Source organism: Euleptes europaea, chromosome 4 (genome assembly GCF_029931775.1).
Source record: "Euleptes europaea isolate rEulEur1 chromosome 4, rEulEur1.hap1, whole genome shotgun sequence".
Classification (NCBI taxonomy): Eukaryota; Metazoa; Chordata; class Lepidosauria; order Squamata; family Sphaerodactylidae; genus Euleptes; species Euleptes europaea.
The window spans coordinates 90,414,308-90,486,396 of NC_079315.1; the positions used below are offsets into that span (position 1 = coordinate 90,414,308).

Here is a 72,089-nt window from a genome sequence, read left to right on the forward strand (position 1 = left end):
AAGATTGATCAGTCAATACATAAAAATATTTGGCCCACAGCCAGAATAAATCAAATGCTGAACTAATATGTTCTGCTGATTACCAGCAGTTTCCTCATTTAAAAAAACACAACCTATTGTACATCATTTTTAAAATGATTCTTTCATTTTACTTGAAGACCAACTTTTCTGTGCATACAGTTCTTCTTGGTAGAAAATTGAAAGCTATTCAATACATCAATTGGCCAATGGACTTTGATGTCATAGAGAAACTTGTCTTGACATAAGAGTTTAGAAGAGCTGATTATTAGGGGAGGGGCTCTGGCTCAGTGGAAGAACGTCTGCTTGGCATGCATGAAGGTCCCAGGTTCAATCCCTGGCATCTCCAGTTAAAGGGACTAGGCAGGTAGGTGATGTGAAAGACCCCTGCCGGAGACCCTGAAGACCTACAGCCTGTCTGAGTAGACAATACTGAATTTGATGGGCCAAGGGTCTGATTCAGTATAAGGCAGCTTCATGTGTTACTATTGTAACACAGAGATACTGGATATAGCTGTCATTGCTGGCACGTTTGATTAACTAATATTAAATCATGAAGAAAAGCTATTCTTTCTTAAGAAGAAAAGAAGTTCCTATTCAACACAAAAGCCTGCCATTTTTTTCAGTCATCGTTCAATAAAAATAAAAATGTAATTTGAGTCATTATGAATCCTGCTCATATTCATAGCCCACTGTTACTTTGAAATAAGGCTAGCTTAACAAACTCAGCAAAAAAGTTTTTCATCCAGAAAAGCCTATTTGGGCAGCCCGTTCCTGAAGGGGGATAGTTAGGTGATGGCCAGGGAGGGCGCAGCCACACTGCCTCCTGAGAGGCTCAGAGAAATAAATTAAAAATGAATTTAAAAAAAAACCTGTGAAACTCCCCCATTGAGTTTCATGGGGCTTCGCCACCTTTTGTGCAGGTGTAACTCTACACCTTCAAAATGGCATGTTCCCAGACAAAAGGGCTTTCACCCCCAGGAACGCCCTCTGGATGCTGGTGCAAGCACTTGCACCACAAAAACGCTGCTGGGGAGGCAGAACCAGAGCTCGAGGCATGTGCTGCTGTGTCATTCCCCGGAGCCGGCGTAAGTCGCCCTGTGCTGGTGTCCATATTACTTTGCATGGCGTAAGTGCCATGGATGCCGGTGGTGGCGTCACGCCAGCTCCTAAGCAGCTCCACCCCTTCAGGATTGCATGGCTAATGTACTCTTATTTTCCAAATTGTTTTTAAAATATGCATGTTTTCTGCTTTATATACTTAATGTAAAGTTTATTCAGTTGATTCTCAAAATATGTAACATTCTTAAGTAACAAACCTGGTCTAGAAATTTTAAAAAGTCATTTGTTTTGAGGGAGATAAAAATCCTCTACATCATTCTTAGCCAACAATGTTCCCATCACAGCTAAAATTAATTGTTCCAATCTACTAAACTACAAAAGAAATACAGTCGACAAAGGGTGAAATATGAACATCAATGGTAAGTTTTGAATTTACCCTATTTATCTTGAGCGTAAGATCTCATGACCCACTAAAATTCAGTTCAGAGTGTTTTATGAAAAATAATGGCTGAAATTGAATGTCTTAATTTACATTTAATGCAATTAAGAATGGTTTAAATTATGACTGATGAACAGCACACACAGATGTCAGTCAGTTTCATCAGAATAAATTGAAGTCAGTGTCAATGAATGCTCCGCTGATAAATCCCACTTTACATAAAATTAATAAAAATAAGGAAATATAATCCTTAACTAATTGCAAAATGTGACGGAATTCCCCTGAATTTTGAAGGGAAAAAATGAGGAGAAAGTGCAGCTAGTAAGAGTTGGGAAATAGTTTATAAAAATGATTTTTTTATTCACAAGGTGCACACTGCATAAAATTATTAGAAATTGTGTTGAAAAGATCAGGTTATGGCAATTTTTAATCTTGATCTGCTGGAACACTGGTAAATAAAATAAAAATTGGCGAATGGCCTGATACCATCCTGAAATTTTAGGACACAGCCAAATAGATACCTCACATATATATCTGAGAGAATCAGTTCCAACTTCATTTGACCGCCCAGTCGTACCTGAGGTACAGAGAGGTACAAACAGTGGCTTGCCCAGCTGCATGAAAGAAGGATCCTGATCCAGTTGGGCTGTGTCCATCTCAAGGGTATTTCCCACCTAACACCTTAATACAGGGAAGTCTTAATAACAGTAGGAACTGCAGCAATCCATCCTTTCTATACTACCAATTGCTTCTGGGCAAGATCGGTTGGGGCTGTGTTTTCTAATCCTGCTCCATGCCCCAGTCCCACCACACATCTTATTCCTCTTTTTCTGGGCTACATAATGGTTTCATGTACTGTACGTGTTAAGTGCCGCCAAGTTGCTTCCGACTCATGGCTGCCCTATGAATCAATGTCCTCCAAAACATCCTATCTTTAACAGCCTTGCTCAGTTCTTGCAAACTGAGGCCCATAGCTTCCTTTATAGAGTCAATCCATCTTAGGTTGGGTCTTCTTCTTTTCCTGCTGCCTTCAGATTTTCCTAGCATTACTGTCTTTTCCAGTGATGCTTTTCTTCTCATAATATGACCAAAGTACGATAGCCTCAGTTTAGTAATTTTAGCTTCTCTGGGGACAGTTCAGGCTTGATTTGATCTAGAACCCACTTATTTGTTGTTGTTTTTTGGCATTGCATGTATCCATAACGCTCTTTTCCAACACCACATTTCAAAGGAATCTACTTTTTTCCTGTCAGCTTTCTTCATTGTCCAGCGTTCACACCCATACATAGTAATGAGTAATACTATGGCACGAATCAACTTGATCTTGGTTGCCAGTGACACATATTTGCACTTTTCCAGCTCCTTCATGGCTGCCCTTCAATCTCCTTAGGAATTCTTGGTTGCAGTCTCCCTTTTAGTTGATGATAGTGCCAAGGAATAGAAAGTCCTGAACAATTTCAGTTTCCTCATTGCCCACCTTAAAGTTGAGTAACTCTCTAGTAGTCATTACATTTGTCTTCTTGATGTTCAGCTGAAGTCCTGCTTTGGTACTTTCTCCTTTAACTTTCAGCAGTAGTCGTTTCATGTCTTCACTATTTTCTGCCAGGAAAGCAGTATCATCAGCATACCGTATATACCCGTGTATAAGCCGACCCGCGTATAAGCCGAGGTGCCTAATTTCTCCCCCAAAATGGGGAAAAATTAGGCACCCGCGTATAAGCCAAGGGTCAGCTTATAACCCTTCCCCCACCACAGGCTTACCTCAATCCAGGTGCGCAGGCCGGCGCCGGCCGGCAGGGTCCTCGCTGTGCCCGGCAGGGGCGGCGACGGGGCCTCCAGAGGCCTCTGGAGGCCCTTCCAAGTCGGCGCCGGCCGGCAGGGTCCTCGCTGCGCCCGGCAGGGGCCCTTCCAGGGCGCTCCTGGCCGGGGGAAGCCACGCGGGCACGGCAGCAATGGCGGCGGAGGCGGCGATGGCGGCGGCGGTAAGTTCCCCCCTCCCTCCTCCCTCCCTCCCCTACCGTATTGACCCGCGTGTAAGCCGAGGCCGGCTTTTTCAGCCCTTTTTTTGGGCTGAAAAACTCGGCTTATACGCGAGTATATACGGTATCTCAAATTGTGAATTTCCTCCCCACAATTTTCACTCCACCTTCATCTAAATCTAATCAAACTTTCCTTATGATATGTTCTGCATACAGATTGAAGAGACAGGGAGATATTAGTTCATCCATTGCTTCCTCCTGAGAATGGGCAGCAGGATGGGGAAAGACAATCGGTGAACCAACACCAATTACCAGTGCTGATGAAGGATCTGAGCTGTGGCAGAGTTGCTAGAGCTCGGGTATGCTTGCTCTGGCAGAGTTGCTAGAGCTTGGGTATGCTTGCTCCTGACCACCAGGGGTCCTTTAGAGCAAAGGCCCACCAGGAAATTTGCCTTTAAGTTAAACGGCCACACTAGCCCTAGAGTAGGCACTAGAACAGTGATGGCGAACCTTTTAGAGACTGAGTGCCCAAACTGCAACCAAAAACCCACTTATTTATCGCCGAGTGCCAATGCGGCAATTTAACCTGAATACCACCCCCAGAGGGGGCCCAGAGGGAGAGGCTAGGGTTGCCAAGTTCCTCTTCGCCATGAGTGGGAGGTTTTTGGGGTGGCGCCTGAGGAGGGCGGGGTTTGGGGAAGGACTTCAGTGCCATAGAGTCCAATTGCCAAAGTGGCAATTTTTTCCAGGGGAACTGATCTCTATTGGTTGGAGATCACCTGTAATAGCAGCTCTCCAGCTAGTACCTGGAGATTGGCAACTAGTTCCTTAGTGTTTTCTCTCTACATATCAAGACAAATGGAAAGGTGTTTGGAGGATAGCTTGTGGGCACTTCAAAGGTGGAATAGGACTGCACGCCCCTCCACCTGCACAGACCCAGAGGGCGCTGGAGAAGCCGCTGGAGGGAAAGAAGGAAGGAAGGAAGGAAAGAAGGGAAGGGAGAGGGAAAGGGAAGGAAGGGAGGGAGAGAAAGAAAGAAAAAGAGAGAGCAAGGGAGAAAGAAATGGAGCAAGGGAGAGAAAGAAAAGGACAGAGGGAGACAGAAAAAGAAAGAGGCCATTTATGCATGGGAGGTTTTGGATTTGCCACTCGGTGGGGCGCGGCGGCAGGCTTGTGAGAGGCGAGCAGGGTGGGGCAGAGGGCGCCTCCTTCGCACCCACCGACCAGCCATGCCCCTCCGCCCGCACAGGCCCAGAGGGCGCCGGAGAAGCAGCTGGCCATGCCGAGTGTGGGCGCTCGGCTTGTTCCCCGCTCTCCCACCCGCCTGGCTAGCCGAGCACGCTCCAGCGGCAGCAATGGCGGCAGCTTCTGTGGGAGAGTCCGGGGGCCACTGCCAATGATGTCGGAGGTTTCCCACCCCTGGGCTACAGCCTCCCCCATCCGGGGCGGGGCAGAGCCGGAAAGGCCAGCGGCTTGGAGGAACCGTGCGTGCCGGCAGAAAGGGCTATGCGTGCCGGAAGTGGCACATGTGCCATAGGTTCGCCAACACGGCACTAGAATTACCACATTAACCAAGCAAAAAATGTGTCCAGTCATAGCTTAAGGTAAACATGCTCACCTGTTAATGTTAGTGGATCAGACCCCACTGCTGAGGGCAAAGGAACACAAGCCAGTAAAAACGTTTGTAATCCTAGTAGACAGGTTATTCTTTTTAATGACCTCGTCTGTGAGCTGCTGCAGAAATAACTCTGAGATGTGCCTGGTATATATTTTGTGCCTAGCTAAGTAATTATACCATACCTCTTTCAAGAAGATGCATATTTTCCATTACCTTTCCATCTTGAAATATCAAATTAATCAGCATGCCTTAATTGTGTTTTCGTTCTGGGTGACGATATTCATTGCCTGTATGTTAAATAGCTAGTTGTCCTACCTGTCCTTATACAGTATGACCACCGGGCCAATCTCTTACTCCGATCAATTGAAAAACGGGTTATCCCAGAGTTTTGAATTATTTATTGAGATCCCCCAATCACACTGCCAAAGTTTTGTTTCTCATAGCATGACATTCTACTGTAGTACTTTCCTCTTTACCCTTGTACGGTGGATACATTATGGATGCTAGAACTGACAAAATTGTACAAAGGTGGCTGTTCTGAGAGCTTCACAGGTGCATTTGTGCAACACTTTTGAGGACATGAAGAACCTATATCTACATTTTAGTGCGCTTGTATGTCCAGTGTATGACACAGCCCTTTCCCCTCTTTTGGCGAATGAGATCTTTGGGCTATGTAGGTACAATAAGTCCAAGTTGTCTCACTTGAAAAAAATAGGTTGACTTTCCCAATAAGTTTACATCTGAATCCAGTTCTCCCAAGTCTCATATTTTAATTACCGAGCTTCACTGACCTGAAGATTGAACTGTCAAACATAGTTGGTACTTTCCTTCACATCAGTATGCACTGGCTACAACCAAATTAATTCAAAGTCCTTCCATTTAGGTCAGTGTGTTTTAAGGATTACAGTCCCAGTCAGAAAGCCTGGCAAAAGAGACCTTCAACATATTACTGAAAGCTGTTTGTGCAGCTAATAGAGTTTAGCACTTATTTCCTACAACAGAAAATACAGGCTCAGAACTGTCTTGAATTCATTCCCTCTAATCTAAACAAGCTGTTCTCTAATCCCAGATAAGAACCTAAGAAGAACCTTCCACATCAGGCCAATAACATCACGTTTCCCACAATTGCCAGCCAGATACAGTGGAAAGTCCACAAGGAGAAACACAAAGCCTCCTCTTTCTGTTGACTCTCAACAACTGACATTGAGTGATACGCTACCTCTGAACAGGATTCTAGTTAACCATCTTAAACACCTTCAATGTCATCTAAACTAGTGGCCATTAGTACATCATGTGGCAGTAAATTCTGTAAATTAATTATGTGTTGTATGATATATGCAGATTAGCTGTGATTACCCACTGGTTAAGGGAATGCACTCTGCATACTTAAACCTATCTCCTTTTTTACCATTTCATGTGTTTCAGACCAAGGTCCAGCACTGAAAACTGGTTCTAGGACTAACTAAAGCCAGGCTCAAATTAAGTCTGAGAATTTTCTGTATCCGTACCTTTTTCTGCCATATGGAGATTAGCTCTTATTTAGCTGTCCTGTGAGCTTGTCTGGACAGTTTACTTGACTAGAAATTATAGCCATAACAACTTCTCAGATAGCTGGAATGCAAATATTAAGCCACAGGAAGAAATCCAGTCTCAGCCCCACTATATATTTCCCTTCTTTTTTCCCAGCTGATCAAGATCAGTTCATCTGGAGAAAATGGCTGCTTTGGCAATTGGACTCTATGGCATTGAAGTCCCTCCCCTCCCCAAACCCCACCCTCCTTAGGCTCCGCCCCAAAAACCTCCCACCAATTGCGAAGAGGGACCTGGCAACCTGTCAGGGATATGGGTTGTAGCCTAGCCTTCTTCCTAACAAGGTTGCTTTCTGGGTGAGGGGTTTTTTGTTTGCTTGCTTAATTTGTACAGAGGAACATTCAACATAAGAGCAGAGCAGACACAACCGTTACTGAATTCTGAAATGGCACAACCCAGATACAGGTTTATCTCCTCGTTGAGAACCACGACTTAATCCTCTTTGTGACATTTTTCAGTTTCTGTTCCCAAGGCAACTCCAAGTAAATGAGGTATACTTTTCCTGCTAAAATCAGTCATGTTGCCTTATGAGCATTACTGATATACTAAACATCCTGCACTGTCCAACAACTCATGTGCACACATTAAACACAGCGACATTAGTAAAGAAGAAAGATTTTGCTTCTGTATATATTTCCTAAACCCTTGGAGTTGTGCTTAATTTTTCAATCATAGGCATTTTTCCACCATTTGACTATAAAAGATCATTACTCAGTGTTATATCTAGAACCAAAAGAAACCAGGGGCAAATGCTCTGACTTGATATTTAAAGACACTGAATTTTTTCTGCTGGTGTAAATAGTATGGACACAGTAAAAGTACTTGAGAGAGCCTAATGAACCATTTCTTACACCCCATTACCTTTAGTCTGATATGACTGAGAGGATGGGGGCTAATTATGCTCCCTTTCACAGACACCAGCATAGATCTACAGTCAGTCTTAAAATACAATATTCTGCACAACTCTTCACGGGTTCTCATATGACCCATTTCTGGCATTTTGCTTCTAATTGAAGTATAAATTAGTGGCATGCCAGTTTTCATTCACCTATTCGTAACTCCTTAACTTGGAACAGAGGATGCATATATTTTACAAACAGTTTGTCATGGTAATTTTGTCACACACACCCTTTGTCACTGATTCCTCCCCCACCCCTTTATCACTGATACATTGATGGAAAGATATAAAGAAGAGAGGGAAAGGGCTTTGCATTGAGAACTGTGAAGTACCACGGAACCAGCACAAAGGCAAATCCTGAACTAATCAGTGGTCTTTCCTTTGAACAGAGCTGTGGCCATGCTACTTAGTCGTAAACATGGATATCTTGACCTGGGAGATGTATTTAAGATGATTTCACAAGCTGCAAATGGGTTGTCCGTAAATTGTCATTTCATCATGGGAAATCATTGCTTTTCTGTATATCATCAGGCTATCAGCGTTATTGAAATATTGCAATATTTTGTCAGATGGATTTGTAAAGCTGCCTTATACTCTCAGACCATTGGTCCATCTAGCCCTTTAAGGGGCAAAGTATCTGTTATGTGGGAGATCTGTGATCACATCTCCTGGTGGTTTTTATAGAGCTTCGAAGCAGGCACAGGAGAAAGGGACTGCAACCAGACCCAGGCTGCAGTACAGGGACTGGGGGGGTTAACCCTTCACCCTGGTATTTCCCAGCTCAAAACTGAACATTCATGAACACACACGAAGCTGCCTTGTACTGAATCAGACCATTGGTCCGTCAAGGCCAATATAGGGGGTTACCGCACTTGTATTCCCAGCAATGTATTAAGAGTTTGAAAATGTTATAAAAAATACTGTTCACACTTTCTATGCATTCCCAGCGATGTATTAAGAGTTTGAAAACGTTATACAAAATACAGTTCGCACTTTGTTTGGCCCCTTTAGCTGTGAAAACATCTTCCAACCATTTATAAGCCGTGGTATCCAAAAACCCTTTTAAAGCCATGTTTTTTATAACATTTTCAAACTCTTAATACATCGCTGGAAATACCTAGTGCGGTAACAGCCATTGTCTACTCAGACTGGTGGTAGCTCTCTGGGGTTTCAGGTAGAGGTCTTTCACATTACCTACTGCCCGATCCTTTTAACTGGAAGTGCCATCCGTTGAACCTGGGACCTTCTCCATGAAAAACAAAGGCACTGAGCCACAGCCCCATGGGGCACACGCACACCAAGCACCTACTAGCTACAATGGGGTAAGGGGCAAGTACTCACACTGAACCTGTCTTTTTTCTTCTGTACTGTGGTTTCAGTCAGGAAAAAGGTCACCCCCATTCCCCCAGCAGAGTGGGCCACATGCAGTTCAAGGGATTTACAGCTGATTTGAAGCCTGAAGGTATCAGGAGAGTCATCATGTCTGGTCTGGCTCTGCAGCATAAGGGTGCTATTGTTGTTTTTTGATAGCCCTGCTGAGATCTTTTAACTGTATATCCCAGCCAATTGAACCTGGGGTCTTATGCATGCAAAGCATGTGCTGTGCCATGGTGAAACCTCAGTAAAAGTGATTGCAAATAAAATGTTAAAAGCCCAGGCATTAGTTGGGCAAGTAAGAGTCTACTTCAATTTTAGCACAGCCTAAAATGTATCCTATTGTAGGTGGACAAAGCAGAGCAATTCTAGTACGTATCTCATATAGAGTTTTTTAAATGGCAAGTCACAGAAATAGGGGTTTGCCAAAAGGAACCAAATGGACTCTTTGGTATGATCTCCTGTGCTTCTGCATTTTTTCAGCATAGCATCAGTCAATACTGTTGGAGTGAGAGCGACTCAGCATGCCTTGACATTGGGGGGGTGCTATTTTACTCTGGTTTGTAGTTGTTATTTCTCTAATGAGATGTTGCTGTTTGGCAGAACTTGGGGGCTGCCCTCTAACTCCTCCTTCTTTCTCAGTAGCCATGTTGTCTCTCTCTCTTTCCACTTGGTCAGCAAAGGAGGCAGACGTTTCTACAGGTCTCTCCTGCATAAACCATAAAATCATACTTGCACTCACATGACGCTGTATTAGCTAGCCACTTGTATAGGGACATGTATTCTTTAGATGAGGCTTTCTATATTTTATCAACTGCAACAAGAATGTTAACAGACTAAACTTGAATAAATGTAAGTTCTACCTTTTTGCAATTTACCTCTCGGGAAGACTGAATTTATTGCACTCAGTATCTCGCTTCCATGACTGGGCAAACTCTGCTATATTAACCAAATATAAAACCCAATAAATACCTGTTCACTTTGGGTCTTCATCTAGGGTTGCCAACTGCCAGGTAATAGCTGGAGATCTCCTGCTATTGCAACTGATCTCCAGCCGATAGAGATCAGTTCACCTGGAGAAAGTGGCCGCTTTGGCAAATGGACTCTATGGCACTGAAGTCCCTCCCCAACCCCACCCTCCTCAGGTTCTGCCTCCAAAATCTCCCACCGGTGGCGAAGAGGGACCTGGCAACCCTATCTTCATCCGAGGGGCCCTGCTTTGGTTGAAGATGGTGATGGCAGAGAAGGCCCTTTCCATCCCCAGTAGCCAAGTTAGCATAATTGTTTGTCTGTCCCTCAGGCATGAGGAGGGGAAAAAAATAAAACCCTAGCTTGTCCTTGCATTGGATCCAGACTAGAGATGTTTCTGTGGGTTCAAGGATTTCTACTCATGGAGCGTGATTTTCCTGCCTCTTATTCCCATGGCAGACCTAAATGCCTCCTGGAATTCTGCTCTTGGAAAAGAAGGGATCTCTGGGAACAAAATTTCAGGGGTGTTCTGGGCCAGAAGATGGGGAAATTGCATTCTGTGAGCAGAAATCCTTGCACTTGCTGAAATGTTAGTCTGGATCCATCTTCTTAAATGCTGCTGGTCTGGTTTTCATTGCTGATGCTGGTTTCTTTAATTTTTTTAAATTGTATTTAGTTTGCTATTGGATTTTCAAAGTTGTAACTTTAAGTTGTCTAAGCACATAGGTGGAAAGGTGGCACAGACATTTTTTAAATAAAATAAGTAAACAAATGAATAAATAATAACTTTAGGTTTTGAATGACATCAGTTATGACTTAGGAGTGCTTTCTTATTGGTCCTTCAATTGCCTTTCAGCATCTCCTGATCTATTTTCTGTGATCGTAGTGAATGCAGAGGAGAGATCAAAGAGAGGTTATTTGTAATGCAAATGAGCATTCTGGCCAATGAAAGTTTTACATTCTCATTGCAAACAATACAGGGTATTTGGGGGCATAATCAAGAAGATTTCATGGTGACATAAAAATAATAGACCAAATAAGCAAGTGACTTACCCAATCAGAGGAGTTATAAGGCAATAAGAAATATCTCAACAGACATTTATCCTCAGATTAAGAATAGAATTCTCAGCCCATACTTGAATTACAAATTGCCCATATCTAATTCAGAAAGTCACAAAATGTAAATCCCTACCAGTTATTGGTTCACAAAAAAAAATAAAGGATAAGCAGTATTATAAAATATGGAACTGTACGACACCCTGGGATAATTTACAGTGTCCATTCCCGCATGGTGTCAATCGAAGTCACACCAAAGTAATGGAGAGTAATATTTGAACCTGCGGTAAGCAGGAGATGGAGTTGGAGTTTTCTGTTGGCTAACGAGGAAACACTTGGAAACATATGACCTGCATATTAGGATGCAGATGGTTCTATAAGACAGTACATACATTTATAAAGGAGACGTGTAAGGTCACAGGGAACCATCTGTTTAAATATTTAAATGTCCTTACACTAAACGTATGATTAGTTTTGCCCTGGACTTGTAATCTTATCAGTCTACCAATTTTTTATAATAATGATGAAACAAAAGAAAAATGGAAGTGTGGAAGGAAAGCCATGGTAGGCAATTTACAGCATATGGGCCTTGCAAAGTCGGTTTACAAGCAACATTAAATGGCCCTGGTCTCTTGACATCTTTGAAATAGATCACACAAGGAGGGGGGAAACCCTACTGTATGTTGGTCTATGCATGTAAACATATTTACACAGGAATGTTTGTCACCCAGTTATTACAATCATCACATGACAGCTTGGATATGGAAAGGTTCTTCTACCTTTCAGCTCTCAGAAGGGTTGCCAGGTCCTTCTTCGCTACCGGCAAGAGGTTTTGGGGGCGGAGCCTGAGGAGGGTGGGGTTTGGGGAGGGAAGGGGATTCAATGCCATAGAGTTCAATTGCCAAAGCGGCCATTTTCTCCAGGGGAACTGATCTCTATCGGTTGGAAATCAATTGTAATAGCAGGAGATCTCCAACTAGTTCCTGGAAGTTGGCAACCCTAGCTCTCACGAATGTTGTCATTTCATCCCATGCAATACTCTTGTGGTGGAAGGCAGGCGAGATGGTGTGTTTATTGGTGCCCACTGGTGCCCACTGAGGCTCTGCATTAATTGATTGTGGTCCGCTGGTTCTAGAATTTTTGGAACACACTGTAACTCAACTTGTGCCAGCGGGAAAAGATAGAGATCTAAAGAGTAATAATAAATTATGAGTTCCTGCCCCGTGGCACAGAGTGGTAAGCTGCAGTACTGCACTCCAAGCTCTGCTCACGACCTGAGTTTGATCCCAATGGAAGTTGGTTTCAGGTAGCCGGCTCAAGATTGACTCAGCCTTCCATCCTTCCGAGGTGGGTAGAATGAGTACCCAGCTTGCTGGGGGTAAAGGGAAGATGACTGGGGAAGGCACTGGCAAACCACCCTGTAAAAAAAGTCTGTCTAGTAAACATCGGGATGTGACGTCACCCCATGGGTCAGGAATGACTCGGTGCTTGCACAGGGGACCTTTACCTTTTTACCTGCCAATACAGTGAGAAGCTCATGCATGATAACCTTATAAGAGCCAATCAGCACGTGAACCAGTTAAACGAACCCAGTCAGGATGTGAAATTGTTCACCTGCACGTTGACCTGAAAAGCAGGTGCAGAAGGCAGAGTATGGGGCCCAACACACCAACAATTTACAGCATATTATCATTGTGCTCAGTGTGAGTGTTTTGGATGTGTATTCTTCATTTCCGATCGCACCGTGCCTGTTAAGACTGCTCCCAAGACGGTTTATCGTCATATAGTCATATTGCACCTCCAAAGTAATAGTCCGAAAAGTTGAGAGGAGGAGCGTGGGGGAGCACTGCGTCATGTCTACGCCGCTGATGCTTCCCCGCCTCCCCTCCCCTTTCTTTGTTTCACTCATGCGCAATATCATTGATCCGAAGGAGCGCTGTATGCCATTAAGAATTGCCTCATTTGCATGGCAGGGAAACCCTAATCAACCTATGCAGGCATTTCCCCCCCCCCAAAAAAAACAAAATGAGCCGTTCCTTGCACAGTGCTAATCACAGAGCTGCCGTCTTTTCGGGCGTTGGTCCAACAATCTTGCATTTTTTCGTTGGGACGAGCACATTAAAAAAAATTTTGAGAGCAGGGAGGCACGCTCAACCCCAGCAGTGGGAGAAAGAGAGGAGCAGGCAGGGAGAAACTTTGTGCCGGCAGGAGAGCCCTGACTTGTGTGTGTGTGTGTGTGCGCGCGCGCACGAGCGGGCGGGCACTCTATCCCGCTGTCTCTCTCCCTTCCTCCTCCTGCTGCTTCCCCCTCCCCCATCTGCCGCTTGCAGCAATTTCGCTACTTTTCCAGCCCTCGCCCTCCTCTGCATTCCTTCCCCCTCAAGCCCACGAACCATTTACAAAATCCACTTCAAGGACATGCCATATGAGGGAAATGTTTGATTGGAACCCTGCACAAATAAAAATGGTTGGTCTAATGTTCCAACGTTCCCGTGTTCCTTTGTAAGACCACAAGCACTTATGGGGGGGGGGGGAAATAAAGTAACAATAATGATTGGTGGATGCAAACAGGAGGGGAGGGAGAAGGGATGGGAGGAGAAAGGCTTTTCATTGGGTGTTACAAAAAGAGGGGAGGAGAACTGAATAGCGTATGTAACTGAACGGACCCCTTGGATTGCTGGTTTTGAAACGACATAACGAAATACATTGTGGTATAGGCGTTTTGGGGAAAAAACAGATATCTGGTGCTTCCAAAGCATTTCCAAGCCGAAATGGGAGGTCTGAGGTGCGATCTAACCTGGATAACACATTTTTTAAAACATAGTATATACTGAGTGTGTTAGGCCCCTATGCTAGAAGTATAAATCAAGAGCAGTTTTAAGGTTATGCCATGCATTCAAAGTTGGGGAACGGTGTGTCTCAGCCACATGCTTCGCATGCGAGGTTACAAGTTCAACCCCCGCCATCTCCTGTTTAAGGATTTCAGGCACAGTTACTGATAGCTACAGCCAGTGAAAGTAGACAATGCTGTGCTAGATATACTCATAGATTCTCAAGACTGTCTGAAAAGAGGGGAAACAGTAAAATGATATTTCAATTGATGACAGAGTTCAGTGGTCACTTTTACAGGATATTTTCTTCCTCAACACATGAACACATGAAGCTGCCTTATACTGAATCAGGCCCTTGGTCCATCAAAGTCAGTATTGTCTACTCAGACCAGCAGCGGCTCTCCAGGGTCTCAGGCAGAGGTCTTACGTCACCTACTTGCCTAGTCCCTTTAACTGGAGAGTCCGGGGTCAGGGATTGAACCTGGAACATTCTGCATGCAAGAGAGTTAGCATGGTGTAGTGGTTAAGAGCGGTGGTTTGGAGCAATGGAGTCTGATCCAGAGAACCGGGTTTGATTCCCCTCTCCTTCACATGAGCGGTGGAGGCTAATCTGGTGAACTGGGTTTGTTTCCCCACTCCACCACACGAAGCCAGCTGGGTGACCGTGGGCAAGTTACAGCTCTGTTAGAGCTCTCTCAGCCCCACCTACCTCACAGGGTGTCTGTTGTGGGGAGGGGAAGGTGATTGTAAGCCGGTTTGATTCTGCCTTAAGTGGTAGAGAAAGTCGGCATATAAAAACCAACTCTTCTTCTAAGCAGATGCTCTACCACTGAGCCACGGCCCCTCCTCATAATTGAGAATGGCTTCAGAGTGTTTAAAGGGACCCCTTTGGCTTTCAAGCTTTAATCAACCACTCAATTAAAACATTAAGCACTGATTTGAATGCCCCTGATTAACTAGTAGGGTTATTATTAAGTATGAACAGAAGGATTCCCAAGGGATCCACAGCTGTGCAGGCCCAAAGAGGATTCGGTCCCCATTCCCATGTTCACTGCAGAGAAACCTAGCCATTGAAGTGCACAATCCACAATATTGCAGGTGGGGTTTTTCCCCATTTAAAAACGAAGCATTAATTGATCCCAAACCCACTAGATAGCTTTGGGAAAGACATACCTGTCTCTTGCCCAGGGCTATAGCAGCTGTGGAGAGCCAGCATGGTATAGCGATTAAAGTATTGGACTAGGATCTGAAAAACCCAGGTTCAAATTCCTGCTCTGCCATGGAAGCTAGCTGGATGACCTTGGGCCAGTCACACACTCTCAGCCTTGACCCTGGCCAGTGTTTGGATGGGAGACTTCCAAGGAATACCAGGGTCGTGACGCAGAGGCAGGCAATGGCAAACCACCTCCAAATTACTCTTGCCCGGAAAACCCTACAGGATCGCCATACGCCAGCTATGACTTGATGGCAAAAAAAAATTTAAAAAATGGCAGCTGTATCCAGAGTTAGACCTAGAAGCTCTGAAAGGTTCATAACTTGAGTTGGGGAAGCAGAGGCTGGAGCACACAGAAAGCACTGCAGACCTGGCAAGTACAGAAGGAAGCACATCCATGGTAGGCTGTGTCTGAACTTCAGAATCCAAGGTCTCCAGTTAAAATCCTGGAGTATTTGGCACAGCCTATCCTGCCTCACAGGGTTGTGGTGAAGCCAAATAATACCAGCCTAAGCCACAAGGTTGACTTAGCCTTCCATTCTTCCAAGGTCGGTAAAATGAGTACCCAGTTTGCTGGGGGTAAAGTGTAGATGGCCAGGGAAGGCAATGGCAAACCACCCTGTAAACATAGTCTGCCTAGTAAACGTTGGGATGTGATGTCACCCCATGGGTCAGTAATGATCCGGTGCTTGCGCAGGGGACTATTTTACCTTTAAGCCACAAAGTATGAAAAAATCCAACATGCAAATTGTAGAAAATAGTGAGCACCACAAGCAAAAGCATGAGAAATTGCTTCATTTATGATATACAAAGTCAGATGAGACAGATATCACAAACTTGTCAGGAAAAGAAAGGAAAATCCTAATGAAAATGCAAAATAAAAGATGGACTAAAATTAAGAAGATGCCAGGAACCAAAGAGTTAAATTAATTTTCTGTTCGCAAGAACGAATGTTAAAATCTCTGCAGTCAGGCAATTAAAAACTCTCTAACATCAATGCACAGAATTTGTAAAGAAAATGACATTCTCCAGCAGTCTTAAATGGTCTCTGTGACACGGGCAACCTCTCATCCTGGGGCTCCACAGGTCCTTCCACGAGTGAGTTCAGCCTGTCAGCCCTACAATGCAGCTGCTCGCTGGAAACCAAACAACTCAGCGCTCTTCCCCCCTCCCCCTTCTCCCCTTTCTATGGCAACAGCGCTGAGCCCTTCACAATCTGACCTGCTGAGGAAAACCTGTTTTTAATTAAATGTTAATTGCTTTAATGCAGCCTGCATTATGTGGAAACCTCAAATTATTTTAATCTGGATTTTAAAAGAAAACATCTGAGGCCTCAGGCAACGACTAGGAAGCTGTTTAGAAAGGCTAGGGTCCAAAAAGCTATGCTCCCTCCTCCAGGCATTGAGCACACCCACTGGGGTCGCTGGCTTTTGGGGTTTGGGGGTGGTTTTTTTTAAGTAGTGTAGATTCCTGTGGCATCCAATTCACTGATTTTTTAATGTCCCCACAATTTCCAAAGAGGTTTGCCAGGTGACACAGAGAGCTACCTTTCTCTCGTTTTTTTCTGGAGGAGCATATTTCCTGTGGGGAGGGTAACTGAAGAAGAAGAAGAAGAAGAAGAAGAAGAAGAAGAAGAAGAAGAAGAAGAAGAAGAAGAAGAAGAAGAAGAGTTGGTTTTTATATGCCGACTTTCTCTGCCACTTAAGGAAGAATCAAACTAGTTTACAATCACCTTCCCTTCCCCTCCCCACAACAAACACCCTGTGAGGTAGGTGGGACTGAGAGAGCTCTAAGAGAACTGTAACTAGCCCAAGGACACCTAGCTGGCTTCATGTATAGGAGTGGGGAAACAAATCCAGTTCACCAGATTAGCCTCCACCGCTCCTGTGGAGGAGTGGGGGATCAAACCGGGTTCTCCAGATCAGAGACCACCATTCTTAACCACTACACCACGCGGGCTGGACAGCCACAGCAGTGGTTGCAGGAACAGATGTTTCATAGTGCCATCCTAAGCAGACTCGCACCCTTCTAAGCTCCTTGACTTCAATGAGTTTAGAAGGGGGTAACTCTGTTTAGGATTGTGTGCTGTTAAAATCTTGTTTCCGCAAGCTCTGTCTTAACCCCTTGACTGCCAAGCAAGAAACCAGGAACAGCATTCACGTGGCGCCATGTACCTTGGATTGTTTTTAACCTATTGTAAACTGAATTGAAGATCACTTGATCAAAAGGTTGGGTAGAAATAATAATAAGAGCCTGATAGGGCTTTTTGAATCCTGCCAAGATCATAGATGGCTATGGTCTTTTTTCTGCCTTCTTCTCCATCCCAATAAAATAATCTTATAGGAAGAGTGGAGGGTTATGCTTTTTAAACGCATTTAGATAGATATCTTTGCTTCTAGCGGTTGATTGCCTATTCTCTATAATTAACAAGGAACATTTTAATGGCTGCTAATAGAACTAAATGAGAAATTTATATCTGTCTTGTTTTCTTTGTCCAAACGTTTTGAAGGCGTTTGAATGAAAGCAAATTAGAGCCTTAAAAGAACTTTAAGTAGGCAAATATCTGATCTTTGCCTTTATGGTTTTGGACATATTCATTTAGTAATGTAGTATAGAATTCTTTCTTCAGTTCCTGTGCTGGTATCTCTTGAAAAGGTGGAGGGACAGAACTTGATAAAAATTCATAACATCATCCAGTTATAGATACTAACAACGCCATCCTAAGACCACTTTCCTGAGTGTAAGTCAAACTGAATAGACATGAGTTGGGTTCAGAGTAGACCTGCTTAGCATTGCTCTGCAAGCATTGATTCTCTGTTGCAAGTATGTCCTTCAATAACATATTACCTGATTCCTCAATACTTGCTGGCTCACAGGTGAAATGTTTCCCTAGGTAGGAAAATGGGATATCAGAAAGCTCTGTCTGTGGCATTTCACACATGCAGGCCATTAATTGATGAAAACTTGCAGAAGCAACAAGGGAAGAAAATGTCAAAGGCCACCCAAGAAATCAATGGCAATCATTTGCTTAGCAGTTAGGACTGATTTTTATTCTTCTAGACTGATTTCACCAAACCACTGTCTAAAAGTAATCTCAAGCTACCTTCTAATTCTAATAGGAGGTGGCTCTGAAAAACTATGACAACACAAAAACAACAACCACTCAGATTTCAAGATAATTCATATGCATTTACATGCCCACCACAAGACACAAACAAAGCAATTATCTGCTTCTAGTACCACAGAATATGTAGGAGTAGCTCCTATAATTTGCTGGCTTTCTATGCAGAGCTGCTTGCTTGTGGGTAGAATGCCATGCAGCTAGCTGTTGAGTCTTGATCCTGACTGACTCACTAACACAGACTTTCCAAGAAGCCTCATTCTCCAGCATGAATGCTCTTCTTTGCCACATACTTTTACTTCACATCTGTACTATTCAAGGTGGGTTTCCAGTCATACTTGTGGGACTATTCATATGTTTCTAGACCCAGAAAAGCTTTGCCTCAGAATTTACAGTTCAAACTATCCGGAGGTTTTTTTTTTTTTAACTCTATGTAAAATTATGAAAAATTGCAAGGCGGTCCCACAGGGGAAAGTATTGCATTTATATACTCCTTCGAGAAATATGTCCTTTGAAAGTAGGATTCTGCGTTAGTTCCGGTAGATATTAGTCCGTATCATTGTATCTGTGTATAGAATGTCTGAAGACGATCCGGTGACCTTATAAATTTGGAGAGTGCCTCATTGTTTTTGTAATTTTATGTGCATTATTTTTCACATCCTAAAGCTGTCCAAGTATAGAAAAACACAGGACTTCAATAACAGTTACCAGCATGATTTGCTTTTATTACCTTTCTGTTCAAGACCCTTGTTTCCCCTTGTAGCATGTCAAATTGCCCCCAAAACCATATTATACAGCAGAGAAATGTCGTTCACACTTCACTGGCTATTGATTTACTTTATTTATTGGCACAAAATCAGCCCGAGATAAACATTTTGTCCCCCATTTCCACTATTGTAAGTGGTACAGTTCACTGCAAGATAGGTAAGCCCAAATGTGCCGGGATCACAATTCGACATGGCTTTCTAATCAATGTGTGAAAAATTACCTAATGAATAATGGGTTGCACATTTCCACAAACAAATTAACCAGGGTGAGACTGAAACTAATGATTATATTTATCTAATGTAATTTCACATCTGTTACTAGTGGTAGTAATTTTTTTTTCCCACTCCTAGTGTTCTCGGAATTAGGACTTGGATTTTTCTTTTTTTTTGTATGATGCGGCTTCAAGATGAGGTTTTAACTAGGCTATGTGCCATTGCAGTTTCATATTTATTTTTAATGTATTTTTAATATGCGGAAATGGAAGAATATTTTGTTAAACTCTTGTACATTGCATAGCCCGCATATGCATAGATACACTTGAACCATACATCTTCTTTCCATCATATGCTCACAATAGTGTCAGCTTAATCAGCAGAAGTACTTTTGAAGCAACACTTTTGCTTGATTTGGCTGGGGAAAGAAATACATTCACTTGAATGTCTGCACACACTCATTCACCAATAAAAGTAAAATAAACCTAGGATGCTGCCTCAGATTGAGTCGGGCCATTGGTCCAGCCAGCTCAGTACTGTGACTAGCACCTGCTCCCCAGGGTTGTAAGCAGAGGTCTTGTCACATCACCTGCATCTGCTGAGATCTTTTAGCTGGAGATGCTGGGGACTAAACCTATGACCACACATTTGCGAAGCAGATGCTATACCACTAAGGACCAAACTACACATTACACACAGTCATGTCTAGTTTGTCCCCGATGAGGGGTTATTTTTCTAAAACATGGAGACTGCAAACTAAAGCAGAAGACCAGTGTGTTAGGGGGCTGTTTCCCCCAGCATGACAAATATCACTGTGGGAGACAATTACACTGGGTAAAAAAAGTACATGAGGAAAATTGCTAGGTCTTCCTTCCCCAGTGCTGCAGACCCAATTTGATTTATTCCTATCCCCCCTAATATTTTTTTTAGTACAGAAATTGGAGATCCAATAATAGATTTCCAGCATATATCTGATGCAGTCCAAACTGAAGGCTGACTCATATATGACTGGGAGAGGTATAGGACCACTACCCTATGGCTTCTTCCCATTTTGGGTAACATTTGGAACCAGGAACTACTTGGATAGGCCATTGACAAGCTCGCTTACCATTCGAACATCATAGTTACATGATGATCAGATGCTAAGAAACCATTTATTGGTTCTGTCCATGTGGTTCTTGGATTCAAACACTACTGGAATGGCACAGGAAGAAGCTACGTGTAAGGGGTTCCCATGAGGCTAATAATATATGATATCAGCTAAATGTGCTTACAATTACTTCTTGAATCTCTGTTGAAAAGATTGACCTTAATTTACTCAGGACCATTTTTCTTCTCAACCCCAACAGAAGTTATACCTCAGCATGCTCATTGCCACAGGCCTAGCCTAAGAGAAGTTACAGGTAGGCGATGTCCTATTTGTGTGTGAAACCCCTCCTGGCCACACTCAGCTTTTTCCACATTTCCCCAGCACTGGAACCCACATGTCGCAGAACTGGGAGGGAAGGGTTCATTCACCTGATTCCTTCTTCTCCCAGTTAGCACCTCTCTGGGCAACCTAGGGAACTCTGAACTCCTTCCCTGGCCTCTTTTATGCCTCCTGCCAGCCCATGGTACCAGGTATCCCCCTAGCCAATGGGATCCTCCAAGGGTTTAAGCCAGCCCCTCTCCCTCCTGGGCTCAGCCTCCTTCTCCCTGTTCCTCCCTGACCCCTCAAGGGGTCAGAAGGCTCTCCTGCCACTCTATCCTGCCTCCTGGATTTAAAATAAAGTTTTTACAACACAGTAATTACATAGAACTTACCCATCTTGTCGAACCCCAGATGAATTTTGTGATTCTTGAATTCAGTAATAAGAAGATCCTGTTTGAAAACCTGAAGTTCATTAGCTTAAAGTTCATTAGTTTAAATGGCTTCAACAAGGACTTTTGACAAATTCACGGAGGACAAGTCCATCAATGGCCTCCATTTTGGAGAGACCCATTTCAGGGTACTACACTGGAAAGTCCCATAAGATATCAAAGACCCTGTAATATAGAAGTATTGCAACAGCTGGGCTGGCTCAAAAGGGAAATGCGGCCTTGGGAGTTTCATGCCCTAGGGAATCACAGCTGGGGTGTTTTAGGCAACAGATGAAACTAATGAGGGTCTTACATTGCCAATGTCTGCCCCATCAGGTGAAAAGGGGAGAGGCTTCACAAAGCAGGACCTTCCCTTTTCTATTGTTTGTTTCTGTCTACATGGACCTGCTGAAAGAGCGAACAGGATCAGCTCTTTTTGTTAGTAGATAGCATAGTTATTTAGTAGCTGTACATTTTTTTTCCTTTTATTGCCTGTTATTCTTTGAGAGTTTGTCTTCCTTTTACTGTCTCTCAAATAGGGTTGCCAGATCCCTCTTTGCCACCAGCAGGAGGTTTTTCGGGTGGACCCTGAGGAGGGCGGGGTTTGGGGAGAGGAGGGACTTCAATGCCATTTGCGAAAGTGGCCATGTTCTCCAGGTGGACTAATCTCTATCGGCTGGAGGTCAGTTGTAATAGCAGGAGATCTCCAGCTAGTACCTGGAGGTTAGTCAAGCACTACAAATCACCTGTACTGTACGGTATATTGTTTAGAAAAAAAAACAGTACTCAGCTCTATATGCAAAAATATCAAACAGTGTATTACAAAATAGTGGAGACAACATAGAGGTGCAAACAGAAACTTACTTACAATCCTAAACACAGATTATATACACATATATGGGGATATCTTCTATAGAGTCTAACAAGACTTCAACAAGGTCTTTAGTAACAATTGTTTTTAAAGACTAAACAATATCAAAATGCCGAAGTATCGAAAGCAAGGGAAACAGTCCCGTTTATCTTGGAAGAATGGTGTGATGAGTAAAGTTGGGAAACGTCTTCCGGAATTTTCAAAACTTTTTTCGCAGAATTATGCTTCTTCAGCCTGTAATAATGAAATTCATGGCGCCATGTATTGGGCTGCTTCTGTTTTCTTTCAAAGGTTACTCATACTATTTTGTAATACACTGTTTGATATTTTTGCATATAGAGCTGAGTACTGTTTTTTTCTAAACAGTACCTGGAGGTTGGCAACCCTATTCTCAAAGCAATATTGAATTATTCAAGCAGAATTATTCAAGCAGAAGTGTGAGGTGAATTTGTGTGTGGCTCTTCCCCTTTCAGAAACAAACCCCGAGACCTGGGTAGTGAAGCCTTAGCATCAAGAAACTACTGGCCTAAAATAGAGTAGGTCCAGGCCTCTCTGTCTTGGCCATCATTGGTATGACTGTGCTCAGCACCCATGCCAGGGGTCAAGGGGAGGCTTGAACCATACAGGCCCTCCTTCAGGGACTGTAATTCTAATTACTTTCAACAGGAGGTGCTCTTCAATACCACTAAAGATCTGGCCTTAGGTGCACCAGACCAGGCACTGAATATTATTACAAATTTTGAAGATGTCGGTCTAGTTTTTTTTTTATTCCTGGAACAAGAGGTGCATTGTTATTCAAATAGGAAAAAAATGAATATATTTTTTCTCAAATGAGTAACTATAAAAACGATTGTGATAAAATAAATGAGCCTGGAATATTTCTGATGACAGTCTGTTAGGGCCTTTGATAAGCAAGATGATATATTCATTCTTTGAGGACAAGTAACAGAAAATGCGGCATGGGTTTGCACAATAAGCAAACTCAAAAATGGCCGTGTGACAGTCTTTCAGACCAGGATTGCTTCAGAAATTATACCAACATGCGTATTTTCCAGTTGCCGTACATGCAACTGGAAATCCAGAATTTTGAGGGTATACATGCATATATACCATAGCTGTAAAATATGCACATTGCCCTGTTTACACAAAATGGCATCTGTAAATATCAGGCGGATCATGGGTAGTTTGGTCTCCCATTATATGAGGTTGGAGTGCCAAAATCATAATGAGTGAACAGGGCTATAGTAAACAGAAGAGAGCTGCAGAGGCAACTATCACCTGCAGCACACAGAATGCAGTAGTTAATTATAGTAGTCTGTGGCTCCCACTGAAGCAATGGGTTGGATCCAGCCAGTTTTTTCATTCATGTCACCCATTTTCCCTCTATACTAAAGACCTTGTCCCATGTGGCTTCAGTACATGCAGATCCCATGATCCCCAGCACAGCCTTATTTAGTCGTCAGAGGTATCCCCTCTTCCATTTTTTAGTAGCAGAAAAGCTGCCTGGATCCAACCCCATGTTTACAGTACAAGTCTGAATCAATATCAACCTGCTTAAGTGTCATAGTGTACATTACTGGCACATCCACCCAACTATACATCTGCGAGCTTCTTCAGCAAAATCCATGATAATTCCAATTGATTTCTAAAAAGGTAAAGGTAGTCCCCTGAGCAAGCACCGGGTCATTCCTGACCAATGGGGTGACGTCACATCCCGACATTTACTAGGCAGACTATGATTATGGGGTGGTTTGCCAGTGCCTTCCCCAGTCATCTCCCCTTTACCCCCAGCAAGCTGGGTACTCATTTTACCGACCTCAGAAGGATGGAAGGCTGAGTCAACCTTGAGCCAGCTACCTGAAACCAACTTCCGTCAGGATCGAACTCAGGTCGTGAGCAGAGCTTTTGACTGCAGTACTGCAGTTTACCACTCTGCGCCACAGGGCTCTTTGATTTCTACCCGGTTTAAATTTATTTATTTATTTGGAATAATTCTATGCTGTCTCTTGAGGGTCCTTGTACAAATGTGACCTAATTTTGCATTTAATGGCTACTTCTAGACAGAATAATTGCTGTGTGCCTCACAATGCAACCCTCCGTCATAGTTTCACCACTAATAGGTTAACAGCCATGAGAGAAGCCATGAGGAGAAATCTTGGATAACCAAAGAGTCAAAGTGAAGCATTGCCATTGGTTGGAATGATCTAGGAAAGTGGAAATTAAATCAGTTTTTAAAAAAATAAATTGCCAGAGAATGGAATGAGGGAGAATAAAGAAAAGGAAATGTGTATGTGTTTTTAGTATTGTTTGCTAACCTAAAACCTTGCGCTAGATATTTTAAAAGAAACAGAAAAGAAATATAATTTTGTATAAGTATATGCAGGACTGGAACTTAACATTATTCATTCTATGCTTTGCTGGCTGGATACCTGAACGATTGCTGCTAAATGTGGTACTAAGAAAGACTATTGACTGTGAATAAGTACAGTTGGTTGTACTGTAATTATTCCACTTGCAATACGTTCTATATTTTCTACCGAATGTTGGCCAAAACAAAATCGTCTATGTGGGCGTAGTGATCCACAAGGGAGTTCTCCTGTGGAAGCTCCGTTGAAATTAATTAAAACACCTGTCTAGCCTCTTTCAAAGGGTTTGAGCAGAAGAACGTCCCTTGTGTCCTTTGTCCTTTTTTTAAGTTCTAAAACCCTAAACAGACCTAATTTCCTGAACTGATTTATCAACATATAATCGATATATAATCAACATATAATCATAGGAGCCCCGTGGCGCAGAATGGTAAACTGCAGTACTGCAGTCAAAAGCTCTGCTTATGACCTGAGTTCGATCCCAACGGAGGTAAAATGAGTACCCAGCTCACTGAGGGTAAAGGGAAGATGACTGGGGAAGGCACTGGCAAACCACACCGTAAACAAAGTCTGCCTAGTAAACGTTGGGATGTGACATCACTCCATGGGTCAGGAATGACCCGGTGCTTGCACAGGGAACCTTTACCTTTTAATCTATGTAAATCCCATGTACAAAATGTCATGACCGTTCCTGTATTTTATAGTACAAGTTGAGGAGCCACAAGGAATCATGGCAAGGAGAATCTCATTTGCCCCTTCACTTCTTCCTCTTACCTCCTTCTGATACACAAAATACATGCTCAGTTCCTGATGCACATTCAGTTCTTTCAGATACAGCTGCATCCTGTGCTAAGCATAAGAGCCAGCAACTGCTACATTGGTTTTCCCAGATAAGATATTTGTGCTGAATTATTAGGTATTATATATTACCAAACTACTAATAAACATCGCTCTGTCTCAGTTTAGCCTGAACTCGGTGAACCTAGCCCCAATAGTGACAAATGGAGGAAAAGACTGCTCTGAAATATCCAACGAATGAATCTAACTAATCAAAGAACTCTGTAGGAAGTAGATGCCAGGATTAATGATCCAGGGGTCTCCCCATGCCATGGTTCTATTTCTTCGCATAAATGTCCTCAGATGAGATTATCTTTGTCATGAAAAGGAGAAAAGGAAGGTTATGCACTTTCATCTGACAGGTTAACTGCCATCACTCCATTACTGCAAGAGACATTTTCATGTTCTGAGGCTTTTATTCTGAACATGAAAATTTAAAGTGCACAACACAAATTAATACACATTTTTTGTTGCCAGTGGCAAGGATGATTGCTGGCGATACTAAAATAGCACAATCTATTCTGTAGCATTCCTTTTCCAGAGCTTCCGCAATTGTTAATTATGGCTCAGCAGAGGCAATTATACAATCAAGCAGGAAGAGGCATGAAAAGTCTTCAGTTGTAGTCATCTTTGCTTTACCAGGTTAGTTCCAATCCTTTGGATTATAATTCGCCAGGCAGAAAACAACACAATCCATTGGTGGTATTCACTACCCCTCCTGGCTCCACAGTACAGGAAGAGAAAGGGGAATAAATGAGTCTATAAGCATGCTGAAATTGAAAGAAATCTCTTTTTTTGGGCTGTCAAGTCACAGCTGATTTATGGCAACCCCGTAGGATTTTCAAGGCAAGAAGCATTAAGAGGTGGTTTGCTATCACCTGCCTCTGCATAGCAAAACCTTAGACTTCCTTGGTGGTCTCCCATCCAAATACTAATCAGGGCTGAACTCTGCTTAGCTTCTGAGATCTGATGAGATCAGGCTAGCATGGGCTATCCAGGTCAGCACAGAAGAAATCAATATCAACTTACAAATAATTGAACCAAGTTGAAGTTTGATAAATATTATAACTGGTAGGCAAATATGTCTAGATTTTTCAAGCTCAGTCAAACAGTGAAGCAAAAAACGTAAAGCTGAAGGCAGTCTAGGCAGAAATATTCTTTATGTTTACCCAACTGTTATTTTATAATAAGCAGAGATTTCTATAGCATTTTTAACCTAAGGTAAAGGTCATTTAGCACCAGGTCATTACTGACCTATGGAGTGACGTCACATCACTACGTTTACTAGGCAGACTATGTTAAGGGGTGGTTTGCCATTGCCTTCCCTAGTCATCTACACTTTAACCCCAGCAAGCTAGGTACTCACTTTACTGACCTCAGAAGGATGGATGGCTGAGTCAGCCTTGAACTGGCTACCTGAAACCGACCTCTGTCAGGATTGTACTCTGGTCGTGAGCAGAGCTTTGACTGCAGCCCTGCAGTTTACCACTCTGCGCCACTAGGCTCTTAGGCTGGATATGGACATATATAGAAAAAGAAGTGGATTAAGATTTTGTGGGGGTTATAAATAGCCCACCTTTCTCACTGAGGCTGGAGGTGGATAGGCAGGTCATAGCCCCACCCCAGCCTCACAGGTTTACTGGGTTGCACTGGGCAATTGCACATACTGGCAACAATTGAAACATTACCTTTCATTATGCCTCAGTGGCTGTTTGCTTTGTTTTGAGGGTGGTAAAAGGTAAAGGTAAAGGTCCCCTGTGCAAGCACTGGGTCATTCCTGACCCATGGGGTGATGTCACATCCCGACGATTACTAGGCAGACTTTGTTTACGGTGTGGTTTGCCAGTGCCTTCCCCAGTCATCTTCCTTTTACCCCCAGCAAGCTGTGTACTCATTTTACCGACCTCAGAAGGATGGAAGGCTGAGTCAACCTTGAGCCGGCTACCTGAAACCGACGTCCATTGGGATTGAACTTAAAGTTCCCCCCTCTCTCTCTTTTTTCTTTTTACACATTGAAAGCTGCCATCCTAAACACACATTCTAGGGAGTTAGTCCCATTGGCGGGATTGATTTCTGAATATGTATGCTTAGACTTGCACTGCTAATCTGCACAGAGATAGGACCAGGATATGTGGGGGTGGGATTGGCCTCATGACTGATACACACACATGTCAGAAATGCAGTGGCTGTACTTCCATTGGGACTCATTGCAGACATTGTGTATGTGCTTTAGTCTGTTTCCACCCCAATCCAACAAGGAAAGCCCATAGGCAAAACCAACTTTTCACCCATGAAGTTGGTGTAGATGCAGATTTGCACGTGAATGCATCAGGGGAGGACCGGCCATTTAATTTACAGGGAAATTTCTCAGTGAGGTTCTGCCATAGAGGGCCTCTGGTGGCCAGGAACAAGCCAAGACCTAGTGACTCTGCTAGCACCTCCAAGGTCACGTAGCACAGACCCTTCTTTGGCAACAGTAATAGGTATCAGCTCACCAATTGTCACCTCTGGCACTATTGTTATTTTGCTGGATGAGGCAATGAGTCAACCAATGTCCACTGTCGTGGGACAGCTGGCTGACACCTTCTCAGACAAGGAGGAGATGGAGAGAGTCAGTCTCAGCCCCAGGCTGATAACAGAAACAGCTGCAGGTAGAAGCCGTTGCACTTTGCCCTCAGCCCTCTAGCTCAGGAACTCAAGCCCTGCCTGAAACCCAGCACCCAGCAGCCTTGCCTTTAGGGTCATTAGAAACTTTAGAACAATGAAGGAGGCATTTACAAAGAGAATTGCAGGAAAGTTGACGAATTGCACGATTGCTGGCTTAGCGCAGATCAGTGCTAAGGCATTGCAGGGCTGATGAACGACACCTGGCTTGGAATGCCGGAACAGCCTAATTAACTACAGCTGGCTTATCCGTCCTAGCAAGTCAGTTTCCTATTTAAGCAACTTGAAAAAACAACCACCACCTAGTGTGGTAACAATGCGTCAACACCCTTGCTAAGCTGGCCTTGGTTTCCATGTTACATTTCAGACTCTCTCAGTGAACCAGACTCTTCTGGATTGGACCTGACCCTCACCTTTCAGATTTGCCCTCTACTGTTTGATGCCTTGGACTCTGCCTTATCTGTATTTGACCTTGGACTTTATCCTCTGATCATGCTTTCTGTTGCTTGCCAAAGCTAGCTGCCTGACTCTGGACAGTCCACTGTTGGCACCACTGACCTGAAGGGCCCCTGAGGGGCTGGCTTGTAGCACCATGGGGACCACTCAGCTGGGCTTGCTCCAGGGCCATTTTGCCTTCCCAGTCCACTCTTGGAATGCAGATTCACATCTGCACATCAGCACATTAAACTCACTTAATATGTATGTTGAATCATATGAGAATCCATTCCTTATCCAATGCCAATAATTGCTTAAGTTGCATGGGAGAACTGAATCGCAGTCCTCCTCTTGCTTAAGTTTACAGTAATCCTGCAAAGAGGTTTTATTCCCCATTTATAGGCTAGAAAGTATTGCTGATAGAAAACAATTTGCCCAGTGCCACTCACTCAGTGAGTGATTCAACGGGTTGAGAACGTTAGCCCAGGTCTTTAGTATCCAAGCAATAATATGCAATGTGTCAATTTTTGTTTATATGTTTATTTGATTACTATGCATGTGGTAGGAAAGTTTTGATACGGGCGGCCCATTCCTGAAGGGACGGGGTAGATGGGTAATGGCTGGGGGTGGCACAGCTGCACTGCCTCCACAGAGGTTTCCCAGCCAAAAAATAAATGTTGAAAATGCATTTTTAATGCTCCTCCATGGAGTTACATGGGGCTAAACCAGCTATTTTGCTGGTGAAGCAACGCTTCAGCATAAAGGGGCATTCCCAGGCCGAAAGGGGTTTGGAAGTGAAAAATGTCAGCTCCGCCCCTGGGAACACCGTGGGAATGCCCCCTGATGCCGGCACCCACTTCTGGGTTTTTACTGCCCACGTAGCAGCGCCAGTGGCTAAGACCCTCAATGCTGCGTTGCTACGCAGCACCGTCACAAGTGCCCCCATGCCGGCATCCATGCCACTTTATCACAGGGGAAAGTGGCACGGATGCCAGTGCGAGGTTATGCTGTCTCCTATGGCGCTTCGCCCCCCCCCCACTTTCAGGATTGCACGGTTAATACCTAAAGGGAATGCTAATTAGGAATCTAACCTTCTAAACCTGTGTGAGGTCTATCGTTTCAGAGCATATGTTATGAAAAAACCATGAAAGACATACAAGTCAGTCTGATAACATCATAGCAGGTGACTTTGCTACATACATATGTCTGCACACTGTAGAAGGTTGTGGGCAACTGTACTCACCACTGTATGTACACAAGCAAATAACCCACACGTGAAAGCATCAAACAAGATGACCTATACATACCTTTTGCACTGATTTCCACATGAAGATAATGGTTGATTTTTCCTATTTCTTAACACTGCCTTTGAAAAATTCAGGGTGCGGAGAAAAAAATTTGAGAATATATATACTCCAACAGAAAATAAAAAGGCAAAGATTAAAACAGATCAAGCACTTAAAAGATCACAAACTCCTTCTTTGTAGCAAAAGATTGCAAAGTTGCTGTGTTGAGGAAAATCCAAATCCAACATTAGTGTAGGAATGTTGTAATGTGTGAAGCAGTCCAGTCCAATGAAATTAACTTAGAATTGGATATGAATTTGGTCTCTAAATTTGACATCCATTTTCTAGCAGTGAGCTTTGGGAGATCTTCAGCAAGCTGATATCAGGGTCAGTTTCCCCATTGTCAAAGGAGATCCACAACAAAACAGGAATCTTACAGGGATGTTGACGTAGAGAGTTTAGAAATATTTGCACAGTTAAAATGCTCCAGACTTTATTAATATGTTGACCTTACCTTCTTTTCCAACTCCCTATTCCAGATTTAAGCGCATCCATTTCCACTATGTTAGGTGGCAGACAAAGCTTCTCTCCATACTCTGGATCTGATGGATTCCACAAATTTCCAGGCCTTCATATAAGGCAAGTATCTATTGCCATGGAAACAAATGTTGTCTCCAGGTTGAGTGAGGCCAAGAAGACTTGTTCAAAATCAGGACAACATTTTTCATTAAACCCTTGAAAACATGATGGATATTTTGGGAAGGATAATTGAGTAGAAGGGTCTTTGCAGCGCTTTGCCATTTTTTCCATTAGTGAAGAGTTGTACCTTTTGGCTTGGTATTTTCCTCCTCTCCAACCTAAGAGCCCATCTCCACCTAATGCTTTTAAAGCATGTGTGTGTGTGTTTTAAAGCTCTTGTAGAGTGTATTTTATCACATGCTTACATCATAAACCTGTCTCACTTAAAGCTATATAAAAAGGTTGTAAAATTAACATGCTTGTAAACATCCTTTGCTGCACTTTGGGAAGAGGTAGTGGAAAAAGTGAGTCAAAGTTATACATAATTTGGATAGATTGGGGGTGAATATTTAAGAACACCTAATACTGATGTGGCTACAATAGAACTACCGTACTACTACAATGGAAACAAGATGACCATTGGCTCACCCACTGAAAGCTACAGGATGTGTAGACTGGTTTATTTCAGTGAGGATGCTCAGACTAGTTCTTCAGCCATAAACATCTGTAATTTACAGTGCAATCCTAAAAAGAATTACAGACTTCTAAATCCATTGAAGTGAATGGGCTAGGAAGGGTATAACTCTGTTAAGGACTGCATTGTTATATACCTGTTAATCACAACAGGGCATTGTCTCAACAGCCTATTTGTGATATTACCTTGAATCCATAACAGGTCCCCTATGAGATTAACTGTTTGATAAACCAATCCAAAACTTAGGTAAACTGCAGTGTTATTTGTTAGGCCAACTAACTTCCATGGGACTCACTTCGTCAATGGGATTTTCTTCTGAGACAGTGTGGTTATGATTACCATCTAACTCTGCTTAAAGTAAAATATAGTACATTTGGCTTGTAGGTTTGAGTTTTCAAATATTAACTCTCAGTTGGAGTGCTCAAAGCATTTCACGTTAGATAATTCAATAATTTAATACAGCACTGTAAGTTATCAATTTTTATTCCCATACTTCAGGGGCAAGGTATGAGACCCTTCATCAACCTTTGAAGCATATACCTTTGATGTACATCTAAAACTATAAAGTTTGAACGCAGTATGATATTTTGCAAATACATGCCTTACAGTGTTATGCTAGTCAGGGAGCCATGGTTTCCTGTAGCCTCCATCTGTGTTTGTAATGCCTGATGAATGAAAATGCCCTCAGATGCTAAGAAAATAGTAGCTATCCTAAGGCCACCTAGTAAATTCATGACTGGGGTGAGCATTGAACCAGAGACTTCCCTGCTCACAGTCTTAGCCCCTAAATTATACCAGCTCTCCCAACAATAAATAAATAAACTACATATACCATCAAAGCATTTAAAAAAAAAACAAAATGTGCACTTTTAAAATTTTAATCCAAAAATCTTACTAGAAGAAAAATGAAAGGAGATAGAGCTTTCTCTTGTTCTTAAGAACAACAGACAGACAAGATTAGGAGAGGAGGGAACTGGTCTTTTATTTTAAAAACACATATGTAAGGCAGAATTGAAAAGCCAAATTAGAAATAAGGGAATGAAGAGCAAATTGGAAGGATGGCATCTATGTATAGTAATCTGGGGCTTGGGAGTTCTAAAATAAGGACTTTGCATTACCTATACTGAAGCGACTAGATTGTTCTGGGTTAAGGATCAAAATCTCTTCACATAAGTGCCATTCTTTAGAAGTCATCTGATATCCCTAGTAGCAAGCAACTGATATTATAGAAGAAGACATGAAAGAGGCCTCAGGCATCAGCTGATGGGCCTTTGAGGCAGTGAAGAAGTGTATGTGAAGCTCTCTCTAAATGTATACTGAAGACAGAAATGGAAGTGAAGCTGCATGTTTAATTAAAATCACTGAATAAAACATTCCATTTGGCAAAGATGGGATTTTAGTTTAACAAATATTCTGGCAAAATTGTATAATAAATTGTTCACCAGTAGTCATTTCCTGGGCCAGTGGAGCTCTAGAGTGTCATCAGAAGGGTGGATTAATATTTTTGCTTGAAGCACGGGGCTTTAAGATTTCTTGTCCAAAATGGCTGCATATGTTTGAACAATCAGTGTAAATCGCATTCCATGCCTGATTATGTTTACTGCCCGCAGGAATGTTGCATCTTAAGGCTGAAATTTACAGAAAGATACCCTTCTCAGTCATCATGTGACCCTGGAGAGTAACCACTTATAAGGGCTTCACTGAAAAGGGCATTTGGGGTGGCGAAGTGCTCCTTCTCCAGGTCACCAAAGTGATTTGATTCCCAGTCTGGACAAGCCTTAATCAACATGTTTCTTTTGATATATTTTAAATTAAAGAAGCATCTGCAATATTCACTATGGAGCAAGCAAGGGCCCTTCTGTGAAAGTTTGGGGGCTAGGGCACCCTCAGGTGGGTAATTAAGAGATGGGTAATTGATGCGCAGAGCAAAACGATCAGAGGGAATCCCATTTTTAAGAAGAAGGATCCTTTTTCTGCCTGGTGCTTGGAAGCTCCCTGCTCTTTACTTTGGCCCAGGTGCCCAAAGAGCGCCGGGTAGCAAAGCGAAGGTTTTCTGTGCCGAAAGATCAGCGTCGCCAGTAATGAAAACAATAGCAGCGGCTCATTTCAAAGCCCGGCAAAAAATATCTATTGCAAATGCCCTTCTGTTTTCTCCAAATAAATGTCAATTTCATTCCATCCTCCGTACAACCTTTAGCCAGCTGAGATGAAAGAAAACGCTCGGTCACTGCCCACCCCCTCAGGTTTTTATTAGCAATTTTCTTTGGTTTTATATAGTTAGGCATTGTGAGCTAGGGGAGGGGGGATGGTTTCGCTAACTAAGGCAGATCACTCATCGCAATCAACAAGAACTCCAGCATTTATTTTTATTTATTTTTACTGAAACGAGCCTGCAAATCTTCCTGGCATTTTCCGCGGTAAAACGAACGATTGACTAAGGAGCAAAATAACGGGGGGGGGGGGCGCTATATCTATAACTCTCTCCAGTCCTTTTATTTACATGTACACACAGAGGGCGAAAACGCACTGGAGGTTTTGCCTTGGATTCGCCCCTCTCGAGATGCACATTTTCCCCATCTGAATTCTCAAACTCTGCACGGGGGCTTATTGTTAAGTTTTGGGAATTTGGCTCGGGGAAAATGTGCATCTCGAGAGCGGCAAATCCAAGGCAAAACCTCCCGTGCGCTTTCGCCCAGAGAGAGAGAGAGACCAGTTACCTACTTTTTTCTTCAGTTGTCTCTGGCTGCGGCTTCCATCAAACGACGGCTTCTTGGAAGTTTGAGGGACATTAACACAGAGAGATTAAAAAGTTTGCTGGGATGAAGGATTCAGGCTGTGATCGATGGGATGTTCCATCGCAAGACTCAAAGCGAGCCGGCTACTTCCAAATGTCTGGCAGGCACCCCCCCTTCCGCCTGCCCCCATTCCGAATGATAAGTAGGAAGGGCGAAAACGCACGGTCGCTTTAGCCTCCTTTCTTCCCTGTTCCAGCCAGGATTCAGCCAGGATCGAACGCACGAACGCGCGTTCGATCCTGGCTGAATCCTGGCTGAAACAGGGAAGAACGTTCCTGCGTTCGATCCAAGAACGTTCGTGCGTTTGATCCTGGCTGGAACAGGGAAGAACGTTCGTGCGTTCGATCCTGGCTGAATCCTGGCTGGAACAGGGAAGGAGGCTAAAGCGACCGTGCGTTTTCGCCCCATGGTCTCTCCTTTCGTCTCCGGTTCGAATCGCCTCCGATCTCCCTCCACGCCGCCGCTCTTATCATCGCATACTGAAAATGGTTTTTATTTACCGATTTGCATTAACTTGGTATAAACTTGTCGGGGAAAGTCAAACCATATGCTTGATAATAGCCTCAAACATTTATTTAAGAAACCCAAAATTCCATAATAAATAAGCACAGACAGTAAGTTTTTCTCTTTTTTTCTCCTTTTTTTTTTTTAAACATATCACAAAATCGACCAGTATGTAACAAGAATGCTTTATCTACACAAAACATCCTATTTCACATTTTGTTCGTCCATTCTTCGAAATAGCTTCTGTTCTCTGGGGTTGGACCAGCACATGCAGAAAAGGGGGGAAAAATAGCTGATTGTTTTATCTGTACAAAGTCTTTGCCAGGTTGGAGGTGTCTTTACAGCAGGCAGCTCTATCTATCTATCTCCCTCCCTGCTGCTCGGAGAGGTGGGGGGGCGGGGCAGCAGGAGAGCCTATTTAGGGACCACAACAACGGAAACCATAAGGGGGGGGGGAAGCGACCAAATTTGCAATTCAACCGTCCTTGAAATCAAAACGCCCCCCCCCTCTCAAAGGGAAGTGCTTAACAAAAAAAAATAGTTTCCAAAAGGAACTTCGTTTGGATTTCCCTCCCTCCCCCATCACCTAAAAACGCGTTATCAAAATGGTTCCGTCCCCTCTCGACCCTCCACCTCGTTCCCCATACTTGTGGGCCTCCCCCCGCCCAGAGCCCAGACACGACCCCGGTAAGAAAACCTTATCAAAAAAAAAAAGCCCTGCAACAAACTCGGATCTTTATTTGTATACATCACAGACATCATAGATTCATCTCTCTCTCGATACGTGGCGGGCGGGTTCTTGAGGCGCTTCCTTTCAAAAAAACAGAGAAGCCCTCAACGGTCGCGGCTCGACCGTTGACGGGGGTGGGGGGGGGGGTTGGCGGGGCGGAAAAGGAAGAAATCAAAATGAGGTCCGAGTGAGTCTGGGAATGTCCCGGATGATATTGTTTAGTTCAAAATAATTGACAGAATATGTAACCCTTCGGTTTTTGTATTGTTTTTTTTGGACAGTTCGGTTGTTTCTGACATCTCAATTTAAGACCCGCGTGGGTTTGTGTCTCCGGCCCTTGGCGCGCAGCAGGCTCGGGGACGCCTCGCGCGCGCGCTTTCTCTGCCCACAGACCAGTCCACCGGTTTCGGATCCTGAGGCGACTCCCCTGGGTAAGTCTCTGTTGTTGTTGGTTGTCTTTTGTCGTTGTTGTTCCCTCCTCTTTTCAAGAAACAAAATGGCGGGCCCAGCGCGATATCCGCCGCCGCGGGGAGGGGGGCGGGGGCGGGCGGCATGGCTGAGGTGAAGAAAAGGGCGGGAAAGCGGGCGGGCGGGAAGGAAGGAAGGAAGGAGACGCCATTAGGTGAAGCTCATGGAGACTGTGTGCTCGAGCGCCTTTCGGCGGAGGGAGGCGATGCTGGTTCCCCGCCATACGTCGCTGCTGTCCGGGGAGCTGCAGAGCTGCGGCGAGCCCGTCACGTTGCTGGGGCCGGGCAGGGAGGCCGGCACCATGCCGGGGAAGGCGGGCTGGTAGAGGTGCGACTGCAGGCCGGCGCCGTTGGAGCCCGCCAGGCTGTTGGACAGGCCCATGGAGTTGGGCGGGGGCCCCGCCGCCAGGCTGCACTGCGACAGCGACTGCGCCATGGCCTGCTGCCGGCCCAGCGCCGGCGGCAGGGGCAGCTGCGACACGCCCGGCATGGCGGCCGCGGCCCAGCGCGTGTCGTTGGCGTGGAAAGAGCACAGGCTGTCGCCCATGGCGGCGGCCGCGGCGGCGGCGGCGGAAGGGAACTGGGGCAGGCCCGGCGTGGGCAGCAGCGTGCCGGGGGCGCGGAACACGTTGGTGGTCTTCTTGCGCTTCTTCCACTTGGCCCGCCGGTTCTGGAACCAGACCTGCCCGGAGGGGGAGAAGGGAGAGACGGGAAAGAGAGGCGGGTTAGTGCCCAGGGCAGGCCGGAGCCGTTGGACGCCGCGCGGCGCCGCCTTCCCCAGCCCCCTTCTACGGAAGCCCCCACGGCAGAATCATAGGATCAGAGTTGGAAGGGACCGCCAGGGTCATCTAGTCCAACCCCCTGCGCAATGCAGGGATTCCACAACTACCTCCCCCACATACCCTCCCAGCGACCCCTACTCCATGCCCAGAAGATGGCCAAGATGCCCTCCCTCCAAACCAAAGACGAGCTGAAAAATGCTAAAATTACAAATATATAAATTTTAATAAGGTGCACAGTCAAGTTAAAAACATAAGGCCTCTAGTACTGGCAAGATTTTCACAATGTACCCGCACATACCCCCAGTGACCCCTACTCCATGCACAGAAGATGGCCAAGATGCCCTCTCTCTCGTGATCTGCCTAAGGTCATAGAATCAGCATTGCTGACAGATGGCCATCTAGACTCTTCTTAAAAACCTCCAGGGAAGGAGCGCTTACCACCTCCCAAGGAAGCCTGTTCCACTGAGGAACCGCTCTAACTGTTAGAAAATTCTTCCTAATGTCTAGACAGAAAATTCTTCCTGAAGTCTAGACGGAAACTCTTTTGATTTAATTTTAACCCCTTGGTTCTGGTCCGTACTTCTGGGGCAACAGAAAACAACTCGGTACCATCCTCTATATGACAGCCCTTCAAGTACTTGAAGATGGTTATCATCAGTGGTGTCGTGGGAGGAAATGGAGGGGAGGGTCGGATAAGTGGTATTCATCCCTCTCGGAATTTGACAAGCGCTCTCTCTACAGTTTGTGAAGGCTTTGTCCTTTCCGTGCTCAGCCTCCTGACAAAAGCTAAAAGGTGGATCACTCATTTGATTTCATGAATAAATGACATTTGTATTTGGGGGGGAGTTTATATAAGGGAGCCTGTTTGGACTGGGATTTTGGGAGAAGGAGAAGAAGAGTTGGTTTTTATATGCCGACTTTCTCTACCATTTAAGGGAGTCTCAAACCAGCTTACAATCTCCTTCCCCTCCCCACAACAGACAGTTGCCCAAGGTCAGCCCAAGGCTTCATGTGTAGGAGTGGGGAAACAAATCCAGTTCACCAGATTAGCCTCCGCCGCTCATGTGGAGGAGAGGCGAATCAAACCCAGTTCTCCAGCTCAGACTCCACCGCTCCAAACCGCTTAACCACTATACCACGCTTGTTTTTTTTAAGGCATCGGCAAATAATACACAAATTTTCTGGGAATGTCCCGGATGATATTATTTACTTCAAAATAATTGACAGAATATGTAACCCTTGATTCATTATTAGTGTGGCATTACTTTTATAGATCATGATGGGTAGCCGTGTTAGTCTGTCACTAGCAGTAGAAAAGAGTAGGAGTCCATTAACACCTTAAAGACTAACAAAATTTCTGCCAGGGTCTTCAGATCTGAAGAAGTGAACTGTGGCTCACAAAAAGTTTTCTGATTCCTTCTGAAGGAGTGTATAAACAAAAAGATAAAGCTAAAATACTAGTTTGTAATTGATATCCTGATGCATACACTAGCGGTGCAAATGTATATGCAACACTATACTAAACATTTTTACTCAACAGTAGGGTAGGGTAGTGGTATTCAGGTTTACTCAAAGTTCAATGGAACTTGCTTTGTGGTCTTACAGCATATAATGATTGCTATAACATACCATCTCACGCTTCATTGGATGTGAGTTTCATTGAACTATTTAGGATAGATGTTGTGCTTTACTTCCAATATCCAACATTTATTTCTTGAAGCCAATGGCAGATTTATTTATTTATTTGATTTTTCCTATCCCATTACTTTAATTTGTGATAAGATTTTATTGATGCATCCATGAGTCAGGCCAATGTAGGATTTTGTATTCCAGCCAATTTTAACTCCCAAGAGTTCAGGTGAAACTAGTTTATGTTCGTGATTGTAAGCAAGCTATTTGCTAGTGACTTGAAATCATGGGCTGTGAAACTGTTTAGTGATTAGCTGATGGCATATAAAGAATAAGCAAATAATACAACCAAGATTGTATGGTAAGTAAGAGATATGTGTGCTAAGCATGATAATTTAATGCACAGGAGTCTGATTTGTATAGTTTATCAAGTTTAGTATTCCATGTATATTCATTTCAAGTGGTCAGTGAATATATAAATTCAGCGAGAGACCATTACTTCACTTCTTCACCAACACATTGCAGGTGACCCTTCTAATTATATAGAAACTACTAGAACATTCCTAATATTACATACATTAATATTATAAACATACAACTAGTTCCCTATAAGTTATAGCTGCAAGCAATTGCCCCAGATCTGAATTCTTGTTAACATCAAAAGACTACTTGGAAAAGTACATATTAGGTTTACTGCCCACAGGATGGGCACTACATCTGTGATGCACAGTTGAAAATGATATGTGCGATCCCTGACATTTGAAGTAAATATTCATCTTGGGGAGGGGATTCTGTGCATGCAACACTGTTGCACGCTTGTATCCCAATCCAAGGAAATCTGCGTACACAAATATGGATTGTGTTACTATGATATTGAAAAAGTGAAGGCACATTGCAGATAAGTCTATTATAGATGTGAATCTGTCATCTGCTGAAAGGACCGATGTTTGTTAATATGGATTTTTCTGTCTTGTTGAAGACTGCAATTTAGAATTATTAAACAAAGCCAGGTTAATTAGAAACTATGTGAAGAGACTGCCCACTTGCCTACAATGAAAATGCTGGAAATAGAGGGCATAGTGAGCATGTGCAGCTGTTTCACCCAAAAACAATGCCACATTCAAATCTTGGGGCGGGTGTGGAAAGATGGGACTCTACAGTAGTTGCTTAATAGTCTCGGAATGGTAGCAGTGTTAATCTGCAACAGCAAAAATCAAACAAGTCTTGTGGCGGTTTAAAGAATAACAGATTTATTGTGGCAGAAGCTTTCCTGGACTAGAGCCCACATCAGACACATGAAGTATATCTTCAGAATATACTTCATGCATCTGATGAAGTGGGCTCCACTGGCCCAAAGCTTATGCTACAATAAATATATTGTCTTTAAAATGCCACAAGCCTTTTGCTTTTGCACAGCAGCTATTCCCAAGTCTCTGTTTCCACTAAGCTCCAACAGGGTCTTCAGTAAGCAGGGCTGCATTTGACTAGCTTAGGATCCTACTTTTTGCATCTTGGGTAAAAGTAAATATTTTCCAGAGCTGCAAAAGGAAGAAGTTCCAAACTTATACTAGGTACCAATTTAAAATTTCCTTTGATTGCACCAGTTTCACTATAGCAGATTAAACCTAAAAACAGAGCTCCTTGCCCTTCCCTAATGCAATTTTAAAAACTTCTATTAAATCATTAAATCAAGTATTTGCCATTGGAAATCATCACAGAACATTTTGTCTTAGATTTTCATTTTGATGCGTTAATCAACCGAGGTTTCATCAGCTTCAGCTATTCATAAACTCATCTATCTGGCAGCCACTTTTCATTTTCCACTGAACCATTACATTCAAACATTTTTTTTACAAACCTAGCTATGGAAAATAAGCAAATGGGACTTGGCCTGACAGGAATACAAACCGAGACCGTAGGGCGGAGTCTAAGCTTGTTTACTGAGAAGTAAGCCCCATTGAATTCAATGAGACTTACTCCCAAGTAAGTATGCATGGGATCGCAAATTTAGGCTTCCAGTCTTACTTAGAAGTAAATTCCATCAAACTCAGTGGTGATTTACTTCCCAGTGAACATGCTTAGGGGCCCTCCGCACAATTATCCTGAGACAGAGTGGGGCGGGTTTTCTTTCCTTACTCTTTGGTTCAACAGTTTACATAAATTATCGTGGGTGGAAGCACAGCTTTAATTTAAAAATCAAGATACATATTACAGATTTTTAAACAATTTGTCGTCTCTTAATTCCTGGGCAGGTGGCTCTTTCCAGTTCTTTCCCTTCCCCGGTTACATCTGACCAGTTCTTTATTGTCTTCTCGCCCAGTGCTTTATTTCCCATTGTCTCAGCCTGCTCTGGGTTTGCAGCAGTTTCCACACTAACCTGTGAGTTGCCTTCAGTGCAATAACTTTTACAATGGTTTGTGCAGTCCGTTCCCATAAGGAGTCAAATCAGGAGCTCTGCCTCTCGTGAGAAATGCTCTGTACATTATTCAGACAGAGCGCCTCATGGGATTTGCACAACTCCACATCTCCCCCACCACACACACACCATTAACACCTATTTGGGGCTTTACAACTCACCCAAAAGCTTTGTGAGCTATAAGGTGGTCCGGCCAGAAGTGCTTTAAGTAAATCGAGATTGGGTACAGGTAGGATCCGTCATTTGCCACTTCTCCCACCGTTTGGATTGGGGCTCCTCTCCTCTGAAGGGAGGAGTGTACAATTCAGAGGCAAACCTGACATCGCTTCGAATAGTTCCAGAATAACACCCACATTATTTTAGTCCTTTCTCTTTAAACAGGAAACCGTGCTTGGCCATTAGCAGAAGGAACAGCTGTTAAGAACCTAAATGTTATAGGAATAATAATCCAAGGTAGGGAGAAAGAGGGAGAGAAAATCGTGTTCAATTATGTTTTAGGGTTAATAGTTAAATGGCGGCCACAAAATCTTTTTATGTGTCATGGTTTACTGGGGTTATAAAAGAATCTCCATCAGGTCTTCATTGCCTCACTTCCGAGCGACTGCGCATATGCTTTGGAAAATGTGAACGTATCCTGTTGGAAACCGGTGCATGACAGATTAAAAGGGAGAGGAAACCGGAGGGAGGCTTGGGGAAGGCACACATGACAACCCGGCCCTGGAAATATACTAACCCGCAGGCATTTGGGCAACTTCGGAGTACAGGCGCTCTTCCTCACCCCCCTTCCTACCTTACCTTACATTATTAATACAACACTGAGGGTCTAATGGAGTTTGCAATTTCAAACTCTACTTTCATGATTCCTGCTGTTACAGTAATATAGACATACTGTAAATGTATTTGGAAATATATAGTCCGTTTAATTCCCCAGCTATAAACGGGGGAGAGAATATTACTTTACTTCTCTCCCCCCCACCGCCACCAGCAGCTTTATGAAGATCTCATTGGAATCCAGCGGATGATTAATGCGAAGATTTGGTAGGAAATCTGGGGAGCTGCATTAAAGCTCAGATCTCAGGTTCATTTCGATCAGCCAGCCGTGAACTCTAGGCCGAATTCATTACACTTTAATAGTTGCTGGGAGAGGAAGAAAATGCAATTTCTCATTCCATTAGAAAACTAGAAAATACTCTTCAGCTTGTCCCCTATTAAGATGTGGCAGGTGACGGCGGGCAGCGCGGGGACACGGTCAATGGAATCCCAGCACATTATTTTTAGGTTGATATAAAATATTGAAAGGCAAGCCTGGCTGTGCAGAAGTTATTTCACTGATTTGCTTTTTATGTAAATAAAATATTGAAAGTTAATTAATCAGCGCGAGAGACTAATGATTATGCTTATTATATTGCATTGGATCGCTGTCATTTGCATGATTCTCGCATTGCTGCTTAATAAGCCATTCTAGGTTATAAATAATTCTGAAATTGGTTTCTAATAATGGCATGCTATAAAAAGAATGGTTTTATTACACCCAGTCTGGAAGGGGGGGGAGAGCGGCGCGGTAACTTAGAAGTGGAATAAGCCTGGTTGACAAGCAGGAGTGGTTTTTAAAAATGTACAGTGTAAGAAAGTGGAGAAGAGATAATTTATTCTTGCATATTATGGATGCGTAATGGTACATAGAGGGCTGCGCCAAAGGCGAGCTTCTGCAGCCATCTCGGATCAACGTGGAGCCCCCTGCACGCCACGAAGATTGTATAAACGAGACCATAAACCCATCCATTACTCTTTACATTTCCATTTGGTCAAGTAGCAAGAATACAATGAACTGGGAAGTAAATACATTTCCCATAATTTATTTTTTGCACAAGCTTACACAATGTTAATCATTCTGAAGTGTTAATTGAGAAGGGTTATGTTGATTTGATTACTTTTTAAACTGCAGAACATTATTGTAAAGAATATTTAAATTGCCACTCGATTAAACTGTTTCTATTCAGACGCCTGAAGCTATTAGCAGGGTGTAGGATTATGCTGAGGTCATTAAGATACTTTCCTCAGATCTCAAGCACGTTTAACTCCGAGGTAAATCCTACTTGTGCCCCCGGAATTTGTCTCCAGGGTAAGGCTTGAAACCAGAGGGGTTTAATTCCATGTAAACACGGGTAGGATTCAGGCTTGGAAATATCCTCAAGTAGCGATCCAGCACGCACTTACCTGGAAGGGAAGGTCCATAGTCAAGATAACTTACATTGAATTATCCTTGCCACACTTTAATCAGGCTTTTGTAATTGCAACCGCGATTGGGTGGAAATATGTTAAAAATAGGTTTTTAGGCACTTGTGAATGCATATTTTTTACCTCGTTAGTGATTGTAAAACAGAGGCGATAATTAATTAATCCATATCAATACTATGAAACTCTGTATGCACCCTGCTTTATTTTGCCATAAGTAAATGTCTTTTGGGCTAAAATTCTTATTTACTTGCTATACATTTCCACTATGAGGGAGGGAGCAGGAGGTAAATAGCTGTTTGCGTTCTTCATTATAGGTTTTGCGTCATTCACCACATTTCTGATGCTGAAATAGCTATCATTAACCTTCGGAGAAACCCAGTGACGTTTAACAGATCTCATTTTCCTTTCTTTTCCATTATATTTTATTTGGAAGTCTAATTTCTGTTTTAAATTAAGCTAATTATATTCTTCACACAGGCCAAGTAAAATTGTATTACCTATTTTAAACAAATCTGTGCGGTTGCAGAGAACCGCCAATTTGGAAATTTTCCATTTATGAACCTTGGCTTTCAGTTTTGAATTCCTATGTTATTATTTTAATTTTTTTGAAACCCACATTTTTTCCTGGGAATAATACCACTAAGGTGTATCTTAATCATTATCTATTATTTAAAGTAATTTTATATGATGAAGAGAACCACCACCATCTCAAAAAAAAAAAAAAAAAACCACCAAAATTTTTGTCCAAGTTTAATAGAGGCTAATGTTAAAAAAAATCCTCCACCTTGAGTTGTCCAGTTCCTGGCTAAATTAATTAGACAAATTTCAAGTCAGATAAAAGACACTTGTACCCTGATTGTCAGTGAATTAAATTGGAAGTAAATCTCACAGATTTTCTGGTAATGCACCTTCAGGTAAGCGTGTTTACACTAGTAAATTGCAATTTGAAAAATAATTTCGATCTAAACTGTTGAGGCACCCGTGGATATTTTGCTCTGGTTTATATCTTTTCTTTAAATAGCTGTGATGCGTTCTGTTTGCACGGGGAAATAATCCAATGTGAAAGAGTCGAAGGACGGGAAGTTTCAGGACTAAGGACAGCGCACCGCGTATATGTAAATACTGCCTGAGGGGAACCCGTTCAAGTTAGGCGGTATGAGAAGGAAGAACTGAAAGAAAACACGCACATAAAATTTGCTTTGTTAAGAATCGGGATCAGTGTGTGTGCGCGCGCTGAAATTCAATACTACCCGCTCAAATTATATGAGTGTTTTTTTCTCCCTTTTTAGTTGCTATACTGTCATTTTCTAAAGTGTATGTAATCATTGACAAAGAACTCTTTTGTCAGTAAACTGAAAAGTTTTAGTCAGGAGCTGGTCTGTTTGGGTTTGTTTTTTAAAAAATGAATTCTTACAGTTTTCCTAAACGCCTGCCTTGGAGCAATGTGCTGGCGAAATCAAGTAAGGCACTTGAGATTGGAGGGTCAGCATTATGTCTCGCGCCTACCGTTGTGGTGTTCATAGGAGCGACAGCAGCTTAAAATCCCAGGCTGCTAAAAACGGAACCCTCTTTTACCGAAGCCCCGCCATTTATGTTTGGGGAGGGGGTATCTTGCTTTTTTTGGTTTGTTTTTGTTTATTTTTGTTTCTTAAGAGTGGAATAGCTGTACCTCTTAGCCCCGAAACTATTTGTTCTTTGGTGGTGCTTTTCTACTTAACGCCTCTGTCGGGGTGGGGGGTTATTTCTTTCTCAGGTAACTTTGGGACAAAAATAAACAAACCCAGAAAGGAACTATTCGCTGGTTGGAAAATCTTGTTTCCTTCGGGCTTGTTTCACCGGCTTTTTCTCTCCTTCCCTGACCTGCAATAAGTTAACGATCCTGTTTGTTATTGGAAGTATTACTTCTGTAGTAATACCGGGTCAGGCGGCTCTTACATTATTCCCGATTTGGCTTGGGGAGCGCGGGGTGGGTGGGTAGGATCCCTCCCTTGGCCTGGTCGGTGGGAGAAGGCTGAAGCCTGGGGCAAGAGGGAGGGCGCCTTCCTTCCTACCTGGACCCGGGACTCGGTGAGGCCGATGCGGAGGGCCAGCTCCTCGCGCATGAAGATGTCCGGGTAGTGGGTCTTGGCGAAGCTCCTCTCCAGCTCGTTGAGCTGCGCCGGCGTGAAGCGCGTCCGGTGGCGCTTCTGCTTCTGCTGGCTCTGCTGCTGCTGGCCGGCCTGCCCGGGGTTCTGCCCTCCTCCCCCCGGCTGGCCCTGCTGCTTGTCCGGGTCTTTGGCGCCGCCGCCGCCGCCGGCCAGCGAGCCGGGCGTGGAGCCCACCGTGGTGATGTCGTCGCCGGGCAGCAGCGTGGCCCCTTCCACCGAGTCCGAGTTGGGAGCCAGGTCGCCCGGGTGGCCGCCGGGCTCCGAGCCTCCGACGCCCAGGCGGCACTTCACCGCCTCCCGGTGGCCCAGCAGCTCGGCGGCGTCCTTCATTCCTGCGGAGGCAAAAGCAGCGGCCCGCCGCGCTTCAGCGTTGCAGCTACCGGGACGCCGCCTCCGAGCCCCCCAGCGCCCCGAGGCCGGGAGCCCACACGCCCCCCAAATGGCCCGAGGACTTGAGACATCCAGCCCGGCCCCCAAGCCCGGCGCCTCCACTTGCCTCCACTCCACCCGGCCCAAAGGGGCTCTAGGAAGACTCCGCCACACACCCGCGATCCGTCTTTCCAAAGAAAAAGGGGAGAATAAAAAAGCCAGAAACCCGCACCCAGGAAGAGGAAGAGGGCCAGGAAGGCGAGGGACCTGAATCGGAAAGGCCCCCCAATTCGCTTTTGGGTCTACTTATTCCAAAGTTGTGTTATTGTTGTTGTTTTTTCAAAAAGAGGGGATGTTAAATCAAATTAAACTTTAATACAGTACAATTACTTTAAAAGAAATTAGCCCATTTAGACCGCATTAAGGTAAAATCAGGCACAAATTGTCAATTTCCTGCCCTTGGCTTCTTCCTTGGCCGCAGATTGGGGGCGAGGGAGAGGGAGAGACAGAGTGGGGGGGAAAAGAGGCTTTGGGGGGCAAACTCACCGAGCCGGGCGTCCAGGAGGTCGGCGTGAGATAGCATCGCGCACCGCTCCAGGGCGAAAGCCGTTCCCCCCCAAATTTTAGCGGTTGGCTTTTCCCCCCACCCCAAAAAAAAGTTATTCAAAACAGACCCTGGCTCTCTAAAGCTTATAGATATAATATATATAGATCGCCTAAATGAAAGAAAATTCGGTGTGTGGTTAAAAAGGGGGTCTCTTGCATTATAATGTCCTTTAGAGAGACGGGGAGGTGCTTAACACTTCAATGAACCCGTGAGCAGCTCAGCGAAGGGACCAATCAGGAGGGCAGCCTGCAAATGTCAGCACCCAAAGAGTCCCCGCTCCACCCGCCCGCAGCCTCCGCACCGCCAGCCGCCGCAGCCGCCCGGGCCGGGCTGGGCCGGGCTTTTAAAGCCCCTTTTACAATTCGGTTCTCCCCCGAGCTGATTGATTGCTTTAGAGACAACCTTCCTTCTCTTCCCCCCCCCCACACCATCCCTCCTCCCCTCCCCCACCTCTCTCGCTCTCTCTCTTTTTAACAAAAGTGACCTCCTGATCAAATTAGTTGAAAATGACTGACAAAGCCAAACCAATAAAAAAAGGGGAATATTGGGGGGAAAGCGAATGGTCGGAACCTTGTGTACGTGGGAAGGGTCTCCCCCACACTTCCTTCTGAACGCACTTTTAATGCTGGTTGTCGTTGTGGCTTTTGCCACTGGTGTGGGGCCAAGGGGAGTCAGGCTCTGTCCATTTATAAGGAGGGGGGCTCTGCATTTTGCGCTGGGGGGGGGGGTAAATTGTTTCGGATGGCTTTATTTAAGGGTCTGGAGCCCTGTCTATAAACTTGATTCCCGCAGCTCTGGAATGGTGGGGCAGACAGGACCGAATGAAGTCGGCTCAGGCCTTAATGCAATTTACACACCAATCTGGGTTCTTGCATCAGTTCGCCTCCTGTTCCATTGATCTCCGTATTAAATATTTGTATAAAATAGATATGATTTCCACAGTTAATCTGGCTCAAGAAAGAGAGAGTAAAGTCCGACAGGTGCCCCCATTCACTTGAGGCTTTGTGAGGGAAAGTTTCCAAGTTCAGCTTGTCTCCAAACTCAGTTTAAGTCAGTAAATACAGTTAATTTTTTTTAAAAAAAGATATACTCTTGAATATGTTAAACTATCCCAACAATTTCAAGTGCTTTGCACAAAGGAAGCGAACCATTTCTAATGTTCTGATTTTTCAAAGCCAGCCAACAACAAAGTTTAGATTAGTAATATATTTCTAACCAGAGTAATTTTCAAGATCATTAGGCATTTATGTAATTAGTGCCAAATCTATAAGCTTTTATTACGATTATTAGAGTAAAATCAGTATAAATTTGTACTAATTTACTACTGTTTAGACTTGGCTGTCAAGGCAAGAGGTTCTGATTGTAAATGATAACGGAGGAAATTAAGTGCAAAATTCTGTACCGTTTCTGATCCGCTCCTAAACAATCCGTTTCAATTGTATTTGTAGCAGAACAGAATGGCCTTTTAAAGTTATTTGACTTGGGTTTTTTCTTTCTTTCTTCCACTCCCCCATTCTCCAAAGGAGAGAGGGGAAATACCATCTAGGTCAAGCACAATGAAAACTGATATTTCCCACTCCCGACTTGATTAGCATTGATTTTTAATTCCAAAGTGATGCAATTAAGCTTATTCATTTAGCGTAAACACACAAACGGGCCAGCGAAAGATGAAGGCCGGGGGATTAACCCGGGGAAAGTCCGCTACATAATTCCAGACGAAGGGCTTTGGGGCAGTTGCTTCTGCCGCCGTCGCCGGCCACCCATCTGACTCCTCACAAAGCCTTTTTGCCAAGCGAGCAGATGCCAGAGACTTCCTGCGTTGCGGCCGCTTCGCAGGGGCGGAGAGTTTGGGGCTGGCAGGGCTGGGAGACAAAGGAGGCGGCCGAGCGAGATCCGGGCCAACTGGGACTCCTGGCTGTTCCCTCCGTGATCCCATTCAGGGGGGTCTCTCTCAAGCAAGCCAGGCCAGCCGAGGCAGCGGCCAAACCGGGGCTCGCTCCAAACGCCTGGAGAGCGGTTTGCCGGCTGTGATCTCCCCCAAAAAGCACGTGCACACCTTCCTTAGCAGAGGAGATCGCCAAGGGAGGGGGGCGCCCTCAAAGAGATGCCCACAGAGCCGGAGCCACCTTGCCAGGGGGGGCAGTGGAAAGGGCCGCTCGCCTGGCCGGAGTGGACCGCGGGTCGCTTTGGGAAGCGGTGGGAACGCGCTCCCAAAGGCAGTTGGGCCGGGTCACTTCACGGAGCCTCATCTGCCCGGGGACAGTCCGTCCCCCCAGCCTAGGGCCCTCCTCGCGGTGCCTCTTGCTCCCCACACACAAACCCACACTCCTTTTCGGGGCCTAGTCAAGTCCCCAGGCGCCCTCCTTCGGGGTTCGGGGGGTGTCCCGGGAGCCCCTGGCCCTCCAGCCCCTAACCTCCCAGGCCGGCGCCTCGGCCGGCTCCGCTTGTCCGTTTCCAGTCGATAAATAAAGGGCGTCATACAGTTAATGGGCAGCCCCATCATCGCGCTAAGCAGGGGCTGAAGCCCGCGGCTTATCCATCTCGCTTAGGAAGCGCCGCGTAACCGGGCTGCGGCGTGATGGATGGCGCGCTCCCTTTTATGACTTTTCTATTGCTCTTGATTTTTATAGCAGGATAAACAAACTAAATCATTCCTTCCGAGGCTTCAAAGCGCGATGGGCTTTGGGGGGGGGGGGCGAGAGAAAGGGAAGAAAAGAAAATGGGGGGTCTGGACGGGGGGCGGGCGAGAGCTTGTCAGTGGGAAAATGTTCTTGATTTTGCTCGGTATAAAACACACACCCCACCCTCTCGTCTCCTCCGGCTCCGCGATCCGAGCGCATTTGGGGAGAATTTGATTCCACCTGGGCAGAGCCGGAGAGGTATTTACCCAACGCCGGCTCGTCATCTTTTCCCCCTCGCCCTCCCTTCTTTGTCGGCTGTCTCCGGTTCCCCCTCCCTCTCATCCCCCCCAAGCCAGAAAAGTGCCACTCAGGCCCATTCCTTTGATAATGGAAGGTATTTCCCACCTGATCAGGCAAAGTGAAGTTCCTAATAAGGCGCGGCTTAGCACCGTGGCCCCCAAAATCTCCACCATGACAAGGATGTCTTCAGGAAAAAAAAATCATTTCGGAGCAAAGTAAACGGGTTTTCTATGACGGATCCGGCGATTTCCCCCTCCATAAATAGGTTTTAGATTGTTACACACACGTAGGACTGGAACAAAGGGGACGACCGGCAAATATATCGGTTGTCCCTAATAAAATTTATTTAGACGGTTTACTTCTCATAAAAAAATAGAGATTGAATTTTGTGCACGGAGGCCAGCCGAAGGGCCGGGAGCAGGGAAGCCTCCGCCGCCCTCCCCTTCGGGCAAGCGGCGTCCAGGGGGCCGATCCCCGGAAACTCAGGCGGGCAGCCCCCCCCTCCACGGAGGGACCCAGAGGGTGCGGGGCCAGGGGCGCTCCTGGACAGGGGCGGGGAACTCTGGCCCGCCGGAGGAGAGGCTGAAGCGGCTGCGGCGACAGAATTAATGAATGGGAGATTTTGCTGCTTTCTAGATGCACATTTTCCCCATCTCAAAACTCTGCATGGAGGCTTGTTTTTCGAGTTTGGAGAATTCGGATGGGGGAAAAACGTGCATCTACAGAGCAGCAAATCCAAGGCAAAACCTCCCATGCACGAACGGTTCCGGCTTTTGGTTTGGGTACCCCGAGCAGGCAGGTCGGGAGGCCTCGATTCTCCTCCGGCCAAGCAAACAACGCCGGGTTTCAACTAGGCAGCGACCAAGGGGGGGACCTTGTAGTCCGGTGGCCCGATTGGTTGTGGGCAGCATCCTGGCGCTCCCCCGATGGGCAGAAGCCCCTCTGCTGCTGCCAGTGGAGCTTCTGGCCAAAGGGCGAGTCCCGAGCCTCACCGAAGCAAACTTGCCGGGGAGCAAGTCCCCCCTCCCCCGCCTGGCCCACCTCGCGGGCCCCACTGTTTTTCTAGGATGCTCCGTTGTTTTCTTTGGGGGTGGGGACGGGGGGGTAGCGTGTCTTTCCGGGGCTGAAAGATGGGCTGTTATGATCATTACTGGCTCACATCGCCGCGATGTAAATGCTGAATTGTAGCCCGGCTGCCTCTAATGAGCGCGCGCCTCCCTCAATAATTAACGATCTCGCATTTTCCTATTTTCTTTGCCTGATGAAAAGAATCAATTTTAATTCCTTGTAAATTACAAGCCGGCTTTGGAAGTGGGGTGTGTGTGTTCGCGCGCGCGCCTCCGCGCCGTTTGCTTACAGGAAACAAATCGAGGGGGCTTCGGGATGTGGGTGACTCCGCCGTCCCTCGTCTGGGGAGCCGCAGCCGGAGGCCAAGCAGACCCGGGCTGGAAGGGGAGTGAAGGGGGCGGCGGGAAAGGAGATCAGGCGCTGCCTTGGGGGCGGCCACCGGGGTGCCCCGAGGGCTCCGTCCACTAGGGAAGTCTCCTGTCTTCGGGGAGCCTCCCTTCCCGGAGGGGGTCCCTCTCTTCGACTCAAAGGTTTCTTGGCGCCAGCCCAAGGGTTCTCTGCCCGGGAGAGCGGGATCTGCCGGCCCACCGTCGCCGGGCTCCCCTCTTTCCCCCCAACTAGAACAGCGCAGCCGCTTGTCTTATTCTGCAAACGCAGCCGGCCGAGTGCGAAAGCTGGGCTCGGTGGATTCTGTTGCAAGCTCTTTTATTTCCTTTTTTTTAAAAGCCTGGCTCGTTTCAACTAATTTTTCATCAGCGGGGGGTGGGGGGCGAGGAGAAAGACTACTTTTAGGTTTCATTTTTCCCTCTTCTTGCCCCCCCCCAGTCTGCAGTCCAAACAAAACACTTCCAATACCAGACCAAAGAGGTTTTAAAAATCTATCGCCTATTGTCCTCCACCACCACCACCTCCACCACCTCCACCATTATTATTATTATTATTATTATTATTATTATTATTATTATTTCTTTTTCCTGAGCTCATTGGCCCTCTGGCGAGGGGTTTATGATCATGAACATCTGGAAGCTCGGAGCAAACAAGGCTTTGGAACCAGGTCCTGGGCTAGCGATTTTTCCTGTGGCTTTTGGGGTGGTGCGGAGCAGAACCGGAGCAGAAGGGCTTGCGCCTGTTTTTTAAGAGAAGGAAGTCACCCCAGGCCGGCGTACTAAATAGGCGATCAGACACGACCGTGGGGGGGGGGGAGAATCTCCCTCTCAGGCTTGACAGAAGCGCGTTTAAATTTCCCCTTCCTTCTCTCTCGAACGGCATCCTGTTAATCTGGCCAATTACCCGGGTTGGCTATAATAAGAAACATACATATTTTTGTTTGTATGTGTTAAGTTGGGCCGCTTTTCTGATTTCTATTTGCTCAGGATAAATAATCATATATCAGTTATTCAGTTAGGTGACAAGCCTCGTAATTGGAATAAAAAGAAAACATCTCATCCTGATCTCTTTCTATAACTAGATATAGCGCTAATAAGTGCATCAATCTTATCTAGCAAAAGAAATAAAATAGACAAACAAACAAATTCGCCTCCAACAAGTTAATGCGGTGTATCTGAGTGGAAAGTAGATATTTTCACGCATTCTGGAGATGAGGAGTGACTTTTAATAAAATCACAAGAAAAACAAATGTAATTCTGTAAGCAATTTCAGAGATCACACACACCCCTCCACACACACACACACACCGTCTCCTTCTCTCTCTCTCCCCCCCCCCCCCCGGTTCTCTTTCTCTTTGCCGGTTGGTTAGTATTCTCCAGCCGTCCTAACCTTTTCTTTTAAAACCCAGTTAGCGGCAGGAATATGCCTGTCACTCAATCCAGGGACCTTTCGATTCACCTCCCTTTATTATTGGGGGGGGGAGAGGGGGCAGTTCTGGAGGTAATACGGCTTATTTTACAAGGATGATTTTTGTTGACTTTCCCCCCAAGCCTCTCCCCCCCACTGTCCTCCCTTCCCCCCCTTTAATCCCCCCTCCCTCCTTCCTTCCTTCTTTCCTTTCTTTTTTCCCTCCAGCAGCCCCAAGTGCGGCTAATTCGGGGCGTCTATATTCACTCAATTAGAGAAATCTAAAGAGAAAATCGATCTTCCATCTGCAGAAATGCCAGCTTAACAAATTAGATTCTTGTTTCGTGCAGGTGATTTGGTGACAGTTGGGGAATTAGAAGTAATAAGTTGTTGTGTTTCAGACCACCACCTCCTCCTCCTCCACCCCCCCCCCGGTCCCCGACAGCTTTCTCCGCCGGCCCCCCTCCTCCCCCGAGCCCCGGGGGAGGGGGGGCGAGCGGCGCCCGGCTGCCTGGGCCCCGCCCTGCTGGCTGGCTGGCCTCCTGCTCCGGCCGAGCGGTCCAAGAGGCGAGCCGCCGCCGCCGCATCCCCCGCCGTAATTAGCGCTGCTGCCCTCCATGTGGGCTCGATTAAACCGTGATTTAGCCGAAAGAAATATAATTATGGCTGCAAATAAAATAATCAGCATTGAAGAGCGATTTCCTTAATGAGATGGAGCGGTTGCACGTCACGGAGTAAAGGGGTCTCATTAAGGGGTGCTAATGAGGCTTGGGTGAAGCCTGGGACGGACGGGCTGGCGCACCGCAGCCGGGAGCCTCCGCCCGCACGGCCGGACCAGGGACCCGCCGGCCGGCCGGCCGGGCAACCAGCAGCCGGCCCCGCAACCCCCCAGCCCCTCCCGGAACCAGCTCTCCCCACTGGCCTCCCGCCCGTCCTCCTTCCGCAAGGGCCAGCCAGGGCCCCCAGCCAGCGGCTCTGCTACGCCCCAGAACAACGGGCCCCCGGGGGGGGGGGCCACGGAGGGGCCTGCGGAACTCTGTGCCGGTGGGCAGGGCAGGGCAGCTTGGTTTCCAGAAGGGCTGTGGCTCAGTGGTCGAGCATCTACTTGGCATGCAAAAAGTCCCAGGTTCAATCCCCGGCATCTCCAGTTAAAGGGACTAGGCAGGTAGGTGATGTGAAAGACCTCTGCCTGAGACCCTGGAGAGCCGCTGCCTGTCTGAGTAGACAATACTGACTTTGATGGGCCAAGGGTCTGATTCAATAGAAGACAGCTTCATCTGTTCAAGGGCCCTGGCCAGGGGCAGTGAGCGCATGGAGCTGGCAATGGCCGCTTGGCCCCCTCCTGGAAGGGAGGAGCCCAAGGGAGGCTCTTGAACGGACCTGTGTCCAAAAACCCTGCCCCTCCAGACTCTCCGAGTCAGGTGAGGGAGCGCTGAGGTTCCTGCAGGACCTGATCATTACGACCTGCTGTTCCTTGCCAATTCCTGTGTGGAGCTGAGCCTGTGTCTCCGCAGGCCTCCCGCCTAGTTCCCTGGGCCCACTCTCCCCCCCAGTTCGGAGCTGGCCCAGTGGGTGATCCGGAGCTGCCGAGCTCCCAAGCTGGCAGATCCGAAGGTCTCCTGGCCTCTCCGAAGGATGGACCGGCGGTCCCAACGCTCTCTGAGCAGAAGTGGTCCCGCCTCTCGTCTGCGCCACTGGCCAACTTGGAAAAACACCACTTCCACCTGACCGCGACAAAGTTCATAGAGGTATAGAGGATTTACTCTGAGTTAGGATTTGAGGGACTTGTGATGGTTATTAAGATTTGAGAGGAAAGGGGGAGAGGTTGCCAACGCGCTTTGTGTGCCGAAAGGTGCTCTAGTCCTTGTAAATCATAAAAAAATTAATGATACAGATGTTTTCTACAGCTTTGTATCTATGCAGTCCAAAAAAAAAGGAAAGAATAGCAGGCAATTTTAGTGACTACTGAAAGCAAGAAAGGAGTAGAAGCCAAATTAAAACTAGTACCCATCCCCTAGTTTAAAGAAATCTCCCTTCACTAATCATGAGTTTGATGTTATCGATAACCTATTGATTTAATGTATTTCTTAAAAAATGTAGATTCCACCTTGCCCCTCAAGAATACCCAAGATGGCTTGTGTGTGTGTTAAGTGCCGTCAAGTCGCTTCCAACTCATGGCGACCCTATGAATGAAAGTCCTCCAAAATGTCCTATGTTTGACAGCCTTGCTCAGATCTTGCAAATTGAAGGCTGTGGCTTCGTTTATTGAGTCAACCCATCTCTTGTTGGGTCTTCCTCTTTTCCTGCTGCCCTCAACTTTTCCTATCATGACGGTCTTTTCCAGTGACTCTTGTCGTCTCATGACGTGACCAAAATACGACAGCCTCAGTTTAGTCATTTTAGCTTCTAGGGTCAGTTCAGGCTTGATTTGATCTATAACCCACTGATTTGTTTTTTTGGCAGTCCACGGAATCCGCAACACTTTCCTCCAACACCACATTTCAAAGGAATCTATTTTCTTCCTATCAGCTTTCTTCATTGTCCAGCTTTCACACCCATACATAGTAATAGGGAATATGATGGCATGAATTAATCTAGTCTTGGTGGCCAGAGTCACATCCTTACACTTCAAAATCTTTTCTAGCTCCTTCATGGCTGCCCTTCCCAGTCTCAATCTCCTTCTAATTTCTTGGCTGCAGTCTCCCTTTTGGTTGATGGTGGAGCCAAGGAATAGAAAGTCTTGAACAATTTCAATGTCCTCATTGTCAACCTTAAAGTTGTGTAATTCTCCTGTAGTCATTACTTTTGTTTTCTTGATGTTCAGCTGCAGTCCTGCTTTGGCACTTTCTCTTTTAACTTTCAGCAGTAGTTGTTTCAAATCTTCACTATTTTCTGCCAATAATGTAGTGTCATCAGCATATCTCAAATTATTAATGTTCCTCCCTCCAATTTTCACTCCACCTTCATCTAAATCTAATCCTGCTTTCCTAATTATATATGTTCTGCATATAGATTGAAGAGATAGGGAGATAAAATACATCCTTGTCTGACACCTTTGCCAATTGGAAACCATTCCGTTTCTCCATATTCTGTTCTAACTGTGGCCTCTTGTCCAGAGTACAGGTTGCGCATCAAAACAATCAGGTGTAGTGGCACACCCATTTCCTTTAAAACCAGCCATAGCTTTTCATGATCCACACAGTCAAAAGCTTTGCTGTAATCTATGAAACACAAGCTGATTTTCTTCTGAAATTCTCTCGTATGCTCCAGTAACCAGCGTATATTTGCAATATGATCTCTAGTGCCTCTTCCTTTTCTGAAACCAGCTTGAACATCAGGCATTTCTCGTTCCATATATGGTAACAGTCTTTGCTGTAAGATTTTGAGCATCACTTTACTTGCGTGAGAAATTAATGCAATGGTCCGATAGTTGTTGCAATCTTTGATGTCTCCTTTCTTGGGAACTGGAATGTAAATGGATCGTTTCCAGTCTGTGGGCCAAGATGGCTTACAATAAAGAAAATAAATACTAAAAATGCCTAAATTAACCATAACATAAATAAGCGACCCCTATAAAGAAAAAATGACATACCTTCCCATATAAATAAAAACTATTTTGAAGGGAAATACTTCTCACATAGAGCCTACGACCTGAAGTTTTTGTCAAGTCTTCTATTCAAGATTAACCTTTCTTAAAAATCTGCTGCCCAGTTTTATTGGAGGTGATTTTTAGTAATCAACTGGTTTTTAATCCATTAACCTAAACGCTGCAGCTTAAGTAAGAAGAAGAAGAGTTGGTTTTTATATGCTGCTTTTCTCTACCTTTCAAGGAGAATCAAACCAGCTTACTATCCCCTTCCCTTCCTCTCTCCACAAAAGACATCTTGTGAGATAGGTGAGGCTGAGAGAGCTGGAAGAGAACTGTGGCTAGCCCAAGGTCACCCAGCAGGCTTCATGTGTAGGAGTGGGGAAACCAACTGGGTTCACAAGATTAGATTAGAGTCCACCACTCATGTGGAGGAGTGGGGAATCAAACCCAGATCTCCAGTTTAGAGTCCACCACTCTTAACCACTACACCATGCTGGCTCTCTTAATTAAAGGGAAACCAGTATAAATCAATGGATAAAGAGGGCTTTTGCTTGGCTGGCAGCAACTGGTAGCCCTAATAGCTACTTTGAAGCTGGCAAACTTGCTGTCCTGCATTGTTGATCAGGAAGCTGCAGATCCTGGACAGCTCCTTGCCTACTGAGCATGGGGTCCAAGAATGTTCAGCATCACTAAGGGACATTTACAGCAGCCCCAGAGAGGGGGGGGGGGGACACTGAACATAATCCAAGTTAAAGAATCTGGTGGCTCCTTCACATGTCTATGTTACTTAGCATCTCATCATCAGATAAATTCTCAGAGGAGGTAGCTGAGAATCACGGACCTGATATGAAGTGTGTGGGAGTGCTTTCTGTGGCATTTGATCTGTGATGGCTCTTCCAAACATATAAGTCACCACCTGATATTGTAGTCACCCCATTTTTGTAACTTAAGATGACGAATGGAGCTGGAAGGAATATCTGGCACCCCCATGGCAGTTATTAAAGATTTTCCTGGCTCCCCATTCTTAGGATCCAAAGGTCCCGTGCTAAATTGAATGTAGGTAGGCTTATCCCTCACACATTTTCCTCTAGTGCAGAGGTGGGGAACCTTTTTTCCTCCAAGGGCCATTTGGATATTTATAACATCATTCGGGGGCCATGCAAAATTATCAACTTTAAAATTAGCCTGCTATATTTGGTCAAACATTTAGCCAAGAGGCACGACCGGAGACGGCTCCGAGTGTCTGCCACGTAGTTTCTCCACGGCCCGGGTGGGAAAGGGTTAACCCAGTTTCTTGGGCGGTCCTAGCAGCTCCATAGCTAACGACTCTTCTGCAAGGGGGGGGAAAGGTTCCTTTTCTCCGCAAAACAAACTCACATCTGCCTTGAATAGAGGCTATTCCTGTCCGCGGGAGGGGGGCGGATCGCCAGTCTTAGATCCTTCTGAGCTAGAGATCTGCCAGGACCCACGAAGGGCCAGACCAAATGATTTTGCGGGCCTTATACGGCCCCCGGGCCTGACGTTCCCCACCCCTGCTCTAGTGCTTTCCTTTGGTCAGAAGTCAAAATGTTAGTTTTTGAGACATATGCTAAGGCCCAAAAAAGTGTTCCCCATTCCTCATATTGTCAGTGAAATTTCATTTAAATGTATTTGTTTCTCTAGGTTTTGTTAACTTGAAGATAAATGAAACACTCTGCCTGGTTTAACTCAGCAGAGGCGGCCAGAGGGATTGGCCAGGGCATGGTAGAGGAGGCTGAATTGTACTTATGTAACCTGCTTGGCAGCATGAATACAAAGGAAAGGCACAAAACACCACACACTGCCAAGCCACCCCAAGAAGAAAGGTTTGGTCTTAAAAGGGGTCAAGTAAATAATGTTTACTTTAATCTTGGACCAGGCTATGAGATGCAAGCTGCAGATCATACAAAAATAAAATATCTCTCCCACACACAGCCTTAGTATTCTGGGAAGCCACCTACTGCTAGACTAGTAGTATTGTCACAGCTGCATTTTCATTTGTTTTATTGTAGAGTTTCTTCCACATTCTTCCCCTACTTCATTTAACAGCTCTGTTGCCAATAAAATTATCCTTTGGCTCATTCTAATCAAGCATGAAGGCTGTGCTGTGGATAGCAAACCGAGGGGCGGGACAGCCCTTCTCAATAGCAATCTTTCTAGTTCCTTTTTCGGACTTTGAGGGGGTCATCAAGAAAAGGGCCGTGGCTCAGTGGTAGAGCATCTGCTTGGCATGCAGAAGGTCCCAGGTTCGATCCCCGGCATCTCCAGTTAAAGGGACTAGGCAGGTAGATGAGGTGAAAGACCTCTACCTGAGACCCTGGAGAGCTGCTGCCGGTCTGAGTAGACAATGCTGATTTTGATGGACCGAGGGTCTGATTCAGTATAAGGCAGCTTCATGTGTTCATGTGTCCAGGGGTGGATTCCCCAGGAAGAAAAGGCCAATCTGACAAAGGCCTTGAGAGGAACTTTCTCACAGCTCAGGCTAGCTGGGCTCAGTATTCTAATGTCAAGTTCAAAGAAAGTGGTTGGGCTGGCAGCAAGGAGCTGCAGAAGAGCCCATCTGAACTTTAGTGATATTGCAGCTCAGGAGTGAAATGGGCCACGATCTTTCTAACAGAGGAAGTGGTTGGACCCTACCTTGGGAAGTGCAGCTTACATCATCACTGTTGACCTTGAAATGGTAAGGGACTGTTGGTGCTAATGGGTTAACATCTTAACCCACCCAAATTTTGGAAATGGCAGTTAAAATAGTTGTACATTCAGTGTGTAGCATCATTCACTGACCACCATCCCACCAGCTGGTTAGTGCAGTTCTCAGGCTCACACACACACAACCCTCCCCTCATTGCAGCTATCAATACCAGGTCCCTCGGGCTTCTTTATCAGCACCTTCCAATCACATAGCCTAAGTGACCTCTGCAGTCTCATAGACATCTCAGGCATTCTCCAGTCTTGCACATAGTGAGAAGCAGCAATGTGCACACTCCAAAAGTTCATTATTTTGTGAAGGACACACCCAAGGTCAAAAGCAACACCGCACACAGTGATCTGCAACTCACTCCGCAGACCTATTGCCAAAAATGAGAGGATTTCCACTAGGAAGAGGCCTCTAAGATATCTTCTTAATGAACTGCAGGGAAGTGGAGGAGAAGCCTGAGGAAAGCAATATGTGTGCACTGGAAGTAAAGGTTTGTGTGTGCTGGTCAGGCAAAGGGTAGTTCTAGTTTCCCACATCATGTGAAATGCAGCTGGGGCTGCAGAAACTAACGGTGAAGTCCAGATGTACATCATGGGCTGCTAGTTAGCAGTCACTGACTTAAAGTGGTTGTGCGGGGGCAATCACACTTTGATGTTATCCAAACTCATTTAGTCCCCTTAATAAATGTGGCGAGTGGCTAAAAACTGGATCCCCCCCCCCCAAGTTCACTCAAGGGTGACTGCATCATTCACAGAATCAAATGGTAATTATGCAGTAGTAATGTCCTTAATTCTTATGAAACGAAGTATATACTAGTAATTTATTTCAGGCCGTTGGTAATTAATTTTCAGTTACACTTGACTTTCATATAGTCTGCATAACATTGGAAGAGCCCTGCTGGATTAGACCAATGGTCTACCCATGACAGCATCTTCTATCACACAGTGGCCAACCAGTAATTCTGAAGGGCCAGCAACAGGGCATAGAGGCAGAGGCCTTCCCCCTGATGTTGCCTCCTGGCACTGGTATTCAGATGTTTACTGTATCTGACTAAGGCTGCATCATATGAAACAAAATAAACAGGGGAGTTACAATGCTGGCTGTTTCATTTTCAGTTCTCTTTCAAATACCTCTAAACCTATAATCCTTCTTCACGGCTGCTGCATGCTGAGTTGACATTTCATCCAGCTATCCACTGCAACCCCAAGATATCTTTAGCCTCAGTCAGTTCAGACCTTATCAGCATATATTTAAAGTTAGGAATTTTTATTCCAGGTTGCATCACTTGACAGTGACCTGCATTGGACTTCATTTGCCACATTGTTGCCCACTCATCCAATTTAGAGATATCCTGCTGTATTATCTGCAAACTTGGCCAAATCACTACAATTCCATTTCATCCATGAATGAATTAAATAGAGCACCAACCCAAATACCTGTCCTTGTGAGACCGCCCCCAGCTCCTCTCCCTGCATTGCAAATGTCCATTTATTCCTATTGTCTGATACATGTTGTTTAAACAAGTTTTAATCCGCAAGTCCCATCCTCTTATGTCATGGCTGCTAAATGTACTCAGGAGTCTTTACTAGTAGAAAACAGCAAGACTCCAGTAGCACCTTAAGGACTAACAAAATTTCAGGCAGGCTATGAGCTTTCGTGATTTGCAACTCACTTCTTCAGGAGTCTTTGGTGAGATACCTTGTCAAAAGCCAAGTATGTAATGTCTGTGGGATCACCCTTATCTACATACTTGTTTACTTTCTCAAAGAAAGGGTTGGTGAGGCAGAATTTCCCTTAGCATAATTCATTGATTTTCCTTCAATAGTCTTAGTTCTTCAATGTGTCTAATACTTCTATAGATAATAAAAGCTTTTACTAATGCACAAGGCTGTATAAATCTTTTTTTACGCAACATGTTTTAAGTGTTTATTCTAAAAACATCTGAATATTTAAAATATCTGAATACATTTGTGTTTCTACTATTATCAATTCATAGGAACTAAAATTAGGGCTGTCATCTAATAACAAGACAGTTTTGTCAATTATAATGGTGTACCATTTGCTAAACTGAATGGATAACAGTTTTGAAAAAGTATACTTTGTTTTCACATGATACGTGTGCCAGAATAGTCAACATCTTAGAGAAGGCATCTCTTTCTGTGTGTAAGAAGGCCAACAATTTTTTTAGCTGAACCATTCCAACTCAAAAGCATATACTTTGGCTTGGTGTAAGTTTGTTAGCTATGAACAAGTATGTTCAAAATCAATTGATTTTCCACTTGTTCAAATATCTTCTTGGGAATGGAACAGCCCCACCAGGAAAACAAGGGTTATGGACTTGTAAAGAGCTCTTCTCCGTATCCATGACCTTATGGACTTCTTAAGGTAATGTTACCCAAAAATTCCACAAGACTTCTTGAACCACACTAGCCTAAATTCCGTTTCCACTCCATGTTTGTACCATATTTTGCATCAGCAATGAAAAGAACCAATTGCCTCTTAAGTTTCAATTAGGAAAGTTCAACAAAGATAGCTGGGGTGTAATTATCACAAAGAAAATAGTTTTGAGCAAGACAGTCGCTTAACACAAAGCAAATATGAGGGATAATACTACAAAGCCTATTGGGAGATCAGTCGTGGACAGGAAGGCCAGCACCACAACTGGGAGCAATTTACATGGTCTAAATTCAAAACTTTAAACAGAAAGTTCCCACCCACCTGTAACATTTAATACAGATCATAAAAGCCACATTGGTTGTGAAATGCAGTTGACCATGCATTCGTGGCTTAACTTAGCAACAAAATGAACTTTACATAGAAGACAGGCCTTTCCATTTACAATAATACATACATAAATGGAAATGAAGTCTACTGGCCCTGTTCCAAGCTTTTAATTAAAATGTGTCTGTAAAACATGCAGTCCTAAGATCCCTTTGAGAGTCAACACACTAATTTGGCTCCAACCTTTTCTTTTCACCTCTCCCTTTGATAGGCATGTCATGAATAAGATTGCTCGGTATATGTCTATGGATCCTACTATCAACCTGCTCTTTTGCCACGTCTGCTATTATTTTGCCCTCTTTGCCCCCCGTTTGTTTAAAGCATTATATGCATCTAAACTTTGGAAATGTGAGTTGTCTATTCCTCTGTATTGTCAATATTTTTGTTATGGACTCTATGTGATGAGACCACTTATTCCCACTCACTTCTCAATGGCTATTTCAGCCATACTTCTCAATAGCTATTTTAAGTGTATTTTTTTAAAAAAGAAACTACAATAGTTGCTCTTAAAATGCACTGACTTCTTTTTCATGTCCACTTTATCATGAATATATCTGAAAGTGCTGGGGCTAAAGCATGGATGACTGGAGAAGGCAATGGCAAACCACCCTGTAAAAATAGTCTGCCTAGTAAATGTCATGATGTGACGTCACCCCATCGGATGCTTGCACAGGGGGCTAACTTTACCTTTTTATATCTGAGGGCCTTTACTTTAAAGTCAATCCCTATAGAAAACTTCCTTCCTTATCCATGGGCAATACCAATGTGCAGCAAAACGTCCTGATGCATTTCAACTGAACTGGTATAACATTGGTGTGGCACACACATTAAAAATGTTCAATCTGGAAACTTTTTTCAAGAAAAGACCCATGGGGGTAACTGGCAGTGTCACCTCCTGTTCTTCCTCACCTTCACAAATGTTATGTTGTGGCAAGGGTTCACCATTCTGACGGTTGCTGCCTCAAGCCACCTGGCCAGGCCATTAGTCTAACATGGTACTGTCTTCTCTGACTAGCAGCAGATCTCCAGGACCCCGAACAGAGAAAGGTCTTTTCCAACATCTGCTACCTGAAATCTTTGCAAATTGACCTAACCTCCCTCATAGGGTTGTTGTGAGAGGGCAGAACCATGTACACCTGCATTGCTCCTTAGAGGAATAGTGGAATAAAAATGTCTATCATGTGTCTTCCTGCCTTTCCATCAACCTGAGTAGAGCCTAAGCAGGATCTGAACCCCAGACCTCTCATACTCTAAGAAGCATAACCCCAGAACAAAAAGGTTGCTATTTTTTCCTGACAAAGGCATTACCAACTGCACCATAGAAAGGAAAGTCAGTCAATAAAATATATGGTTTCTTAATCAGCATCTCTTTTGAAGCAGCGTTACTATGAGCATGCTGAAACAGTTTTCTATTGAAGGTAGTTTTAAAAGTGATTAAGCAATTCCCTCCAATACCCCAGCCCTTCCAAAATGGATGCATCATTCAAATTAAGATTGTCTTGTTTATCTTAAAGATTGATCAAAAAGTAAGCAATTGTACAAATAATTGAGCCAAAATCCTATGCTTACTTCATAGTGTTCAAAGACCAGAATGAATTCTTATAAATGCTTCGGTTTGAAAACAAAAGGGAATAAAGGACTGATACTCTTTAGCATTTAAATATTTAATGGGCACACTTGTGCACGGAATCTTTCTATAAATGATAATATTCTTGTGAATGTCAAAAGGGACTTTTACTTATTTATCAAGAAAAGATCAGGCCCCAAGGAACAGCATTATACCTACACTACAAGCCCATGTAAGTTAAGACTGTTTCTTGCAGCACTTCAGCTATGGACAGTCACTCACTGGCTGCATGTACTAGGGAATTAAAAGGGTCACTGCACACAAATATTAATACAGTTATTTCTGGCAAAGCTAGGAATACGCATTGCCTTCCCACCCCACAGTGACTAGAGGTGGCAGGAAATAACAGCATAGATAATGGTATCTGGGACTACCTATGCTTTCTTGCTGTTTACCAAGACTAGTATTTTAATTACAATCTGCTTAACTTAATTCCTAAAGCTTTGATCTGCCAACAACTACCAAGGCAGGTTATTTAAAAAAATATCACCACATACCTCAATATGAGACAAATCTTTTTTCTTACATCTCAATCAAGTTTTTGTTTAATGTCTCTGTTATATATACACATGCATGCATATACAGTGATAATTGCGTATGTATACACAGGTATAGGGAAGCATTTGAAAATGAAATATCCCCCCGTGTTTCTAATTATCTGGTCAGTGAAGTCCTTATCGTGACTCTTGATAGCAGTTCTAATCTAACTGTGAGCAAAAGAAGCCATCTTTTTAAATATACCTGCAAAAACTGGGGTCTTAGTAAATCACTTTGCTTTACATAAACTATTAGATTTTGCAACCACACAACAGTATTACCTGTAGCACTCTCTCTCTCTCTGACACACACACACACAAAGGGACAGATATCAGTATTTATTCACACAAAATAATTAATAACTTGTAATAAAGATTATTTTACATAAAAGTAATATATATCAAGCATTCAGTGCTGGTAAACAAGATAAAATCTGTGAATCTTGTAACAGAGGATGTTGAGACAAGTAATTGCAATGGCTGGCGAGGCCAAGCTTGCTCTATGTTATCACTGATACAGGTAATGATAATGGAGCAAGCCATTTTGACAGCTATTGTTTCAGCACGTTTCAGATAAGATACATCTGTTGCAAAAACCCGCAATAAAGTCAGATGTTCAGAGATTATTAGAAATTTTGAATAAATAGTTCAATATGTTTATTTTCTTCTTCTTTCTGATCTGTATCTGTGGCAGTTCCCTTATCGCCCAGCACTCGGGGGGGGGGGGTTGTAGATGGATTTACCATCTTTACCTATTTTCAGCTCAGCACTTTGAACTGAACTCTTGGCATCTGACATGCTTAGACTTATGACTGCCAAAATATACACCAACAAGATGGCCAAAATGCTCATAGGGTTGTGAGACCAGCATGTCTATTGGGAAGAGTCTTGATGAAAGGTTACTCTTTTTCCAAGGGTACTTCTAATGTTTCACATTGTACAATATACATCTAAGCCCATAGTGGGACAAGCTATTATTATAGCATGTCACTTTACAATATAAATGTAGTCTCTGTATCAGCTCTCCACAAAGCAACACTATTATATAGTACATCTGAAAGAGATTAAGAACAGCCTCTATCTGGACATACCTCCTTCAAAAATCATAGCATGCCACAAAATTCCATAGATGTAGAGTATCAGTGGGTTATAGATCAAATCAAGCCTGTACTGACCCTAGAAGCTAAAATGACTAAACTGAGGCTATCGTACTTTGGGCACATTATGAGAAGACAAGAGTCACTGGAAAAGACAATCATGCTAGGAAAAGTTGAGGGCAGCAGGAAAAGAGGAAGACCCAACATGAGACTGATTGACTCTATAAAGGAAGCTATAGCCTTCAATTTGCAAGATCTGAGCAAGGCTGTTAAAGATAGGATGTTTTGGAGGATATTGATTCATAGGGTCGCCATGAGTCAGAAGCAACTTGACGGCACTTAACACACACAGTATATTTTATCATACTCTCAAAGTGCAGAACCCTGAGGCCTATCACAAAAGCAGAAAAATAGGACCAAAAAACAAGAAAGGGGGAGGTTTCTATATTCCAAGGGGAAAACAGGGTTGTACTTACCTGTAACTGTTGTTCGTCAAGTGTCTTCTGTGCAGGTACGCATCGGCCTGCACAGTCACATGCGAGACTGCACTGAAGACACGACGACGAACCTCCAGATACGCAGAAATATGAAATAAAGCTTTTCAGTATGACACTCCCCTTAAAAAGAGAAAAGCCAATACATAAAAGCAGATGACCTTGAATGTAAGACAACCTCTTCTTAAAAGAGGTGAGCCAGTCAGTGAACCAGCCAGTATGAAGTGCCCTCCTTGCCTCAGCCTCTATTTTCCCCTTGCCCCCTCCCTTTGTGTCTGTTGCCCGAGGCCCCTTGCCTTGCCCCTGCTCAGCACAGTGCAGGTCTGCTTTCTTTTTGTCCTCTCTTTGCCTACCCAGTCTAGAGCAAACAAATAGATCTCTATGAGAGCCCCAAACAAGCAATGACTGCATATGAAGGCAAGAAGCACAAACCCTCACTTTCCATGATGGGCTGAGTGAGTGTAGATTTAATACCCCTGCATACCTCCCAACCTAGGAGGACAGCCAGGATCTCTACAGCCTTGAAGTCTGGGAAGGCAGCAAGATGCTTTCCAAACCTCAGAGGCTCAGACTAAGCCACGGATGTCTCCTTCCCTTGTCCAGATTATAAAGAAAGATAAAGCAGTCTGTAGTTTGTGAATGGGGGAAGGTTCCATGAGATAAATACAAGAAGACTCCGCCACCTTTTCCTATGTAGTGAGCAAGGGTGAAGGAATGGCTGGCAGCTAGCCCTGAGATTTTCTAAACAGCATTCCTGTGGTATGTTTAAACCCCACCCATATAGTTAAAATAGATTTTGGAGCAGCCAAAAATTTGAATGCTTTATCACTATACATCAGAGGACACAGAAGATTTCCTGAGAACTGGAAAGGGGGTGGGGAGTATAATTTTTATGTTCACACTTTCTGAAATTCCCGTGCTTGAACAAGAATATTGTGAAGCTCCAATGAAACCTGTCAATATATCTAATTCTCAACATGGACAGCAAAGATACTGCCTGTTTACAGCTTCTGGCATACTATTCTAAATGAATGGGGCCACACAGGAAAAGACTCTACACCAGGCAGGCAGTGGATCAGAGCAAGACTCACTTAGTGGAAAGGGAATCCTTGGATCCAACCCAGTGTTCCTGTCACTTGATTACCAAACTGAATGTGTAAGGTTGCTTTCACTGCAAAGCACTGTGGCTTGAGCTGACATCAGGTGATGTAAAAATTCTATTGTTTGTGATTAACCTATGATGGCTCATTCACGGATCAATTATGCAGGCACTTTATGCCTCACTGCCTAGAAATCCCTACAGAAAGCTGCTAGTCCAAAGAAACAGATTGTATACTATGTTTACTAATGCAATGAAAGCAAGTGAAGTAACTGTTATCTGCTGATTTAACTGAATGCTGCTCTGCAACCAGGGAAAGAGATTGAAAGTTTGGAGACAAGCTCTCATCATGAAAAATGCTTTTTGGAGTCAGAGTCAAGCTTTCAAATGGAGAAGCCATCGGCCTTTATAACAGCATGAATGCCCACAAGCACAAGCCACTATGCAGAATACATTCATACATCCCTGTATGAAAACAATAGTTCCAGTTAAAAAAGGAACCATACATACATATGCACAGTAAGCCCAATGTTTCATATTATGCCATACATAATATGATTATGGGATTAGGCATGTGAGAACTTGGCTTAATGCTTCCTAAAGAAATCTCGCAAAGTTTAATAAACCAAATGGATGTATTCCTATTTAAGCAAGCATGCTTCAGAGCAAAGATGTAAACACTGAAAATTTGTCAAGTACAGGTGTAAGACCAGTACACAAAACAGACAAACATATCAAATAAAATCCTTTATTCAACAAATCTTCAAGAAAAAAGAGAAAGGCTAAATAATTTGCCAGTGCGTAGCAGGTCATTTTAGTAAGTCATTATTCTTAACACCTACTTGAATTAATACAGCAGTGACCAAGCATTAGCAAAGTGTGGCAATGGACCCAATACCAAGGCTTAAATAAAAAGTGAAAAATCAATTTAGGCCACTAATTTTACTGATTCCAGTATAGAACGTGCGTCTTTATATTCTTCAGCTTCTTCCAACTCTTTTTCATTTTCCTGAAATGAGAAAAAAAAAACATATTTAACTGCACAAAAAAGAAGACTTTTACTATTCTGAATACTATGTTCACCGCTTTTAAGATTACTTTATGGAATCCAGTACGATCCAGTAAAGATTGGAACTGGGGGGAGGGGTGCAGAAGAGGGGGCATTACACTACACTGACTGTCTCAGGTGAGCAGACTTTTCCCTTTCAGGTGCAGACACCTTAGGCTTTTGAAGCAGCCTTCACTAATTTTTATCCATTAAAGGGAAATCATATTTTTTCCTACATAAACCCTTAATATTCAAAATCAGCCCATAGTGTATGAATAAAGCATAATAATCAAAGGTGTGGAATCTATAATTATGTCTACAATTTCACTTATTAAAAGAGTACATGGAACAAAGCACAGCACATTCACAACTAGTTTTACAAAACGAACTAGACTGAAGTCAAGATCTGAAATTTTCTTTTTAGCTGAACACATATGGAAAATAAAGCTTCTTTTCAAACCATGCTGAAGTATAAAGGGAGACACTTATCATTCAAAACATTTGATCTGCAAAACTGTGCCAATTACAAATTAGTCAAACATATAGAAGTGATGGGCAAAAAATCTGGAGTACAGAAACATGTGAACAAAGAAGGCTATGGGGGGGAAATGGTGTAGATGCCCTAGGAAAGTGTGCATAATCTATATTTCATCCTATTATTAATTTATTATGCAGCTTACAATTACGATTTTGTAGTGACAAAGAAATGGAGCCTTCCTCTAACAGTTCTTTTTTTAAAACCTCCTCAAATAACCAAACTTGGTAAAAGTCACCCAGAACAGTTGGCAGTTCTGATGAAGTCTGTGGTACGGCCAGGAAATAAGCAGAAGTTTCCAGCAGCTCTTGTGGTGAGCTAGTGGTGGAGGCTTAGGCTGTCCTGGCTCTTATAGCTCTATAGCACCAGCAATGCTGAATACTGAACACAAATACTGAAGAAAGCTAGTGTTCACATCATTCAGCACATTGTTTCACAATACTTCTACATTTTTCACAAGGCAATGGCAAACCACCTCTGTTAGTCTCTTGCTTTGAAAACGCCTACGGGGTTGCCCTAAGTAGGCTGCGACTTGACAGCACTTTACACACACACACACAGGAGTCACAAAATCAGTGCTTTTATAACATTAACTGCATCCTGTGCCTCTAAGGGTCAAACTACATGTTACATGTTTCCCATGGGCAGTGTCTGGGTTCCCTATCCTGACTTTCAGTTAGCCAGTCACATGTCAGCTACAGTTTCCCTGCTGTGAACTAAGTTTTCCAAGTATGTGGGGGCCCCAATTTGGATTGGGATCACTGCTTCAGCCTTCTTTCCACACCATTTTCCTGATGCAAAATGGCCCAGGAGGTGCTCCCAACAGGGCAAACAGCACCTCCAGGGCTGTTTCGGGTCAGGAAAATGGCATGGGAAAGCATGCTTCAGAATTTAGTTCCCAGCAGGGAACTAAACATGCAATGTCCATCCCACCCACCAGTCTTTATCATGTGTGGCTCCTATCTACATGAGCCCTATGTATTAGGCCTCGTCTACATTTTTCCATCTACACTTGTTCTATCAGATATACAGCAGAAATTTGGGCCTGCAAGTTTTAATCTTTTTAACTGTTCAATCAACCAACTAAAGCTTTATGCTATGCTTCAGCTGGTTAACTGGAAGAGGAAATTTTATTCTGTGCAAAATAAAGGGCACACATTTCATTTTGACCTATTTGAGTTTGTGTATATTGCCATAATGTCAAATAAAAATATTAAATATGTATTTCCTTTTAAGAACAAGTACCAGCTTTTGTTTATTTAAATTTTCATACTTCAGTATTTCAAAAGAACATCCATACAAAGGATTTTGGTATTAAATAGACTCACATAAGGTAATTTCATCAGTTAAAGACAGCTAATTAAACAACCATATTTTAAAAAATTTGATTGGCAACCCTACAGAAATTATATCTTCTATACTTACTAATAGCTGAGCGAGATCTGCATGAGCAGCCTCTAATCTGCGTTGGCAATCTGGAATCATCATTCGAGATTCTTGTAAGATCTCAGTCTGCAAAATGGAAACTCGTGAACTATGTGAACAGTTCAAAGTGATAAAGTACAACTTGACTATTGACTATGGGCTGTTTAATAACACAAAACCATTCTGAAGTACATACCAGTACACATAACACAGTACAGGTAGTTTATTTCATGACAGAAATGGAGTACTCTAGAACGTTTTTTATAACCAAAGCAAAAACTGGTAAAAGCTTTCTATGAAATATTTGTTTAAAAAACTCTTTAATATGAACCATTTCCCCCTGCTGTCACAAACAGCTTCGTCCCAAATGGGATCAGCTGGTTATATAAATATCTCCTGCTTCTTTTGGGTAATAAATAAAAACAGTGTTCAGATAATACCACACAGAGATAATTACTGAATGAAAAAAGTTATTGAGTTATTGATCACATTGTATGCTCACTGCAGGAGGTTCTGACTAAAAGACAAAGGTAAAGAAAAATGAAAAGCAAAGACCAGCAGGCTCATATTTTTGATGCTGATCATGCATAAAAAGTTATTACTTATCCTTGGGTTTCGTTTTAGGAGAAAGATTATTCACACCATGCTTTTTGAGCAAAATTACTGATCTGGCACCCCACTGAATGTGAACATCTTGCATACATCTACAAAAGACAATTTTGTAATTGCACACAAAATAATCCTACATTATTTCATGGAATATTTTAATCCCTAAATTCATGCGATGGGATGATGGTGTATAAAGCCTATTCTATAATATATCTAATTCAGTTTGAAATAAAAATCAATTAGTAAATCTATGAAGTATGAAGATTCTTACAGCAGTCATGAGAATTTCCAGATTTCACGTATTTGTATTTACATAAATCCTATTAACAGGATTCATCTTACATGACTTCAAGGGCTTCAAACCATGAAAAGAGCATGCCCCAATATGTCTGGCATGTGGACAGGGTAACATACTCAACTTCTTGTGAATTTCATCATCCACTGATCATGTTCCCTATTCACAGCCCACTCCAGTTCTCAGAATTATCCACACTGAACTTTTTAACTCTTTTTAAGTGTTCTTCTTAAGTATTCTAGAGTATTCCTCACTAGCTATCACACAGAAATTTCTCAAACTATTTCATAGTGAACCCCACACTAAGTTAAGCAAAAAGTATTTCATGCCCTCTAAGTTATTAGGACAATACAGAATGAGAAAACTCATGTGGTTGTTCTCCTGGTCACAGGAGAAAGAGAGAGGGGAAAGGGCATCATTTTGTGACTTCAGGGCAGGACTATCAAACTCAGATGTGTTACACGGACTCCCTCAGGTGGCTCCTATAAACTGTTTCTCCTCAATTTAGTTGAACATTAATTTTCTGCAACCCTTTTCCAGATCCAAACTACCTACTGTACTGGTTTCAATGCATGGAGTATATCCAAAGATGAAAACCCTGTTAGCAAGGGCAGGAGGGAAAAACCAATCCCTAAAACAGGGGTGGGGAACCTTTTTTCTGCCAAAGGCCATTTGGATATTTATAACATCATTCGCGGGCCATACAAAATTATCAACTTAAAAATTAGCCGACCAATACGTTTCTCCATGGCCCAGGTGGGAAAGGGTTAACACAGCTTCTTGAGCGGTCCTAGCAGCTCCATAGTTCACGGCTCTTCTGTAAGGGGAGGAAAAGGTTCCTTTTCTCGGCAAAACAAACTTACATCTGCCTTGAATAGAGGCTATTCCTGTCCGTGGGAGGGGGTGGATCGCCAGTCTTAGATCCTTCTGAGCTAGAAATCTGCCAGGACCCACCAAGGGCCAGACCAAATGATTTCGCAGGCCTTAAACGGCCCCTGGCCCTGACGTTCCCCACCCCTGCCCTAAAAGGTATAAAACATGTAACACTTTCTTCCTGTGTCTGTGCCAGCTCATACTCTAAGCACTGACCCACAATAAAGGGGAGAGATCACTTGCCTTTAGTTAAAGTTTATTTTAATTTGGGGATTTTTGTAAGGAATAATAAGAAGAGTTGGTTTTTATATGCTGACTTTTTCTGCCACTTAAAGGAGACTCAAACCGGCTTACAAACACCTTCCCTTCCTCTCCCCACAACAGACACCCTGTGAGGAAGGTGGGATTGAGAGAGCTCTAACAGACCTGTAACTTGCCCAAGGTCACCCAGCTGGCTTCATGTGTAGGAATGGGGAAACAAATCCAGTTCACCAGATTAGCCTCCGCTGCTCATGTGGAGGAGTGGGGAATCAAACCCGGTTCTCCAGATTAGAGTCCACCACTCCAAACCATTGCTCAGATGCCAATTAAGGGTGGTGGTGTAACAATACAAATCCATAGTTTTCATGCCACCAACATGATAAAAGCTCTAATTTAACATTGCTGCATTGATGCAATAAAGATAATGGGTTTTTAATAAATCAGTATGTTAATTATATTCCTATATCCTCACATGACAATTTTAGGAGAACTGATGGCAACATTTTTAGTAATAAGACTATTCACACATAGCAGGGCTTTCTACAAAGTTTCTAGAATTTCAGCTTCCCTTAATTATATCATAAGAAGCTATTAAAACTCCAAAATAAAAAGACCGCTCTCAATGGAAAAATGGGAGGAGGGATGGCTTAGGAAACCTGTCAGGCGTGGCCTGAGAAAAGATGGTTGTGGATTCTCCAGGTGCTGGTCAACGCCAGCTCTAGCCCTGCAAACAACGTGTTTAGACTGGACTCTGTGGGAATGCCGGTAGAATCCTACCTCCCTGACGTCTCCTGGGAGGGGGGTTGCCATGGCATCCAGATCTACCCTGATTTGCCCTATGCTCTTTCATATATGCCCTGTACCGTGCTTATAGTTTTCATTAGTGTCCATTTGACTCTTAGCTTCTGTTAACCTATGGATTTTCCAATAAATCAACTCTCTTTTGGACTACTTGTGTACGGATGCCTGTTTATGGGATTATCATGGGACTAGAGCTGACATTTGGACACTAATCCGAAACTATATTTTCATCCCTGGCTGGAGCCCAGGAGGGATCGCCGGGATCTCGGGTTGGAGCTGAAGACGTGCTCCCCAAGGGTATTGTCCCTGGCTGGAGCCCTGGAGGGTTCGCCGGGAGGTCGGGTTAGAGCTTTGGGTCAGCTCCCCGAGGATTCGGATCTACTGCGTGCTATCCTTGAGGATGTGCAGCGAACTCAAGCTGAGTCCAACCGACTGACTGGGTTGGTCGTGGAGCAGTGGCATTGACTGGCGGCAGCGGCCCCCTGGGAGACGCAGGACACTGACCTCCGCGCCCACAACGAATTGTGGTGGCTGGACACCTTGCTGGAAGAGACCCAGTTGGTGCAAGAGGACTTAGCGCTTCTAACCCAGCTGTTTACCGAGGTTGCGTCCCGTGGGGCGCAGCGGGTGCCGGCGGCCCTGATCTGGGTGCCCGTTTCCCCGTTCCCAATGGCGGGAGTGGGAGGGAAAGATGTCCCGGATCCCAGACAGCGCAGCCGGGACGCGCAAAACGCAGCCGCCAGGACTGTATTGTCCCTTATGGATTTACCACCAAGCACGGCATCGGAGGACGATGTGGTTAAGGTACTGCATCCAGAGTTTGGCTCTTCCTCCATGGAGCTTGCCCGCCAGGTTTTACCGTTACATGGCAATCATAAGGAACTTCAAGTGTTGCTGGAGCAAGCAGCCGAGCTGCTGGTGGCGGCCACTGTGGCAGCCCGGGCTGCCACTTTGGAAGCGGCTCAAACGCAAGCTGCTCAACAACGGGCAGCGGAGCAACTTTTGGGGGAGGCAGCCACCGCTCAGAAGAAGGCTGCCCTGGAGCGGACGGCCATAGCCACCAGAGCGCGACCGAAAGGCGGGGGGGGGGGGGACTGGAGTGGCCCTCGTTCTCGTTTTCCCCGGAGCCCTATCCACCCCGGGATGTGGCCCGTCGGCGGCGGCTTGCCTTCGCGCC

General features: G+C 44.3%; 2 protein-coding genes across 2 annotated transcripts in view; both read right to left on the reverse strand.

Moving 5' to 3' along the window:
* Positions 1-35,301: 35,301 nt before the first annotated feature.
* On the reverse strand, positions 35,302-45,384 carry OTP (orthopedia homeobox). The gene is made up of 3 exons (XM_056848806.1): positions 45,283-45,384; positions 44,272-44,699; positions 35,302-35,837 (listed from the first exon to the last, which is right to left on the reverse strand). The coding sequence occupies exons 1-3, from the start codon at positions 45,317-45,319 to the stop codon at positions 35,307-35,309; spliced, it is 996 nt and encodes a 331-aa protein (XP_056704784.1). The 5' UTR covers positions 45,320-45,384; the 3' UTR covers positions 35,302-35,306.
* A 20,425-nt stretch (positions 45,385-65,809) lies between these two features.
* TBCA (tubulin folding cofactor A) overlaps positions 65,810-72,089 on the reverse strand; it is a 40,149-nt gene continuing 33,869 nt past the window's right edge. The window contains exons 3-4 of the mRNA XM_056848624.1: positions 68,074-68,160; positions 65,810-66,074 (exon numbers count right to left, since the gene is read on the reverse strand). Coding sequence (XP_056704602.1) covers positions 65,994-66,074; positions 68,074-68,160 — 168 coding nt within the window. The 3' untranslated portion in view covers positions 65,810-65,993. The remainder of the gene's footprint in view (positions 66,075-68,073; positions 68,161-72,089) is intronic.

Coding starts and splice junctions, on each gene's coding strand:
- OTP (XM_056848806.1), bottom strand. CDS start 45,319: ATGCTATCTCACGCCGACCTCCTGGACGCCCGGCTCG. Junction 44,700..45,282: donor CCTCCTGGACGCCCGGCTCG/GTGAGTTTGCCC, acceptor TTGCCTCCGCAG/GAATGAAGGACGCCGCCGAG. Junction 35,838..44,271: donor TCACCGAGTCCCGGGTCCAG/GTAGGAAGGAAG, acceptor CCCTCCGGGCAG/GTCTGGTTCCAGAACCGGCG.